Genomic DNA, 72,089 nt, shown 5'->3' on the forward strand with positions numbered 1-72,089 from the left:
ACTCACTAAAATTGCAACACGGCCAACCTGCGGAACTGTTGCATTATTTAGATAAATTATTATTGATTTATATAACATCGCATTTTTATAGTAATCATATATATTTTATAGATTTTTTCTCAAAGAGGTGCTTGTTCAAATACCGCCAAATAATAAATACGGCCAAATGACAAGATTAATCGACGGCGTATCTGCAAATTTTAATATTTTTTGCCGTCGAGAAATTCGCCGTGTGTTCAATCAACTTTCATCTAGTATCAAACGAATTTTTCAAGAACAACTTTACTATTGTACAGTTCGCCTTTTTAAGCTGTTTTCATAAACATTTTGCTATAAAAGGACATCACAGCAAACTCTGTAATCAATTTTCGTTTCGCATTTAGCGTATTTAATAAGATTGTATTAAAATTCCAGCATTAAGAAATCGACCTTTAGCAACGCAAGTATTAGCTACGTCTTTTTGGTGCATTTTAATTTCACGTCGGTTATCTTTTTGATCCTTATACTTTGTCATTTGTTTATGATTTTGCTCACTATAAATCAATGTTTATCGTAAACTGTTTTTTTGTCTAATTTATCGGTATTCTATATCTATCTATATTTATCGGTATTCGTAATGTGCGAAATATCACACGTTACGAATACCGATAAATATATGTGTAATGTTTTTTTAAAAAATAATTGTATTTTCTAAATCAGCATGGATGTTGTGGAGAAATGTTTTCATACATAACTTTTAAAATAAAATAATTCAAAAATATGTCTCCTCAAAAACGCGACATGTTTGACCTTGACAATTTTGACGTCAAGATTCGTATCAATTTTCTATCACTATTTAAACGGTGACGTATTAGGGGCGTGGCAAATGCAATGAACTGTATTCGCGGGAATTAAAAATTGTAATTAAAAAATCTTTTTATGCTACCAATAAGTACAAAAAAAATATTTTTTACTCGACAGTATTTCATAGACCCTTATTAATTTAAAAGTGTAAAAAAAGTAGTATTTCTCAATTGTCAATTATCATGAAGTCCATGCCCAAAAAATAAGCGTAAAAATATTCAGTCCACATTCTTACGTTCCCAGTTAGAGGACATTCTTTAGTGATTTCCCTGCATTAACGTACTCTCTAAATTGCTCGTTTGACAATCTTGATGAACGTATTTTGAGCATGACTTTTATCCATAAATTAGCAGCTCCGTGTCTTCATGCATAGTTGGTATTAGCCAACATCCACGCGGGAGTCCTAGTATTAACTCCCATAAACATCAAACGTTATGACCCACAATCAGACGGCTCAAATTGTTCGTTTCGTATTTTAATTTCGACTTCTCCTAACACTGTTTAATCATGCAGGTAAATGGGCATAACCGTTGCATTTTTATGTTCATATTGTGGGAAGAATATAAATATCTCTTTCTGTTGGAAACTTTCCACTCTTTGTCATCACATATCATATTGTCATTTTTTATTATGAAACGTCAGTCATGTTATTATTCGTACCCTATTCACAGTATTTATATCTGTATTGCTTCACAAATAATCATCTTTGTTGCGTTTATTATGGTTGTCTAAGATGGTGCATTTAATTGTATTCTTGCTTTCATTGTATTTTGTTGTTATTTTAATGTTTTTATTATATTATTTTTATACTCTTTTATTGTATTATATAATACGTTTAATGTGTCGACTAATTTTGTCTTTCTATCGTTTCAGAAATTTGGCAATTGGAATTGGGATTCAAAATTTCCCTGAAGGTCTGGCTGTAAGTCTTCCTCTCCAAGCGGCGGGTTTTTCTGTCTGGAGAAGTCTCTGGTAAGAATAAATTATTTTAACCGTTCCCACTTATAAACTATTGAAAAATAATTTGGTGAATCGTTTATGACAAATAAATTACCAAAATCTGTATAGAATAATGTACATATACATACATACCATATGATCAAAAATAAACGGAAATTTCCAATTTGAAATGCGCGCGCTGCACCAATTCGTATTTTTGCAGCCACGTTGACAGCACTTTTTTGACAATTTGTGAATGTTTGACGACGATCGGACGCTCAGTATTCCGTCAGCGTCTGTTTGAGTGAGTCGAAAAATTGTTGAAAAAACCTTTGAAGAATCGGTATGTCGAAAACACGGGCATACGAATGATATTTTCATAGAACAAAACAACCAATTTCCTTCGAGTACCTATTAGAAAACTCCAAAATTGATGTAGTCAAGTCCATCAGAGATTTAGGAGTTGTTTTGGACTATAAACTGACATACAACGAGCATATAGATAATACAGTAAATAAATCACTGAAATTACTTGGCTTCATTAACAGAATATCCTCTGATTTTACTAATGTCCGTACAATCAAAACTCTTTATTGCTCAACTGTTCGCCCTCTTCTTGAATATGCCTCAGTGGTCTGGTCTCCATTCTATGTCAATCGCATAAATCACATTGAATCAGTCCAACATCGCTTGCTTCGAAAAATAACGTGGATGCTTGGACTAGAGAGAGATAATTATTCTTATGCTGAAATAGAGTCAATGTTAAATATTTCTAGTCTACAAAAACGTAGAACTAATATTGACTCTATATATATGTTCGGCATACTAAATGGTATAATCGATGTTCCATCATTACTGGGACAAGTAAAATTCAATATTCCGACTCGTAGATTGAGAAACAATGAAGTACTGTTCATCGATCAGCATAGAACAAACTATGGCCAAAATCTCCAATGACCCGCCTTTGTCGTATTGTTAACTCAATACAGGATCTGGACTTTTTTGGTTTAAGTTTACAACGATTTAAACGAGCACTAAATAAATAGTCCAAATCTTGTCTCGATGTCCCTTATGTTTGTCAATGCTTCTTTCTTTTTTCTTTAAATGTTTTAAACTACTCTTTTATTGTAATATTTAAACCTTATAAATTGTATACATGGACAATGTCCGTTAATAAATAAATAAATAAATATAAGCGGTTCAATGACTTTCGTGAATGCTTAGATGATGATGAACATACTGGACGCCCAACAACGTCTGTTACCGAAGAAAATATCGAATTGGCAAAGCAAGTCGTGATGAAAAATCGATATGTACCAATCCGAGAGCTTGCTGTGCTATTAAGCATCTCATATGGATCGGCAGATCATATTTCGACCGATGTTTTGGGCACGAAACGCGTCGCTGCCGCGTTTGCGTGAAGCCATTCGTAAGAAAAGGTCCGATATGTGGAAGGACAATTCGTGGATTTTACACCACGATAATACGCCATCTCATTCAGCGTTGATTGTTTCGGAGTTTTTGGCCAAAAATTCGACTCATGTCATCAGCCAAGCACCGTATTCTTCAGACCAGGCCCCGTCTGACTTTTTTCTTTTCCCAATACTAAAATTGCCATTAAGAGGAACGCGCTTTGACACGATTGATGCCATAAAAGATAATTCTCCGCGAGAGTTAAAGGCCATATCTTTGCAGGCCTATAAAAAGTACAAGGACAATTGCATTAAGCGTTGGCATCAATTTACTCGTATCGTCGCAAATGGCGAGTATTTTGAAAGGTATAGTAAATACTTTTTTTGACAATGAAATTTGGCGTTTTTTTTGCCAAAATCCCGTTTATTTTTTATCGTAAGGTATATGCTATTTCTGAAATGCATTAAAAAAAATCCGTGTAATATTTATTAATTTAAAATACATATTACTATGTAGGTGCCCATGAGTCTTGTTTCTTATTTACTCTGGATGGAGTAGGCAAATGCATTATTTTTTGCCTCCGTTCTGCTTTACGTTGGAAATTTCTTTCATCGCTTCAAGAAACTTTTCCTTGTCTTTTAACGGACAAGAGGTGTTTGCTTATCTTGGTTCGAATCGTATGTCTTCGTTTCAAAAAAATATCCCAGTTTTTTGTAGGTAGATCTTGAATCATCATCGTTAACCGTGATACGTTTTATTACAGCTGCAGTGTTGATTTTTTACTGCGTCAAGGCGTATTGTAATTTAAAATTTGCATTTCCTACGCATATCAGTGCTAGTTGGATTTGAAGTTTTTGCCTCATACCAGCAGTCCTCGCTGTACTCGCGTGTTGTGTCTCGGCCGGCGGCCGTGCGAACTCCGCGCGGCGATCCCTCCCATGGTTCCCATAAGATGCGAACTGTTCACAATGGAATTATCCGTATAGTGCATGGGAAAGTCGATTTGCCACGATGCACGCAGACTGCTGCAGGTTCACACAGGAGATGGCTGTCAGAACAGTTATTTCCTCATACCTGTTCCACGACTATTTAGCACTTCGTTGACCCACTCCAAAATTAATCAATCGCACGCGTTCTACCGCACCAGTAAAGACTTCTGCTACTTTAGTACTACCAATGATTCTACTGATAAACTTGACCAATATACATGGCAAATTCAAACCTAATAAACAACGCCCCCTTTTTTAACTCAATTACATTTGTATTACATAGTAGGATTTGATCATCACTTATTTTTATAAAATTCCTCTACAAAAATGTTATCAATAACTTAAAGTTAAAATATTTTTAAAACGTATTAATTGGCCAACAAAGCAAGTAGAAAATAAGTTGACATTTTAATATTTAGTTGTCATTTTTATACCGGAGTACCTACCAATTTTATTTTTTGTAGATTTATTTTATGATTGATTAAATGCTTCAAATATGAAAAATCATTTCGTGGGTGACCTAAAATATAAGTATTTCGATAGTTTATACGTATTCTGTTTTAATTGTTTTCATTAATGTTTTTTTTTAGATTCAGGGCCAATAAAAAACAGACAAACGAATTGCTTAGCTTTTTTTACAAAATAAATAAAACCGTTATTTTTAAAAGCCTAACTCAAATTCAAAAGATTATTTAATTTTGAGGACTTTTAACATTGTAGAATAACGTATATCATATTTTTTGAATAACGGATCGGTTGACTTTAAACCGGATGACATCAGCAAATAATGAATTCTTGTAAACTAAATAATTAAAAAACGATTGAAAAATAAATCAATTTAAGAGTTTTCAATTTCTGAGCGGTCGATTTTGATTTCAATACATACGAAAGTTTTTAGGCGTTGCACCTATAAAATGTTTTTTTTTTGTTTCTTAAAACTACAAAAAAAAGTATTTTCTTTAATTGAATATTCTAGTTATTCAAAGTTTTTTATTATAATTACCTGCCTCACCGTGTAAGGATGTATCAAGGCATGAGTTCATTTATTGATTTTTGTATTCTTTATATCCAGGTACGGCCAGTTGAGCGGGATGGTGGAACCCGTGTTTGGGGTGCTAGGAGCGTTCGCTGTAGGGGTAGCCACCCCCGTATTGCCCTATGCACTTTCCTTCGCTGCCGGTGCCATGATTTACGTGGTTGCGGATGATATCATACCGGAAGCCAACATGGGGTAAGCTATATATGTAAAATATATATTTATTTTTTTTGCATATTTGTGAACAGATTATTAACATTTGTAAATAATAAAGAACTGTACACTGAGTATATTGAGAACTTGTCTACAAATAGAAAATATTGTGGAAAATTTAAATTAAAAAAATCAACTAATTTTTACCTAAAATTGATCAGAAGTCCTTATTAAGATAATTACTCAATTTTTTTTTTAGTTTTCTTATTAAAAAAAAAGATCTAAAATCTCTCGCACACTATATACTTTATGGATTGAAACGACAGTATGCCTGATGTCATAAAAATCCCACCCCCACAATATTTTCCGACCCTTATTTACGACACGGAATATAAACAAAGCCTTTCCGCTATTTGAGTACAGTTTTCAACCCTAAAACCTCTCGCTGCACTAACTCAAGTCGTATATGTGCGATCTTCAGAATAGTGCCATGCCAATGAATGTTTATATCCACCTAATATATATATTTGATCATAGCTCATTCACTATTCGAGCAGGCAGTTCCCAATTACTCGTTTAATGAATTCTATTACGTCACTTTCAAGATTTGCCGGATCCGTTAACCATAAAAAAACGACAAATTTGAATGCTATTCCTTTTTCGAAACCACTCACAGTCCCATCACCTAGCGCGAAGTCGGTGGTACGGGACAAGTGATGCGGATGTGCCGGCGTGGAATGCGACTACCATGGAATGTGACCCACTTTTCTCTGCTTTCTTCCCATAGCCAATAGGAATGCAGCTGAGATAGACGCGATTTTTTTTCCTTTTCTCTCGTTTCATTCTCTATTTTTTCAACACCGCGCCGCGCTGTCGGTGAATGTTCGGAAATCGGTTTCTCGGTTTGAACAGTTTATTGAGTACTTGGCGCCTTTTCCTTTGGCTTATTGGCTCCGACAGTTTTCTTTAAGAGTTTATTCAACTTCTCCTATCGGCCTTAACCCTTTGCAGCCGGAACGTAACCTTTATTTGTATTTTTGTAAATAATTAAATCTATTATTTAACAAGTATTCATCATGTTTATTTTATTTATTTGTAAGGTATCCAAAATAAAGATTCAATTGTAAGTTTATTTTTTAATATACAAGATGACGCGTATTGTCCTCTTAGCACATTTTTAAACTAACTTAAATATTTAAATAGTCATCATTTTATGCTAAAAATAATTGTTTTTTAATTCATAATGTGTTATAAATGATAAGATAATTAAAGAAGATAATGATTATTCTTGTACTTTAATAAATTAAAATTTAAAATGGATTTTTTTGCCAAAACATACCAATCAATTATCAATCACGCTGGAACCCTAAATAATATTCCGAAACAAGTAATTCTTTAAAACAAACTCAAGTGGTCTAAGAACAAAGTGTTTGATTAATTATAAAGTTATATTTGTATATAACCACTTACCGACTTTTCTATGTCTACCGGTTTCGAGACGTACCCGACTCGATATTTAAAAAATAAAAAATAAAAAACAAATGTATTAAAATAGAAGTTAGATTACAACAAGTCTTGCAGCTTCTGAGCGCATGGACGGTTGGAATTCTAGACCCCAATTACTTAATTTGGAAATTTAATAGTTGAAAAAATTTATCTATTGAAGCTAGATTACTAATCGACTTGCAACTGCAAAGTGCATAGATGAGTGATTCTAGCAACTTAAATTTGTACCAATAATTATACAACAAATTTACAAAAATAAACACTGAGCATAATAGTAAATTTGTTAAGTGTCATGCTAAAAAGTAAACAATAAAAAACTAAACAGATAAAGCACCGTTTCAACAATATGGATAATATAACAGATAAAAAATATTCGAAGGGTAGCTTTCGTAGATTTTGGGTAGTCACTAGACACTGTCGCACATGTGCAAACACATGTTGTTTGCTAAATTCCTGGAAGATAGGTGTAGTTGCCGGAGGGGTGAAAGGTGCCTATTGTTTCAACGACTTTGTATCCATTTTAGTCTGTATTATTTCGTTTTATAATGGGTATGCGAAATTTCTGATGAATTTTGTATATATTTATGTGGAAAAACATAAAATTTTTAACTCGGTAGGTGGAGCGGTAGGTATCGCCGATTATCGGAGTTGGCAGTGAACCTGTTGAGGATCTTAATTTTTTTAACTACATATTTGTTTGTTTACAAAATCAGCATTTTATCTGTATGTTTTTTTATTATTGCCAGCGTAACTAGTTCTAGTCTAATTTTCCGAATTTTCTCTCTATATGTGGTTCTTTTGTCACAATTCCAGAACCTTCTCGCGGTTCTTTTGTCACAATTCCAGAACCTTCTCGCGGGTCGGGCGTATTTAGAAAAACCTTTTTAGGTTTATTTGTTTTCTGCTTGTTTGGTTAAGTTATTCAACGTCCAGTGGGAAGAGGGGGTGGCGGGAAGGGGAGGGGGACAGAGGCACAAAGCAGAGCGCTTGCATCTAAAGCCAATCAATATTGATAGAAGGTTAGGCTGACTTTATTATTTGAGAACAGCATTCTTCTAAAGGAGTACCGGGCAGGCTCACATGTGTTTCTCCGATACTTGAATGATATAATTGTTCCGGCAATGTAAACCGTACGGCGCGGAATGCGCACAGCGCACAGAATGGAATTGGACCCTTAAAAGTTGGCAAAAATTATTTCAGTTGGCATGTTTTATCGTAACAATATAACATTTAAAGGAGAAAACAACATTTCCTTTTTATGTTTTATAAGTATTTTTTTCTTCAGTAAGATTTTTTTAAACGTTAAAAAGTATCAGTATGTTTCTTTTTGGGTGATACCGTGTGTGTTGGATTTGTTCCGACGTTTCAGCTACCATTGCGGGAGCCATCTTCAGGGTAAACTGAGTGTTTTGTAGAAAAAACTTTTTTTTTTAGTTTAGTTTGAACCCGTCGTCTTTCTTTGTGTTATTTGGGTGTCTGTGTATTTCAATTGCCTCTTTTATTATTCGTGTACTGTAATTACTGGGTTTATGTAAACTTTTAGGAATTCAATACACACGGTATCACCCAAAAAAGAAACATATTAAAACAGTTAAAAAGTATATTTTTAATACTATTCACATTATGCAATTAGTCAAAGAAACATTTATCGCATGGATTTCTTCATGTATTTTTTCTTTATCTTCGCCTTTGGTTTAAGTTTGGTTTGTCCACTTATTGCCGCTTCGAAGTTAAAAATGCAGAATTATCGCAATAAGCTATTTTATACGTGAATAAAACACCGAAGTCCACTTTGTTTTGATGCAAAAAACATCAATTGTCCCAGATACGCTATTTTAATTTGTTCCATAATTATTAAAATTATTAAAATTATTATTATTTTAGATTAAAAGGTCTTTAAACATTGAAATTATCTCATTTGGTTCAAAAGTTATGACGTGGAAATCGCGCCATCACAAAATCTTGTTTCCTTAACATTTCATTAAATGTGACATCCGTGGTTTATCCTTTAATCTATAGATATGTATTTAAGACAAAATGTTTTTTTTTTTTTTTTCAAAAACTGGTATTTTTTTTTTCCACCTAAATGTAGGTATTCATTGACAAATTAACCTAATAATATTGTTAATATTTAAAGCATTAACTTGGTCTAACATTTTACTAAATGTTTTTAAATTTTGGTATATAACCACTTACCGACTTTTCTATGTCTACCAGTTTCGAGACGTACCCGCCCCTTCGTCAAGACACCATTTTTTTATTTTTGTTTTTCACAATAAACATAAGTGATAAAACAGAGTATTAAAAAAATAAAGCATAAAATCATAGTAATGAAATACATATTAATAGTAAAAATAGTTAACAAAAAATCCCACAAAGGCATGGCCTGTTCGTGGGTATATAAGAAAATGTTCATGAATTTTTGCTTATATAATAAAATATGGACAGTTATAATATTTTTGTGTAACATAAGAAAGAAAAAATAAAATATTCTGTAAAATTAAATGGTATTTTTTTTATAGTAATTAAAAAGAAAATAAAAAATATTTAAAAAAACACAAAAATATTCCTTATTGTAGATATATACTATAGAAAAAAGAGTAAATATCTTAAGTTTGAATCCAGGATAGTGCGTGTTTTTTTAAAGAAGGAAAATTTTGAACGTTTGGGATCAATGAAATATTTTCAGTAAAAAAAGAATTAAACATTTTTGGGCCTGTAAAATATACATGTCTCTGTGCGAGCCTCGTTTTACCTTGTGGTATTTCTAACACACGATTCCTTCTTTGACTTGATCTATTTGAATTACTTTGAATAAATTTTGGGTTCTTAAATATATATTTAAACATTGAAAACAATATATTTGTCTCAGGTCTAAGAGTTTAGCTTCTTGAAATAATTGGAAAGAGAGAAAAGTGCGATTTTTGTGAAGCATTATTTTTAATAGAAATTTTTGAACAGTTTCTATTGGTTTAATATGATTGTTGTAAGTTCCCCCCAATCCAATTATTTAATAGGAAAGCAATGACTGTACAAGTGCATAATATACCATTTTAATCGTATTTAGATAACTAAACCAACATGCAAAACCCGCAATACACCTTCACTATAGTTGTTGCACAAATATATAAAATCAATACGACATGCATTTTAATAAGCACATGCACTGATTAGGACAAACATGCACTAATTAAATTTTGGAAATATTATATGTTGTTTGAGAGATAGTTGGAAAGAGCAAAGGGGATAGAGGGAGGGGGTGTTGGGTACGTCTCGAAACCGGTAAACATAGAAAAGTCGGTAAGTGGTTATATACAAATATTTAATATCATTTAGTAGCCTAATAATCGTTTGCGTTTACAACAGAGCATGAAAGTGCTTGGCAGTATAAATACTATTAAAAATGTTATGTTTCAAAAACAAAAAAAATACGCTTAGTTTACGAATGTCAATAAAATAAGACTTCTTTTATGATGTTTAATTTTATTTAACACGTAAATAAAACATGCATTAGTTTATAAGTTCCCTATAGTATATATTGTTTACGCATCTTAGTAAAAAAGCTTCATTAAACGGCCCCAGGATTTTCACGCGACAGTTGTCCAGCTCTGACTGAATTTGCTTAGAAACAAAAGAAAATAACAAGCCGGAATTGTTTTCTCGCTAAATCTAAGATATAAATAAAATATTTTTTTATAAATAATGTTTATTGCCAGCAGAGGTTCCGTATCGCTCCGTGTAGCGGTCGCGGCGGAGGTAGTACTGCGCAGTGCGCAGTGCGAGGGGCGTGCGCGGGCGCGCGCACGTGTCACGCGCGCTGCGAGCCCCGGATTCCCGCAAAGGGCGCGTTATTTTACCGCCTTCGGTTTTATTCGGTTTCAGGGTGTGAAAAATGACGCAAAAAAATAGATACCTGACTCGGATAATAGATAGCGAACACTTGACCAATTGACCATATTGTGCCTAAATTTGCACTACCATGACGAACGAGCATTCCCAAAATCTTTAATTTTCTGCCTAAATATAGCACTAGCCACACAAAAACGCTTATTCAATCAAATGGTAAAACTTTGAAATATTCACTTTTTTTAACCGTTCATATAGGCTCCAATTATGATATGAATTATAAAAAACACTAGCTTAGCTTCGCTCATGTGGTATTAAGGATACATTCTTTAGATAATTAATTAGTTGTGTCGTTTATAAATAATAGTTTTCTCGATGGGATGATATATTTATTTTGTTCATTAACGCCCAAAAGGCATTTACAAAAAATAAAAATAAAGTACACGCTAACATACTAAATAATTAACACAGAATATACAGAAAAAATATGTGAAATTAGTTAGAAAGGATATAATAAAAAGTTTTACAAAGTAACAAAAAAAAAACAATAATAACAAAGGTAGAAAAAACAGTAAGCGTATAAACAAAAAATGCAAAGCTTATGAAATATGGTCTTCTAACTATCGCTATGAAAGAAATACAATGATCCGTTAGTCTGTGGTGACGTAGCATCGTTATTCTGTTCACAAAATCAAAATACTACTTTAAAAACAATACGAAAAGCAAACCAAACTAACCACAGATAAAGCACGTCAATTATTTCAGGGTGAAAAATAAGTATCCCATTTTATTTCGCACTTCTCAATAGCACAAACAAACGTACTTTCGCATTTATAATATTAGTATTAGCATATTGCAACAGAGATGAAGAAAATTTTAGAGAAGGTAATATAAAAGTCTAGTAATATAAAAAATATTTTGCGGCTTAATTCATTAGTATGAGCTCGCCAGCATAGATGTTCATCCATTAGTACTCCTAGATTTTTTATAGATTTCCTGTATTGAATATTAGTACCATTGATATTAATAGGATTAAGAGAAGATACGTCTAACTTACTAAGTAATCTTCGACAACCCGCAAACATAATATGTGTTTTAGATGGATTTATAGGTAAACTATTCTTTTTTGTCCACGTTGACACGCGATTTAGTGTATTAGACATAGATTATATTGCTTCGTTGGTGTTTTCAGGCCTGCATCGAAAACATAGTTGTAAGTCTTTTGCATAGAGATGATATAAACAATAATGTTTATAACCTAAGATTGTGTCAAATTTGATTTATAAATGAACGCCACTTTGGTTTTCATTACTATGGGAAGTCAACAGACTTACCTTCATTTAATACTTTTACGTAACCGCAACCTTTGGAATAAGTTGGCTAGGGTTTTGTACGGCATCCATCTTTAAGCCTCTCATAATTTCACACAAATTATTGAGAATATTATTTCTTTAGCATTTTTCGAATATATGACCTTTTTTCTCTCTTTTTAAAAAATTAAATGTAAACCAAATGTTTGAGTTTCCTGTTCATCATATTGATGTGCCATATATTTGTTTTTTTTAAAATTATTACAATGTTTATGATCTTATTTAATATTTGTGGTGATACATTTATGGATGTGCCAACGAGTTAACACATTCGTAAATGTGCATAAAGGCCTCAACAAATGTGGAATAAACTGGAAGTCAAAAAATAAATAAATTTGTCCATAAATCAAAATTGATTTTCCTCTATGAAAATATGTATTTTTGTATAAAATTATATATATATATATATATTTGAAGTATCGTCATTTACTTTATTGACAATTAAAGATAACTCTGTTAACTACCCATTGTAATCAAGGCCCATGTGTCACTGAGCTGAACTAATACAACATGGAAAATAATTACATTAAATTTAAGAATGGCTCGAGAGGAAACAATATACAATATAAAAAAAGTGTTATCGTTTATTTTTTAACTGTCGTGATTTGTATTGATTTCAAAAATTCATTTTCCTGTTTATTTTTCCGATAATAATAATAATATTCTTAAACGTGTATGTATTTTTTTTCAAAAGCGTTTTTATGTATTTTAAATAATTTCAGGCCAGTTGCACCATAAAAAGTTCAGTTTAATAAAGTTTAAAATTGAATAATTGTTGCATTTACGTCAGACTTTTTTTATGCAACTGACCCCTAATGACGCAGTTTTTATATAACATAAATATAACCTGTTGACAAAATAGCTTAGAATGTTTTAACTAGACCAAATGAGGAAATTATGTGCAACGGGAAATTGGACATAAAAATCCTTCGTCGCGCGGTAAAAATTAGGGCTTTAATTGTATGGCAATATTTCTCGAAAATATATGAAAAAAATAATAAAAACGAACTGCTTTGTTTGTACAAGTTCTTATGAATCAACCAATGATAGGGTGTTGTAACATATATTTATGGTTTTCGGGAAGCCGACTTACCAATCAGCAGAACTCTTCGTCAGAACTTGTGACGTCACAGGTGGAGTAATTTTAAAATAACTGTAGTTTGAAAAATCCCACCGCTAATAATACGATACATGAAAATAAAAATATATGTTTTGGCTTAATTTGATGGTCTATTATCAAATAAAAAATATTTTAAAGAAACCCCTAACCCATTATGTGATTATGTAATAAAACAATACAAAAAAATATATACACATATATATATTTGTTGTTTAACGATAAGAACAGTAAAGTTAGAAAGTAAGGTAGGAAGTACCTATCCATTCTACTGATCATTTACCTTTTTTTAAAAAAAAATTAAGTTGCTAAGCAAATTGCCTAATGTCAGGCGCAACTCTATTTAAAAACCGTTAGGGGTCGTTTTAATTTGTCTTGTAAATTCAAATAATTTGTAAGAAAAACGTACTTAAAAGAAAACGAGGGAAAGAACAGTAGTCTCATCAAATGAAATAATTATTCATTTGATTGTTTAAAAACTCTTTTCATAAATTAAATACATAAATTACCCCAATTAAATACTAAGGTAATCGAATTCATTTATGATACTTTCGATGTCTTTAGATATGAAATAAATTGCTTATCAATAAAAAATACAACAAACAATGAACTCACTCCACTTGTTAATAAATGAAATGGTTTGAATCTAAGTAATTTTTAAATGACTTTATTTACACCTTTGAATAATTTATTTGTACCTTAGAAAACCTTTTTAATTCCTTGAAATAAGTCATGTTCTTTGTAAATAGGATAATAACTTAACTATTCTTGTAAGTATGTATAACAACATTTGTTTCAAAGAGAGAAATATTTATTTTTTTTAATGTGGATTTTTTTATTTTTATATCGTATTATATATTTTCTGCTTTACAAAACTGTTTTTTATAAATATTATTATCTCATTGATTCCACATTTCCTAATAAGCAAAATTATATCCATTTTTTTTATTATTTTATTCAATCAAATGTGTTCTACATTTATAAAATCAAATATGTAATATTTTTTACGTGATTCCCTTAGCGTTTAGAAATTTGAAGTATTTATCAGGATTTGCGATTAAAAAAGGTTAAAATTCTTTATTCCGCTTTGATTGGGGTAAAATATTCATACGGATTAGAAAAACGTGTATACATTTTAGATGTTGGTATCAGACGCCGTCATCTTTCTGTCCTATCGGCCCTTTTTCTGCCATAATTTAGGCACCCTAAATTACCTTAGAGCCCCCTTTAAGTTTGCTTCGACGAAATTCGCGCGATTGTTTGCGAAAACTAGATTTTATTTGGCAACTACAGGTAACAATAGGTGGAACAACAATTACTCGGACATCTGCTTCTCTATTGTCCTGAAACAGGATATCTTGGACAAAGGACAAAGGATATCTTCTGGGATCGAAATTTCCGTCTTGCCAGTAGCAACCAAATGTTAAAAATACATCATAATAATTACCGTTTTAAAATATTGACGATCTTTCAAAAAACCTCTATCAAGAACTCCCAATTTCCTTTTTATTCATGTTTATTATTTCAATCTAAAAAATGAAAGAAAAGCCATCTTCAGGAGGGATGTTCAAAATTGGATTTTGTCTAGGGGACGAGACGATTGCAGGAGACTGCTGCGAGACATCGCATATATATTTTTTACCTTTAATCAAAATATGGTGCATACATAGTGAGTGCTGTGTGTTGTTCAGATAGTGATATGGGATTGTTATTTATGTTATATTTTTAATATCTTTAAAAATGTTTGATTCAAATTTCCACTAAGTTGTATTTCAGCTTGACACAGAGCTTTTGGTCTCATCGAACTCGAGATATGTTAAAATCATCTTGAAATAATTGTTAATAAACTGGGATATTTAACCTATGTGTTCAAACGGTAAAATATTTACGCCCAGCTAAATACTATTAAAATGGTATATAATGAACTTGTACAGTCATCGCTTTCCTATGGTATAATTGGATGAGGGGGAGCTTATAACAACCATATTTAACCATTAGAGACTGTTCAAAAATTTATCTCAAAAATAATGCTTCACAAAAATCGCACTTTTCCCTCTTTCCAATTACTCCAAGAAACTAAACTTTTAGATATAAGACAAATATTTTGTTTTCAATGTTAAAAATATATATTTTAAAACCAAAATGTATTTACAAGTAATTTAAATAGATCAAGTCAAAGAAGGAACGTGTGTTAAAAATACCACACGAGGCTAGCACAGAGACATGCATATTTTATAGGCCCAAATTTTTTTTTGCTGATAATATTTCATTGATCCCAAACTTTCAAAATTTTCCTTCTTTTAAGAAACACGCGCTATCCTGGATTCAAACTCAAGATATCAACCCTTTTTTTCTATGATATATTTTGTTGTCCTTTAATAATAAGGAATATTTTAAAGTTTAAATGAAAAAATTTTTTTTTTAATTACTATATAATAAAAAAGTACCCTTTAATCTTTTACATAATATTTTCTTTTCTCTTTCTTATGTTACATCTTAGCAAAAATTATTATCGAAGCAAAAATTCATAAACATTTCTTGTATACCCACGAACAGGCCATGCTTTTGTGGGATTTTTTGTTTACTATTTTTACTGTTAATATGTATTTCATTGCTATGTTAAAATCCTTTATTTTTTGTATACTCTGTTTTACCTCTTATGTATATTGTAAATATATATATATATATATATATATATATATATGTACGTACTGTTGTGATGAAGTAAATAAATTATTTGACCACGATTTTTTTTAAAGAATTCTTTAAACATAAATAAAAAAATTAAGCTAAAATTCGAGAACAATTGCGAAGTGAGTGGGACAAATAAAGAATAAAATAATATTTTATTAAGGTTCACAGGCATGGGTCGGGTCATATCTGGTATAAGCTGTGTTTATTTTATTTTATTTTATTTATTTACTAACGGACATTGTCCATGTGTTAATTATATTCATTCAATATGTTATAATTAAATGAAACATAACTAAGCAAACACAGATTTAAATTATGATGCAAAAGCCAAGAAACCTAAAAATTTACCTCATTTTGTGACAGGAAGTCTCCTATCTGGTGGATAATTTCAGGATCAAGGATGAAGAGGAGTGATGATGTGTTTTATAGGGTAAGAATATTTTTTTAAGGAAGAATACATTCTATACCCGTCTCTTATTGGGCAACCAAAGAATACGTGGTATGAAGTCTCGTGGTCCAGACCACATTCACGCCATCGACTTCCCACAACATTAATTTTGCACCGGAGGCTACTTGTGCAACAGTGACCAATGCGTAACCTACTAATATTAGTGATTAATTTCTTGACAGGTTTGTTGAATGGAACCAAGGGAATTTGGAATTCTCTCTCGAATGTTTTCATAGAATACTCCCTTACATTTGGAAGTGTATTCCCACTGAGCATTCCATCGACCTTTTGCCTGAGAAATACACACACGATAGTCGAGAAGACGAGAAACATCTATCAAAGCCGCCCTTGCCAGTTCAAAATATTGTAATTTAACTTTTTTTAACACATTTTTTAATGCAATAAGCCCTTAGTGTATGTAAATGACAATTTCGGAAAAAAGAAAATAATACTCCTGTTTTGCTTGGTGATTTAAAATACATTATAATAGTAGTAACACCAGTCAATGACAGGTCATAAGCCATGTAAATAGTGTAAATGTCTTTATTTCCACATTTTACAATAATTCTTTCATCTTAATTGAGATATCCATAAAAAAGATATTTACTTCATCTCTGTTGAAATATTGGATTCTTTAGAAAAAAATCGTATTTATTGGTTGAGAAGTCAAGAAAAATCGAAAATCAAAAATAACTCAAAGCTTGTAAATGTACTCAAAGTGTAGGCAGTATTAATCCGAAAGAATGGTCGATCGCATAAATATAGAATATTGCTATAAGCAATATATATATATATATATATATATTTATAAACTTCATGAAAAAGTCAACAGATGTCGCCTGTGAGGTTACGTCACCTAATGTGATATGACGCCTGCTTTAATAAAATATACAACTTCTGAAAATTGTGTGGATGTGGAAAGCACAAATATTAGGCAGAACGGTGAATGTTACACATGTATAGTATTCACTTAACCCAGCCAATGACATATTAAAGCTCTGTAAATGCATAGACTTTCATATTTTTAACAGATTCATTTCTGTTGAAAAAATATTTAATATTTATTAAAGGTATAAAAGGAATATTTTTGATTTCCTTTTATGAAACTTTTATTATTAAATAATTTATTTCGATTGCGAGCTCCATTCTAAAATTAAATTATGTTTTAAGAATTACTTATAAAGCCTAAAACCTAACAGGATATTCATCCAAAATGAACAGATTCTTGAGCATGTCAGCAGTGAAAATATTTTTAATTAGTCATTAAATATTGTCATCTTACTAATACTATTATGAATATCTATAAAAAATAATTATAACCAACGCATGTTTTACTCCGCATCAATGAATGGCTAATTTGGATTCACCAAAAATGTCCAAATTCAATGCTTATCATTGTCACACTTAATAATCCTTGAGTTATATTTATTACACATATTTAAATGTAAAATAGTCATCACATGTGGCGATGTGGCCACAATTTTATTAGATTACAGCGTATCTCGATCATTGTTCAATGTTACATGTGGGTAAGATAATCAGTCTTACGCTTCAGGCGCTTCAGCCCAGGCCCCGATTACAATGCGAAATTAACCGTTGAAATGGAAGTTATCTTCAATTTACTATAAAGTAAATTATAATTTTCTGTACGAATATGTGTATAGGTGCGAAGGTTTTCACAAACCCTGTTATCAAAGGAACAAATCCAACACACACGGTATCACCCAAAAAATAAACATATTGATAATGTGTATATTTGTATAAAAAAATTATGTATCTTCGTCGGTAACTTGTAATTGAACGTATTGAACCTGCAATTAAATATGTGGTGTTACCAATAAGTTAGTTGAATATTGCCAAATATGTCTCCTCATCAGCCCCGAGTGGGCCTTGGCTAAATCCAGGAGTCTTCTCCACTCTTGCCGGTCTTCTGCCCTTCCTCTCCAGTTTCTCACTTCCAACATTGTCATATCTGCGCTGATGCAGTCCATCCATCGCATTTTGGACCTTCCTGGTTTGCGTCTTCCTTGTGGCACAGATAGAGTTAGGCGTTTTATGGGGTTTTCGTCGTCTATTCTAATTATATAACTAGCCCACCTCGAGTGTCCCCCCTTGATGGAGTTGATTACATCGGGCGCTCGGTAGATATCGTATAGCTCTCGTGCTATCGTAGCGACGACGCCAATGGTTGTTTTCTCTCACAGGGCCATAGATAACTCTGAGGATTCTTTTTTTCGAAAACTGCAATGGTTCCCTCAATACTCTTTGTCATAACCCAGGTTTCGGAGGCATATGTCAGGGTTGGTTTAATGTTTAATCAGAGTTTTGTATAGTATTATTTTAGTTTTTTTTTTTTTTTTTTAGTATCTTTTTAGATAAGTACAAAATTGTAAAGCTACCTTAAGGTTATTTTTCATAAAAACAGCGCTTTACAAATCAGTTGAATATCATTGACAACAGTTTTGTTAAAGAAATAATTCGGTTTTTAGAACATCCTGTGTTTTTCGTACGACAAACGACAACGAAACGTATTTGTCGCTCGCTACAAAGCCGAGAGCTCAGTTTAGCGGTTAGGATGTCGTAAAGTCACAATTCCTAGAACAGCCATGTCGGCTGTTGGACGCAAAAGACAAATAACAAATTAATAATCGCCTAGCGATTAGAACTGCATCCGAGCGTGCACCGTCTTTACTATACGGAGGCAGTTAACACTATTGCTTGGATTAGCCAGGACTTAGCGCTGATTTATCACTAACTATTAACAGAGAACGTCCAAAAGGCGAAAATATCGTTAAGTGCATTTCGTAATGCGTTAACCCTTAAAAAGAAGTACTGGCAATGTTCTTTGATGAAATTCCAGTAAGAGAGACGGGCCGTTTTTGTGAACACTCGTGTAATATACGAGTAACTTTACGGTAACATTCTAAACCTAACCATTACTACTAGATATAAATCTCTTTAAAAATTGAGGGTATGATAAACGGAAAATGTGTGTTTTGAATTGAGATCTAAATTAACTGGAGTTGTCAATGATGTGGAGTTGTCTCTGTATAAAGACAGCACAGGATGTGTTAGTGTAAATGGATCATACACATCGTCGTTTGACATTCATAAAGAAGTCGTCGAAGTTAGTTATATCGATAACTGTATGAAAGAACTGAAAGGCTTAAGAATGGAAGCAAAAATGAGTGATCTAAATGTCAATTGTCTTTTGTATGCTGATGATGCCGTGCTTCTTGCAACAACAAAGAGAAACTGCGATTTTTGGTAACAAAGGTCTACGATGTATGCAAGGGAAGCGATTTGCTGATGAATGTCGATAAATCGAATGTGATGGTTTTTGAAAGGAATGAAAGTATGATTAAATGTGAAATCACTGTGAATGGGGTTATACTAAAACAGGTAGAGGAATTTGTGTATCTGGGAAGTATGTTTACTAGGGATAGAATGACTGAGAAAGATATTGAAAGGAGGGTGAGTGCCGGGAACAGAGTGAACGGTGCACTGAAATCAACCTTGTCAAATTAATGTTTGTCGTAAGAGGCAAAATTAGAAGTTCACAATGGAGTCCTGGTCCCGACTCTGATGTATGGCAGCGAAGTATGGACTTGGAAAAACAGGGATAAAAGTAGGCTATATGCTGTCGAAATGCGATCTCTCGGGCGAATGTGTAATAAAACTATGTACGATCGATGCAATAATATAGAGATCTGTACATTATGTGAGGCTGACATAAGCCATGAGGGCTACGGCAAAAATACGATTTCCAAACCTAGCGTTTGGGCTGCGCCTTAGTTTAACAAGTTTTCCTCTTCATGAATCAAATGATGACCTAAAAGGAAATTTTTTAAATACGTATTTTCTCTAACGCCAGTTACACCTACCTTGGAATCTTCGAGAAAAATAATGTTAATAACAAATACTTTAGTATATGAAAGCAGTTAGGATTCTAAAATGTAAAGTAATTTTAGTTTAACCTTGATATTGTATTGACTTGCGTTGTTTTGAAAATGTCTAAAAAAAAAACACGTATTTTGACATTCCAAAATCCGTAGTATTTTATTTTTTTATTTCTCATAATATTATAGTTTCCAGAACTCTGATAAAATCGTGCCTATTGATGAATCAAACGCAATTCTTATGTATTGTTATCTCAAAATAATTTGCGTATTTTTTTTTTAAACGTCTAAAAGAAAAAACTCGTGTGTTGATATTCCAAAATGCGTTGTTTTATTTTTTTTTATTACTCATAATATTATAGTCTCCAGAACTCGGATTAAACCGTTCCTATTGATGAATCAAACACAATACTGTTTTTTCCCAAAATAATTTATATTAGTGTCTTTATGATTCATTTAAATAAAATTGAAGAAATAAAAGCATTCGTTCCTTACCAGGATGCAAATCTTTCTCAGAAATTTAGTAATCTGATCACAATTTCTTACATCCTTTAGATTTTAGCATACGCGTTGCATTTTTCCCAGATATCGTCATGCAATTAATGTTTCTCTATGTCACTGACGTACCTATGTTGTTTTACATAAGGTTTTTTTTATCAAGTGTTTTAAAAAAATGTTTTTTTAGGTTCTGTTTTCTGTTTCTAGTTCCCGCTGTACACATCACCGGAAATTGTGTTTTTTTATTTTATTTTCTTATTTTTTGTATTTCATCGTCAATATTTTATTGTTTGTTTCGAGATTTATCTACTCGTACGTGCAAATAAACGGCCTCTCAATTTACATTCAATTATTTTCATTTCAAGGAGGTTTTTTTCTGTTTCTTTGATACTATTCTCACGCACGTCACTTACCAAATGTGCAGCTTTATTGCATCAAACACGGTTCATAAAATATCGATCCAATAATGGAGATATAAGTATAGTCTTTTTTTTACTTAATTTACTAACTTCCATTCCATATTAATCACCAAATGTCCCGAATTTCACAGAACGTACTGTTTTTCAGCCATTTGCCGTGTGCTGAATTTTTATAAGAATGATACAAGACTTGCTTAGTATCAAAAACGTGGTGACGCGTATTTGTATTGTAAATCCTGTAATATTGGGTCATATCGGGTCGTGGTCCCGTAGCTAGCTAGTGTCGCGGACTTACGGATCAGAGGTCCAAAGTTCGAACCCCACTCTACCCTAACTCGATTCCCATTTTCTAATTGTGAGTTATTTTGCAACTCGTTATTAATGGCATTAAAATGGAAATATTTTGATAAATCATAAGAACCTAAGTATTTCTTTTAAAAAAAAATGTTTATTATGATATCTTAACACCGCAGTTGGGACTCGTGTCTTAATTAATATTAATTTTATTAGTACTGTGAACAAATAAAATATGCTATAAAATGAGCACAGAGGGCTGGGTAATCCTAATATTTTATTTTACTTCAATATATAAAACTACACACCCGAGTAAAAAAAATCATAGTCGTTAGCTTGTATTCCTAAGTTAAATAAACAGTTAATATAATATAAACATATTACAAGGAAAAAATTCAAGAAAACAAAAAAGAACAAGTTAAATAATTTTAAATATTAATATTATGTTGAATAAATCTAAATTTTCAAGATACTGCATACTATGTCTGAGTAAGATAATAGGTATGTTTAATTTCGGAAAATATTTATGATTCAACCGAAACCTTTGCCTTTCTAATAATATCGCAGATTTCTAATAAAAAACTGATTCATGTATCCAGCAAAATTAGCTTGAATATTTAACAAATGCTAATTTATCGTCTGGTTATCGAGTAGGTATTGGAAAATTCGCGGAACTTCCTAAGACAGTATTAATTTTATGAACTAGTTTCAACATAATATATGACAGGTTAGGCGTGCATACTTCAAGCTCGGAACGGAAATGTCATTATAGAATTTTAGTTACCATTAGCAAAATGTTTCTGAAGTTTGGCCGTTCGTTACCTTTTACATTCCAGGAGCGTTTGAATAGCATCGTTTTAGTTTAAACACGATGATTGAACACTCACTCTGGACCTGTATTCAACACACCATGGAACCAACTTACCTGCTAACAATATTATTTATCTGAATTCCACGCCTCCGATGGGATTAAGAGCTTTTTCGCACGTATATTTTACTATAAAATATTCATCAGATACTAAAATGTCCAAAAGGCAAAAATATTATTTTTTATAATACTTTGTATTTATTCTATGATCTCGTTGAAAATTGTGGAAATAATAAAAACCCTTGTAGATATTATAAATTAAATAGTTTTACGCATTTGATAAATTTGTTATCGAAAATGTGTTTTACATTATTTGTGAAATTTACTGTCTTAAAATGCAATTTTATTTTAAATAAACAATTCGTCTAAAAAAAACTAAGAATAAAAAGAAAAAAATTGAAAACCGCAGATATATACATATTTTCAAACAGGTAAATCAAATGCTTTTTTTCTTCTTTTTGTGCTAATTAAATGGGCATAAATTTCTCATGTGATTTTGTTGTTCAATATTCAAGTTTTTTTTTTAGTTATAAAATATATTACGTGTTTAAAGTCTAATAAATTATTTTAGGGTTGCATTTATGAAAATGTTCATACGTATTTTTTTTAATGGATTATTTACGCCCAGGGGTTGACACGTAGGTCTAACAAATATGTATCTAATAAACATCCATATCGAATTACATTCTGCTTTATAGAAATACATGAATAAAAATAAAATACTACATTAAAGCATGTAAAAAAAAAGTTTACAGTAGGTATTATTAAATACAAAAAGTCGGAAGTGATTTTTACAGCATTCGAATATTAAGTTATTTTGCTTTTATCGCCGTAAGAATGTTTAATCTATAAACTGACCATAGAAAATAAAAAATATCAAGTTCTTCATTTCCGAGTCCGTGTAGTCTGACGATTGGTGAAATAACAAAATAATTATGTCGTGTAACGTATAATTGTCTGAAATGTACCATTATCTTTATATTATTTAAATAAGTACTATATTAAAATGCTCGACCCGTAGACAAATTCATCAATTGCAATAGGCCTTTTTAAATCCACCGCTATTTTTTCGAACAACTGAATTGTCGTATCGCATAAAATGTCGCACGTGGGTGATAGATCTACAGACTTGTATTATTATAAAGGTCGCCACTAGTTTCTACGAATCGTTCGCCGAATTACTCAAATTCCAAAGCAATTACTAGTTGTTTGTGAAGTACGACCTTGTCACTTCATGCACTGTCATTCCACTCTGTCCTATCTGCCAAGTGATGACTAATTAGCAGGTAACAGTGTCAGTTGCTAAGATTTCAGTCCAGCAATGGCATAAACTCGTTTTCAGCACTCTAGTGGACAAACATTCTTAGATTAATATTCTCGGAAACTGTGATCTAAAACTACAAATATGCCCCTTCTAATCATTATTATTATCACATGGATGTTTTGCAAAAATTTTTGTTTTTTTTTAAATATTTATTAATCCATAAAAAAGTGAATATTTCAAAACGAAACCATTTTTTGGTTTTTAAAAAGTCTATTTTATTTTTCAGTCTTCAATAATTGACCATTTAAAAAAAAAACTGATTTTTGTCTACAAAGTTTTAAAAATATGCAAATATTGTATATTATGAATCGGGTTATGGTCCCGTGGCTAGTGTCTCGGACTCACGGGTCAAAGGTCCGTGGTTTGAATACCACTCTACCCCAACTTGATTCCCTTGATTCATTTTCTAATAGTGAGTTATATACAACTCGTTAAAAATGGCCCTCAAAATTAAATATTTGGGTTAATGATAAGAACGGAAATATTTATTTTTCCAATAAAAAAAAACGTATCACCCAGTTTCAGGTTAAATAAATTATTTGTGTTCTCTTACTTGTATTGAGTATAATAAATGAACACCTTTGCAGTTAATGTATTAAAAATATTAAAAAAAATATAAAAAAAACAATTAAATTAAGCATTTTAATGTACCTAATACTACACTAGCGTAAGTTATTAGTTTGTTGCACTTATGCAATATTGTATAGCTGGATTTAATGCATATAAAATTTATTGCAGTTATGTAGTATTTTGATTGCATATTAAGTGTGTTAATAACGCTATTCGGGTCAACACGGCCAAAAGGTTGCACGAAGATCACAAGCGGACATGTTAGGCGCACCTTTTATAATCATACAGGAATATAAATATTATACAATATTTAATATTATTATTAATTCAATATCTTTTTTTAAATAGTTGCAGTACGTATTTATTTCGTGTAAAATTACTTATGCGGACCGTAACACAACTAACGCCGTATTAAAGAATAAGTCGATCGAAACATTCAGTTAAGTTACTGAGTATACACAAAATAAATGCGTTTTGAGCTTATTTAGCAAGGAAATTTACAAAGTATGTGGAATATTTTAGTACTTTTTTCTAAGTACTCGTATTAAAAAACAGGTAACATATTGAGCTTTTATACCCGTATGCAGAGACAAAACTTAAGGTGAGGAAAGAACATTCTATTGTCTCCACCTTCGGGTTATTCTCCGCATTTGAGATTAGAAAGTACTTTCCTCACCTTAAGTTTTGTCTCTGCATACGGGTATTAGTCTCATGGAGTTTGGGATTAGATGTGGTAAAAAGAAATTGAACAGTTATTTTAAAGCGGTTATTATTTAAAACATATAAGTTTTTAAGTGAAAATTGTTAATGGAAGTTCATTGTTATTTATTATATAAATAAAATAATTATTATTTAGAAACTGCTCAAACAGTTTCACAAAAATACTGTTCTTTGGAAATGGCTAAAAAGCTGTTTTTAAACTGTTACTGACGATAATAAAAATAATTGGCGGATTTATATAGCGCCATTTTTGTGAAAAATCATTTAAAGGGCGCTTTACAATTACAAAAAATATTTTGTATGTAAACACGCGAGATAAAAGCTTTTTCCTACGGCCGCGAGAGTGTTTGGAATAGCAGCCCAGGGCCCCGATTTGTGTAAAATATGGATATTTGTGTAAAATTTTATCGTTACTTCGTTGGTGACTTGTAATTAAACATATTTCCAAAAAAAAAAACTTAAAAGTACACTCGTTTTTGTTCAGAAAACTTATTTTACTTTATGGACAATTGAAGATAACTCTTTTATTTTCGCATTGTAATCGGTGCCCAATTGGGGTACCCATGTAGTGCCCCGTGTATCATGCGGATAGGCTTGATGATGATGTAAAGATTCTGGTTATCCATTCATATCGCACGCCTAGTACGAGTACCTACTCGGTACCTTCGTATTTAAATAGCTAGTGTCATAGCGTTCATGTCAGGAATTTGCTGGTATCCTGTGCGCATTAGATTAACCACTCCGCTGTTGCACTATTGCATAGCATTGCAACACGTCCGACCGCAATAGGAGACTATGTATAGTGCTTAATCTGCCACAAAATCGCATTGCCTCATGAAAACAGCGTAGATCGTTACAGAGAGAGGTATTTGACCGTTGATCACACTTCAAAGGCGTTCTACACATCCAAGTATAATGAGACTGTCTTTGAATAATAATGATGTAATTTTTATTTTATTTTATTATTTATTTATTTTTTATTTCAGTAAAATGGCTACATAGTGCAGAGCCAATTCTACCATATAAACATAAACATAAATATAAACATAAAACAAAATTTTATCAAAATAAACATAAACATAAAAATGATACGCACGGTTGTGGTCCCGTGGTTGTGTCGATGGCTCATGAATCATAGTTCCTTGGTTTAAACCCTGCTATACTACAATTATCCATTTTCTAATAGTAAATTTACATTGAAAATTGCCACAGAAAAAAATACTAAGTATACCTAACTTTTATTTTACTTCAATAAATAATTAAACTGATTTTAAACATGCACACCTTATAACTTAATTTTGATGTGAAGTCATGGCAAACAAACTGATTGAATTCGTGAGATCTTATAGGAATAATGTATTCATATTTTTAATGTCATTTTCAATCATGGAATGAACTTATTCAAGTTAAATTATACTCATTCTAAAATACTTATCAAATCTTAAATTGTTTGTAAATAAAATACATTTTTGAAATGTGTTTCCTTTTACAGCAACTGATAATAAATAAGATGATATTATATAAGTTCAATAGACCACAAAAATGCAAAAGTTTTCCGTAGGTATGATAAAGTGAGCACCCTCTGTATTTTGTCACTTCACACATAGCAAAATAAATGTAAAAATACGATTCGGTTATTCTACATTATAAATTTTAAAACCGCACTAACTTACATATTTCAATTTCGATTCCAATATTTTTTATTTATTTAAACACTTAGTTTAATGTACAATTTTTATGCATAAAAGGGCAGGTTTATTTCCTAAAGGAAATTCATCTTTCAAAAAAGCTCAACAAAATAATATATTATATCAATCAAAAAAGTAAAATAAAATTTCCGTAGTAGGTAAAATCTACTTTATGAGAAGAGTGAGGGGGTATATGTGGGAAAGAAAGCAAAAATTAAATATTAATTTTAATCGCTACTCAAATGTCAACACCGAAGGGGCGTCTCAAACATTAGTAGGCTATTTCACAATCGAGTAGCTTTGTGCAAGACGACCCCTTTTTAGCCTGATATAGTCTGTAGCTAACATATAAGTACAATAATCTATTTTTGACATAGAGGAGGATAATGATACAGGAAAGTCGTCTTCAAAATTTCTTCTTTTAAATTCAGGATATATCCGAGATAATATGTGCTGTGTTCCTCGATCTGGCTAAGGCTTTTGACACTGTGTCCCACTCGATACTGTGTAGAAGACTTAAAAATAAAGGTCAAGGGATCTGCATTAAAATGGTTTGAAATCTGGCAGGGAGAACACAAACTACAAAAATAATGGATGATACAGGAAAACAAACTAGAAGCAAAAGTCAGCCAGTTGTATACGGTGTACTGCAAGGTAGCATACTGGGTCCAATACTATTTCTTGTATACATTAATAATCTTTATAACATGGGACCCGGCAAAGCGATTATTTCTTTTGCATATGATACCGTAATTGTTTTCGATGGATGCTCGTGGAATTATGTTTTTTGTCAGGCCACAGCATGAATAAAAATTGTGAGAAAGTGGTTAGACGTAAAATTGCTTTCCCTCAATGTTGAGAAAACAAACTACATAACATTTAGCCTCAGTGGAGCTACCCAACTAGTTACATCTCTCAATGTTATGCTTCAAACATGTGGTAAAAACCAAATTACCTGTGTACCTGCTCTCCCTTAAAAAGATTACATGAAATAAAATATTTGAGAATTGTGATTGATAGACATCTTAGATAGGAATTACACATTTCTATTACCACCAAAAAACTCCGAAAACGGATTTATTCTTTATCCACTTGCTCACCATTTTCTTATAAATATTGTAACTGACAGACGCCTTTATGTCAGGGTCCAACATGTTAAAACCCCACGGGCCCAATACTGTAAAACGCCTCTGAAAAGAGGCGGTTCTACTTTGAGGTACCTTAAAGTTTATGCTCATTGCATATCTTGTTTTAATATTTTGTTGTGTTCTATTTTTACTGAAGACCAGAAATTTGTTAGAACCTCCTTAACATAAAGTTGTCCGGCATACCGTAAATTTGTTCTTTCAAATTAAGTATGAAAGGGGTAGGTGGGTGTCAGTTTTAGCATTATTTTCAATATTGTTTTTTTGGAGAATGGCCAATGGCTTTAAAATTGCCTCAAAACAACCATCCCATCCAATGATTCCATATAACGCAACTGATTGGAACAGTGCAATATATACTGATTTAATCGCTCTGTGATCCAAAACACCTCTCATTGTAATGGTCACCATATACCTATTAAACTCACGCCCCCACTTCATACCCTCCCTCTTTTTTCAACTATTTCTCCTACAACATAAAATATTTTCATAACCTAATCAGTGCATGCAAGGGCTTTTTAAAAGCCATGTCGTGGTGGTTTTATATTTTTGTGCAACAACTATGGTGAAGGGGTTGCATGTTGGTTTAATTGGTGTCTTGGCGAAGAGACGGGTACGTCTCGAAACCGGTAGACATAGGAAAGTCGGTAAGTGGTTATATATAAATATGAGATAACATTTGGTAAAATGTTTTCCCACAAAGTTCATTATTAAAATATTAATGTAAGTCAAATTAAATTGTCAATAAATAAATAAATGTGTCTTACTAGAATACTCCATACAAACACATACGTATTTGAATTTAAGCAAGTATTGAGTTAGTATGTAGGTATTAAATTTATTTCCGTGATGCATCACTCATCTGAGATATAAATTGAGTGTATATGTCTCAACAAGACTATGTCTGTCAACTTAACACTTGTAGGGGATTACATAGATATTTATGTCTGCGAAATGTATTTAGAAGCTTCGAGAAATGAGCGACTTCGTGCACTTTGGCTACGACAATTATTTTCGCTTTACGCATTATAATCACATTATTTGGTGATATAAAACATTTGAGAATGTTGTTTTAAAGGGAACTAGCGGACCCGACAGACGTTATCCTGCCCGAACGTTGGCTTGCCGGCTATTAGCTGGTTCAGCAAACGTTTTTTCTGTAATCAAATTTTCGATATACTTAGAGACATTTGACTTTGATTCTGACATTTCAATATTTTTGTTTCGTCATTGTGTGATGTGCTGTTGCCCAAAGATACAAATTGCAGTGCCACCTACCGAGTCCAATTGTGCACCTAAACCATCCAGGGACGCACTCAAACACGCACAATTTTTTTAATCAAAATCGGTTCAGCAGTTTAAGAGGAGTTCAGTGATGTCACTGAACTGTATGTACACACAAACAGACGAAATGTATATATATATATATAAATAACCCGCTGAATCTTTATTTTAGAGACTTGTCAACAGGTGGAAAAGAGAGATTATGGAAGGAAGTCATAAAAAATACACCACCAATTGAGAAAAAAATCTTACATGAAATAAGTCACGTTAGAGTCATATTGTAGTCAAAAAAATTTATATTCAAAACGGCTTGATAGTGAAAATTCTCGCTGGAAGTTCATTTTAATTTATTACGGAAATAAAAGAGAAGTTTCGCTCAAATCCACAAATTTGGAATAACTAATGACCGGTTTCATTGCTTTCGCGACTTTTCTTGAATATATTCACTGAAGAAAATGTTGCACACTTGAGCGAAATTACAATAATTTCCTTTTAACCCCTTTTAACCCCTCCTTTACTGTGCCTAACACACCCGCGCGTTACGGCGCTGTGTAGTCTTTACACATGCGAAAAATGAGAGATTTAAATCGAAAAAATAAAATATTCATAGAAAATTGCCTCAATTATTTAAAGTTGAAGTCAAAAGTGATAATATTTTTAATCTAATTACTAAAAACATGAAAAAATCATTAGATTATGCTCGCAGGCGAAAGAAAGACGAAAGCCGGAGAGCTACTAACTGGCGCCTGAAAGAAGAATAGTAGTAAAAAAATGCTGTTCGCGCGTGTAACGCGTGAAATTGTCTCTCTCGCTCCCGAATATACCTGTATTATCGAGAGTGAAACGTAAAGAGTGTGTGAGATAATTATACATATATTAGGTTACTCTTGCTGCATAGAGCAGGAATCTGTCAACCAAATGCAGTGTAGTTTGATCTGTTACATGCAGGTAAGGTGATCAGTCTTACGTTTCAGGTGCTGGTCCGAGAACAATGAAATATTGTAGTTTAAACTACCTTTAAAATCAATATTTCACATGAGCCATTCCAGAAATCCAACACAGGACCTCAAGAACGCCGCTTTTCAACAAGACAGACTTATCTCCATTCGATTTCCTTATTCAGGACTTTTACCTAAGAGCAGCCACCGAGTTAAAAAGTTCTCCTCCGGTGATCAGGTTCTATTTCACGAACAGAACGGTATTATTTATCCACCTGGACATGGATATAATAGGGAAATATCACCTTTTTTATACATTTTAAAATTATTAAGGGTCTATGAAATACTGCCGAGTAACAAAATAATTTTTTTACTACTTATTGCATAAAAAATTTGCAATTTTGGAATCCCGCAAAAACGGTCATTGCATTGGCCACGCCCCTAATACGCCACGATTCGTGATAATTATCACCTTTGTTCCTAACCGTTTAAATTTTTATAAAACATTGTCACGAATCTCAACGTCACAATTATCAATGCCAAACATGTCGCGTTTTTTTTGTAACATATTTTTTTATAATTTCTTTTTTAAAATTATATATGAAAACATTTCTCCACAATATCCATATTGATTTTGAAAATACAATTAATTATTCTAAATCCATTTCATATATTTTTATCGGTATTCGTAGTGTGTGATATTTGATATTTCCCTATTATGTAAATCATGATTATTAAATGATAAATGATAAAATAAAGATGATTTGGCGACACGATTTTGCACGTGCTGAGGGTCCAGTAATGTGTGTATGTAGTGAGCACTATGCACACGCACATTTTCGTGCGGCTAAACACAGACGTCCACTATTATAGAACATTGGGTCTAGATGTATGTAGATGCTGGACAGTATGAAAATAGAAAGACCAAATAATATTGTCTGGGAATCTCTGGCCGCGGGCCGCACTCGGGTGGGTGGCAACATTTTGGCCAATTTATCTTGCTTTTATTCACGACACTCAATGAACATTTTCGTGTGTAATCATCACTTCGATTTCACCTTTGTGAAATTACAAAATACACACATTGGACCTAAAATGGTATTTTTCCTACTGCCTGTAAATTATTTTTATTATCTTAGTTTTGATTTATATTTGTCATATTTATTATTTATAATCGTCGATTGTGAGTTTCTGTATTGTGAAATTGAACCAGAATCCTCGACAAGTGTTTTCGACTCGATGGCTACACTCAGGTAAAAATCCTGAAAAGGATGTAGTGGTCAGCGTACAATGCTCGAGGTCCCGGTTTCGATTCCTGGGAAGGTCGACATTAAAAGTATTGCTTAAAAGGGTGCTTCTACACTGCATCGCCAAGCACTTTGTACAGAAGTTTTAAATAAACAATAAACAGAAGAAAGTTGCGTGTTTTTTAGTTCTGATTATCAGAAGTATATTTTGATGTTCAATTTACCACGTAGAGGTTGACAAATAACATTTTTTATCAATACGAAATTACTATCAAACTTTTGGTGTTTGATATTACGTAACATTCCCACAGGTGTATTAAGGAGGGGTCGATATTAAGAATAAATAAAGGTGTGTTTATCCTTTCTTATCGAAACCTATATTTTTATCCATTTTCGATCCCACTGATAATATCGTAATCAATACCGAATTTTAAATTTTAACGTGGCGCGTGGTCTAATTTTTTGGAATCAATTATTTTCTCCTGTGACAGTTAAATAAACAATTTATATTTGATGTTCGCAATAACGATCGCATGTACTCGTATATAAAAATGGTATTTTGTAAACAAAGCCTTGACTTACATTTATTTGTTTATACATTTCGGTACTGAGTGGCAAATGGTTATATAATAGATGCTGTTTTTGCCATTTTTTAAGATTGTGCCAGAAAATTTCCCAAATAGTATATTCTTTTATGTGGAAAAAGGATTAAGCTATAATAATATGAGCAAAAAATATATAATATACATGGAATTATCTTTTATAATACCCTGCCCAAGCGATTTTGAAACTTTATTTTTGCTCTCCTGTAAAATAGTGTCTGTGACATATATACATTTTGCCATCACAGTATCGATTTGTATACATAAACTACTTTTATTACTCTCTCAATCTTTCTAAGTCAAAATAATTATAATGCGTAAATCGAAAATCTCATCTTCAGAACTTATACTATTTAGCTATCAGGGCTTCGATTACAATAGCAAGTTAACAGGGTTATCTTCAATGAGGAACTCAGCCCTACTGGAAATTGGATACAAAATAGGTTTTCTTGCGCGCGGTAAAATTAGAGCATTATCTTTTACTGCAAAGATTCTTGAAAATGTACGAAAAATAAATAAATTATATTTTTTTAAAACGCACTACTTTGAACGACGTCACTGGTTCATTTGAACCAACCAATGATATGAGAGCTGTGAAGGATATCCGGTTTGCTTACTGTAAACGAACCAATCGGGAGAACTGTCATAGAAGAACCTCTGTTAATCTAAATCTCTAAATATATTTTTTATGAATTTATAACGAAAATGTGAATATTTTTTGTATACAAATTCTAAGTATCTTTGTCGATAACATGAAATTAAACATGCCATCATACCTTATAGTCAGCGCGTGGTGTAATAGTCAGCGCGTTTGTCTACCATGAAAGAGGTCTTGGGTTCAATTCCCGACATGGTTGACATGATATATTTATTTCAAAAGGTGTTTTTACACCAGAATATTTCATATTCCCTGGACTAGCACCTGTAGCGTTAGACTGATCATCTTACCTTCACGTACCACACACGATTAATATACGCTGGAAAGGGAATGACGATTATGAATCATTTTTAAATTTTTTTTGAAAACACAACAAGCCTCTTTTGGATTTCAACTTACAGATAAAAAGTTTATGGGCGTAAAAAAATATATATTTGTTCGTAGACTATTAAATCAAACAAAAAAAAGATTTTTATGTACCGTTTTATTATCTTTGAGTTTTGTAATTTTGAAATTACTCCGCCCGTGACATCACTAGTTGCATTCGGTGAGTACTTTGTCCTGACTGATGGGTTGGCTTCCCGGAAACCGGAAATCTATCCAACGTTGTAGTTGATCGGTTGATTTGCAAGAACTTGTGATGTATTTCAAAGTAGTTCATTTTTATTATTTTTTTCATCGATTTTCGAAAAACTTCGCCATAAAATTAAACGCTCTAATTTTTACCGCGTGTGATTAAACATTTCTATATCCATCTTCCCGTTGCATTGAACTTCCTAATTGAACATAACTTCCTTTGCGATTACAAACGCTTTCTTCATCGGAACATATCGAGACGGTATAAAGTAAAATCGATATTTATGTTTTTTTTTTTGCCTATTTTTATATGAAAATTAAAAGAATTTTTATCTGTAACCTGTAATTGAACGTGTTTAGAAAAAAAATGCATACATATTCTATTTTTCGTTCCGAGAACTCAATTTTACTTTGTAGATAAAATTAAAGGTAATCGATTACTTTCCGTTATAATACGGCGCTAGGACTTAAATTTACTAGTTACTTACTAGTTCTACGTTTTTGTAGACTAGAAATATTTAACATTGACTCTATATCAGCATAAGAATAATTATCTCTCTCCAAGCATCCATTCTCGCTACTTTTCGAAGCAAGCGATGTTGGACTGATTCAATGTGATTTATACGATTGACATAGAATGGAGACCAGACCGAAGAGGGCGAACAGTTGAGCAATAAAGACTTTTGATTGTGCGGACATTAGTAAAATCAGAGGATATTCTGTTAATGAAGCCAAGTAATTTATTTACTGTATTATCTATAGGCTCGTTGTATGTCAGTTTATAGTGCAAAACAACTCCTTAATCTCTGATGGACTTAACTACATCAATTTTGGAGTTTTCTATTAGGTACTCGAAGGAAATCGGTTGCTTTGTTCTATGAAATTACATTTTTTTGCATTTTTTAATATTTAGTTTTAATTGATTGACTTTGCACCATTGGTTAAAAGAGTTAATGTCTGATTGAAGAAGAAAACAGTCTTGTAAAGTTTGAATTATTTTGAGAATTCTGTTGTCGTCCGCGAAGAGCCAAAAGCGAGAGTTTCGTACATATACGAGTATATTTATAAACAAGTAAATGTAAAATGTCTACAAAGTAAAAAAACAGTTTTGACACGTATTTTTAGATAAAATCTTCACGTCCTTATTTATATATGTAGGTAATTGAAGTTTGTTTTTTTGTTTATTTTTATTTTTTTATAAAACATACTATAAATAAATAAAATATAATTCTCCCAGGAGTTGTAAAAAAACTAATTTGGGAGGGTACATAAAAAATAAAAATTGTGACCATACATAATATTGCCACACTTTTAGATTTACTATTTGACTTTTCGTGTTTTAGTTCAACGGGCAGTACATTAAATTGGGAATGGCCAATATTTTCCACAGTTTTTCCTCTGAACTTAGTTGAGCGATATTTAGATTCATGAAGATTTTTTGTGTCTCGTGTATTATGGTTGTGAATATTATAATAAAAGCGTCATTAAATTTGTGTGAGTTTTGTTTGAATATAATGTTTTTCCGTGTAAGGGGCTGGTTGAAATGCAGAATATAATTCCTTGTGTGAAACAGAATTATAATCCTAGACCAGTGTTTCCGTCTCGATGGGCAACTCTCAGGGTCTCAGGTGTATATCCTGAAAACGGAAATCGAGTGTAAATAATTTCGTCTTGTAGTGTAGTGCTTGGAGTATTATCCTTTTTTTAACGTCCTGGACTCGATTCCTGGAAAGTTGGACATAATATATTATTTGGCCCTGTTGCATTGAATTTAGATCTAAATAACTTCCTAGGAAGCAAAATCCAGCCTGTCTACAAACATTTGAACGTAAATAGTTTATTTAACATTATACATACTCTTAATTTAAACAACGTGGAAAATATTTATATTTTACATGTACACTTGTATTTAAAATTATCAGTGATCAGTTGATATCACGTGTTGCGTAAGATTTATGTCCTTAAAAAGATATGTTGTGGGTATTCTGCGAAAAAGCATTAAGTCAAAATAACTTGTTTAGATATATTGGAGTTATGTTTAGTAAAATTTTGTTAGAAATTAACAAATAATTTTATAATATATTGAGTTTTTCTACTGACATTTCTTGGTGGAATTGCATTTTAATTATAATAATAAAAATACGTGTATAGTTTTATTCCACTTTTATTTATATATATATATATATTTTAATTTTTACCAGTGACCGGGTTTCGTCGTGACCGACATTGTCAGACTGGTGGGAGACTAAACAAATTTCCATGTTTTTATTATTATAAATAATTATATAACTAAACGTTATAAATCCAATTATAATAAATGCTACATTGATCCATCAACTATTTCTAAAAAAAATGTTTTCACGTAGTAAAAAAATAACGTTTCTTTTCCGGACCCACTGTGAAACTGGCGTCGCGGATTCTATTCCCGCCAGTTGCGAGAAAAGAATCCAAGAAAGATTTTTTTCTCAATTGGTCTGGGTGTTTTTTTCATTACCTCCTTCCATATCCCCTCTATCCCACAACTGTTACTGTTGATTTGTCTTAAAAGCTATCTTTTGCTTATATGTTATAACATTACTCTACTAACACATACTTATGTATAGTATTGTGTTTGCAACTAATATGTAAAAAGAACTATGACATAACATAAAATTAAAATTATAACATAGTAAGGTACGCATTTTACATGTCAGTCACATAATAAAATCTCTGAGTGAAATGTATATTATTTTTTCATATTAAAATATTTTGCTTCATTTAGTATTTTTAATGTTGGTTTAGTCAAAAACTATAAAAAATAAATTATGTTTTTTTTTTGTATCTTTCAGGAATATCAGTATCCTTGATATAAAGTAGGCTTGCATACCAACTTTGAAATTCATTTGAAATATTTTATTCTTATTCCCCGACCGGATTTATACTCAATGACTTACCACGGAAAATAATTTAGTCTGTAGTATAGATTGGACTTTGTGTATTTTTGTAGATTGTACGGCATTTGATGGACAATATTACCTCATCGCTAAGTCAAAACAGCTTAATTTTGACTCAATGCTTTTTCGCAGAATGCCCACGATATGTACAGTGTCATAATTCTCTTATCAATACTTTGTTATTTCGATAAACAGTTGCCAATCATGATAAGGAATACATGTATTGAAAGATTGATCGGGTCATTGGAGCATGCAGCCTAGTAAACTTTAGGGTCATGTAAGCAGATATTGTGACCCTTCCAAATAATATATTTACCAACAATGTTCTGCCAATCAGACTATAGGGTCAAGTAAAAATTATCGATGTGTTTTGATGAATGAAATATTTCTTAAACAAGATAAATGTATTCTAAAAACATACATTATCTACTCAGACATAACATGTTACACTTCGTGCCTTGGTGCCCGTAATGCCCTGACTCTGCGAACCAAGTCGTCGATAGGGTCGAGAGTTTCTAATACCAGTGCCTCGATTATGAACGCTATTTTCATCTGTATATATCGAGACGGTATACTTAACTTCTGTACTATCTGTATCTTACCTCGGTATGTTCTGTTTAGTTGTCATATCGACATCATATGATCGAAACAAGCCGATGGAATGACCGCAAACAATTAGTCCGCGTTCCTTACGTCATTAACATTTTAAATTAATGTGTAATGTATATATCATTTTGAATTTATTTCCATACCTTGTATTATGATTATTTTATAATTTTTAAAACTTTTTCTTACCCCTTTGTAGTGTATCATAATTTTTATTCCGCTTTTGTAAATAATGTTAAAGTTCAAAATATAAAAACGTCTGTAAGTAAATATTGTTATCTGCATATCCCTAAATGAGTTTTTTACAAAAACTCCTTAGGAATATTATATAAAATTAAATATAATATGTTTTCAATTTAATAAAAAAAAATAGTTCTCATTTATAGTTTAAATAGGCTTCTGTAATAAAAAGCGATTATAAACTACATAAATCCCAATTCAAGCAAAAAATGCTCGCTTGAACTCGAATTTTGTATGACTTTTGGAAATCACTAAGACGGTACGCTTAACGATCGTCTGTATCTATCTACCGATCGACTACAAAGCCGGCTCCTTTAACGTCTCGATACATACACTCGGAAAGATAGTAAAACAGATGGAAAAAATATAATAACTAAATTATTTTGTTAGAGTGGTAATTTTCTAACGCCTGGATACTATTATTTGTTGATAGGAGAGAATCTAGCGACATTATTTCACATCTAGGCGTTCGTTTTATCAAAGTGACAGTTATGTCGGAATTTAATTCGACTTCAAAATTTACTTATTTCTCTCTCATATTTTTGATAGCCTTTTGAGAAAAAAAAGTGCCAACCTCAAAACGATTAAAATTTTTAATAAATCATAATTAAAGAAAAAATTGCTCGGTGGAACAAAATTTTTGACACTTTTAATGCGTAAATGTGTATCGTGGGGTTCTAGACCCGTCGGTATGAACCGATGTTATTACATCAAAACTTGATGTCATTTTACATTTTACTGAAGCTATGTCATTTTAGAGCGTAGATATGTGTACCGTGACGTACGCTTCCCCTTGTTTCATATCGATGTACCTACCCAAAACTTGAAGGTGGGGGGTCGGTAGTGTACCTTTACAATTGCTAGAGGGAATGAATCTTCAACTAAACCGTCGAGGTGAAGGTATGACGTCTTTATCTTCCCATCATAATCGAGGCCCTGGGGTGGTATTCTTAAGGTAAAAGCGCGCGTAGAAACCGCATTTTTAACGCGTATTTACGTACTAAATACACGCTAACGGAGAGATCTCTTCTCGCGCAATTCCGTTCAGAATACCAGCCCTGGGAGTATATGTTACGGAAAATGGCACCTTTCAAAAAGAACTGGTAGTGCGGCTAGGAAAACCTTATTTATTTATAATCGAACCACGTATAAAATGTCACTTCCTGAATATTTTAGTTTTACCTTTCTCCTCCCTCTTTCCTTCCCTCTTTACCGCCTGCTCTATTCATCGAAGAGTGTGGATATTTAGTCAACTTTTATTTCTTTAAAAAATGTAGATATAAATCAATGTTTTGTTTTATAGTGAAAATATTGTAATATACCTACAAAATGTTCATATACCACTGATTTCCTCAAATCAAACGGTTAGGGTCCGGTAGGAAGAAAATGCGTCAGCCCTTATGCATATGAATGTAAACTGTATAAAAATTGTTTAAATAAATCAATAATATTTTATCTAGCTTAAAATTGGCGATAAGTGACATTGTTTTCACCGTTAAATAAACCAAAAAAGGTATTTGGGTTCCTGTTAAAAAATTGTGTTTTATTCGAAGTTTTTTCATTTTTAAACTGCCCAAAGGGATATAAATTTGGATTCTACATTCTTGTTTTTTTTTAAAGTCCACTCCATTTATTTTTGTTTATCCGTGCTTCGATTTCATTCAAGAAGGCGATTATATCTATATGTTTGCCTTGCTGGCGATATGTTCATATGTATGTTAACCGCAGATATTGTAAATACCAAAAAATACATTTATAATGAATGAATTTTGTGTGCGCAATTTTCTACACGTGGTCGTTACTTCCGTAGAATAATATTATGTAGGGGAACCTGTCGGTATATTGACATTAAATTTCCAATTGATTTATCATTAATTATACATTCTTGGTATTAATTTTTTTTTTTACTTGTGCTATCAAAATTAATTACTAAATTAAATCATAAAATAATTAAGGATTCAAATTGAAATTTTAGAAATACATCTCAACTACTCAATGTATAATTAAATAACTTATGTGTATTGTATTTTTCGACATGTATAATTTTTTACTGTAAATTTTATTTTTAATAATAATTATTATATCTTTAAAAAAAAAATTGCACCACTACAAGCCAGTTGGCCCTATTACAGTGGTGAATTACACCACAGAACACCCAGGCTTGAGAAAAATCACATTAAATTTTTGCGTTCTAACCGGGAATCGAATCCAGAACTTTTCGTGCGTGAGTCAAGCGTATTCACTGCTACACTACAGAAGCCGCCTACCTAAGACAGCGTCAGTATAGATTGTTTCATATTCCGATATACAGGACCAACCTGCCGATTTTTATGCCTGTTAGAAGGGCTACCGCTGTGCTGAACAACATCTCTGAGTGTTGATCTGTTGCACATATCCGAAGGGGTTTCCGGAGCAGGATTCTCCTACTATTTTGACAAAAGTCTCTTTCTGTATTTTTATAATATGTCCGTCTTGAATTTTAGTTTTTACTGTATGTATTATTTTAAATAAATAAATTGAATTATTATGGCACAATAGTATCGTAATCGATAGATCAGTCTTTCACTCGGCTTTTTAAAATGCAATAGGTTTATTATCTTAAAAATAACATATTTGATAAGATTTATAAGATGTAAATTAACGCAAAATATGTACATATACATGCTAGCAAAATATGTTACTTTTTGTACTAAAATATTTATATTGTGTATTTTTTATATATGTGTATGTATGCAAGTATGTGTGTATATACACATCTATGTTATGTATGGATAAGTGTGTGTGCATGTATGTATCATTATGTATTTGTATTTTTGTTCATGAACTCAAACTGTCCCGTTAAACTGATTAAACTAGAATACCCCCACGCACAGGCTATGCATATGTGGGATTTTTGTTATATTATTATTCACATGTAGGTACTGTAAACATATGTAATTATAACATTAAAAAATTCAATAAATATAAAAAATAATTTATATAATTTTTTTTTTAATGTATTATGCATAATGCAACTAGAAACTTTATATGTAATGTACACCAGGTTCCCCTATCTATAATTTTTTTGATAACTGATAATATTTCAATGTTACACACTGCGCGGATAAGATAATGTTTGCATGTATTTAGCAAAGTGCGTAGTGCGGTTGGCCACAACTTCCCCATTTACTGATAAGCAAACACAGCAGGGTGGAGTGGTCATGGATGTTTTTTTAAAAACAAAGTAATACATTATAATTGTAACATTACTTTTGTATATTTTTTTTATTTATTCACGGAGAGATTATAATTATTAACAAACTGTTTTTATTTTATTATAATTTAATTTACCAACCTGCTTATTTTTTTATGCTGTATCTATACGTTGCATCTTTATAGTTGAATTTTTTTGGCCTTCTAGTTTTTTATGTGTTTAAAAAAAACCTTATTTATTTACCATATATATATATATACAACCTAAGCCAATTAACAGTTATTTACATATTTACTAGAAACTGAACAAAACTAACATAAAACTATGTGGCAAAGGCAAAAAGAGGCAACAAAATAGTGGTATACAATATATTCATAAACACGATAAACATATAAGACCTCGAGCTAAACCATGCCAATTCATCTTCATTCCACGATGTTTTAGTGGCGAAGAGATCTATGAAAAGCCGGAAGATCCATCCCAAAGAATTCCAAGTTGTGTGATGAATTAACTAATCTACACATTCTGGACATTGGGGCATAAAAACAAAAGTTTCTCTTAGAAGATTTGATAAATGGCAGATTTTGACTTCTGGTGACATGGTTAGGAACATGAAAAGAAATTGATTGCAACAGAGACTAGAAATCTCTTATAGCATTAAGTATTTTGAAAATGCATGTGAGGTCCATCTCAGTTCTTATACAGTATTTTCTCTCTTAAACAGCGTAACTACTCTATTTCTTTATATTTTTCTAAATCTACCGTATTTCTTAAATTGCATGTTGTTTATAAGGTTGTGTTTTATAAAATTAATAAGTGTGCAAAAGCCTTATGGGCGTAAAATTTATCAAAAATAAATCAGAATTAATTTAAAAAAAAAATCAAAATGATGTTAGAAAAATAATCGTTGGTTTTAAACTGATAGTTAACAAAATTTTCGGTGTTAAAATAAGTTTTGTCCATTTTTTTTTAATTTAAAAATGAGCACCAAAAGTAAAAGAAAATGGTAAAGGTTATACGTCACTCGAAAGAACATTTTTGCTTTGACGTTACATTATTATTTTTAACCGATGACGGAAAATTAGATAAATTAGAAGTACTTCAAAATGGAGAAAAGTGCTAAAGAAAAGTAGGTATAATAAAATAGAAAATATGCGAGAAGAACTTAATTGGATAGCAATAAAAAAGAAACTGTTATAAATATAATATGCTTGTTTTTTTATTTAAATTTTTGAACAATTGAATGCCCGAATACTTCATTCATTAGATAGTATTAAATCAACAAATTATGAGTGTATTACTAGAAATATTTATTAAAAAAAGGCATTAAAAAAAACAATCCCAAAATTGTATTATGTATAAAGGTTTGAAAGTGTATGAAGCGATGCCTGAAAGTATGAAGAGTGAAAAGAGTTTGAATGAATTTAAAAATAAATGTTTTGTTTACTGTAAAATTATGTAAATAAATATTCAAGTAAGTGTAAATATAAGTTTATGTACTATGTAATATAAACTAACTAAAGAAATAAATAAAATATAAATATACATATATTTTTTTATTCTATTTACAAGCTTTGAAAATGGAATGTCAACTAGACGAAATTGAGCATTAACGACTCCTCCTTCTGTTTGCGTTCAGAATTTCTGTTCACGTTCAGAGTTCATTCACAGAAACAGAGAATTTCGTGTTTTTTTATTACTTAAAAAAATGTTTTTTTTTAGTTTTAAGTCTATACATCGGAACTGTTGAAGATAAAATAAATTACAAAAAAAATGGCGCAAGGAACTAACCTCGTTGAACTCCAGTGGTTGCCTTAAATCAGTCACCAGTCAAGCAATTCTAATTTGGCATTTGCTATTCATGTAAAGGGCTTTGATATTAGAGCGAGGAATAATTTATCTCCCCCAAAAGCTCTGCTACCTTAAGTATGCCGATGACGGGTAATTATTGACGACGCCATCAGGAGTTTTTAAATCATTGTTGGCAGAATGAAGTGGTAATGCGCATTCATGGGTATTAATTTCAGCATTTTGATAACACATGTACTGTGTGAAATGTAATGCCTGGATGCCCAAAGTGTCCTGACTATCAAACAAAGTCGTCGAATACTGCTTTTTGACATCCACTTTTCTTCTAACATACATTTTCTACTTCTCGATTTTTTTATAAAGTAGATAATATAATTGCTACTCTAAGTATTGATGTAGAAAATCCTTTTAGCATGATTCTCTGGTAAGGACTATTAAATTAATTTTGAAAACAAATTATTTCATGTAGTGAATAAATAATTAAAAATATGCTTTTTGCGAATTTTTTTGACTACTAAAAAACGCTTACAAATACAATTTGGCAGTATTTGTTAAGGAATGCTAAATATTGCTCATACGTTAATTACTTACACGTAAATTAGACTTATCTAAGAGTTGAAGATGTAGTGGTGAGAGCATTTCACTTTATTAGTTTTATTTAGGAACAATGACAGACAACTAGACGATAACTACAAGATATGTAATGTTACTAGACCCATCATCATGTATTCATTCATGGTTCACACCATGCAATGTTCAATTAAATAATTAAATTAAAAGACGAATTAAGTGTAAAAGCCAACAAATCTAGTTTGAAAATAATAATAAAGGAAAGTTTCGTCTGCCTACCACCCTTCAGGTCCTGGGTTTGATTCCGAAATTTGCAATGGGAAACGATTGATGAATTTATTTCTCTACATTAGTTCAGTCTCCTTAGACTGGTATAGAAACGACTGCAAAAAATTTCAATACCTAAGTATTTTTTTCATGATGTTGTTGATTGTACGTATTTTAAATTGTTTTATTTATATTCTTCTGCCTTATTCTCTCCACTGCTGGATAAAGGCCTCTTCCGAACGTCTCCATTCCTTCCTATTACCCGCTTTTATCATCCGTTTTACCGGCTATCGAGGCAATGTTATCGACCCATCTTTTCTGTGCCCTTCCAACACTTTTTTGTTTGCCCATGGTCTCCACTTTATTATTCTGGGTGTCCACCAGCCATCATTTTGCCTCACTGAGTGTCCTGCCCGCTGCCATTTTAATTTTGCTGGACGATCCATAATGTCCATGACTCCGGTTCGGCGTCTTTTTTCTTCATTTCTTGTGCTGTCTCGTAGACATATACCGAGCATCTCTTTCTACGGATCGTTGCGTGCATTTAAATTTTTGGCAACTTTTCTGTGTTACAGACATGGTTTCTAGTCCGTATGTCGCACCGGCAATACACACGATCCTTAGACTTGTCTTTTTAAGCATACGGGGACTGGTTTATTTTCAAAAACATATTTTACTTTGCCGAAAGCATTTATATTGGAGCATGAATATTCGCTATCCAGCAATGAAACAAAGTCCGTTATCAGGGCCGCATTACTGGTTGGATCTGGTACTACACTACAGTCATATCTCCACTTAGGATTTCTCCGTATAATGTGTTGTGTGTTGTATCCATTCACGAGACGGAGTGTATCAATGTCAATGTGTCACAGGAAACATAGCCCCTCGTGCTCGCCTCGCGCTATACTAGTCGCTGGTCGCTGGTAGCGACTAGTGATGGGAATTTTATATTTATTTCATTAGCATGCTAGCATAATAGCATAGCATATATAACGGTATTGTTAAATGCTCAGAGTAACAATGCGTAACCTAGAGAGAAGCCCTATCACTATGTTTCATAGAATGCAAGCGATTTTGGTTTGTTGGCTAGCAACCAATTGGTGTCCATTTTGTTTTATTTGACAACATAAACATAACGGTTTGATCGGATGCTTTTGTAGCTGTGCTTATCTTTGTTTGTAAATAACTTGGATATTTACGTTATAATAAATGAAAATCGGCCATGGTGAATTGCAGTATCTTTGATTGCAGCAATAGGGGCGTCAAAGGTGTTAAATGAGTAAGTTTTCACAGGTAATTTGTTCCGAATATTTTACCATGATTTACATTGATATTTGGAATCTATTGTCCCGACACGTGTATTATGTTGCTTAAAAACTTTCCTTATACCAACACATTTACCTCAGATACTATTTTTTCTCAATTTACGGGATAAAGTTGTGAATTAAAGTATGTTTACTGTTGATAATGACAGTTGATTATGGGCAATATGTCAGAGCCGCACTAGGCATCCATACAAAGTTTGAGTTTTCATCGAGTAGAGGTCGATGAAAATTTTACTCGAAAATAGCATCGTTAACTTTGAAATCGCATCTAAAATGACGTGTCCAAATTTCAGGCCGCTACAACTCGCCATTTCGGAGATGTGACGGACAAACAAACAAATTCAACACAGGACTTCGGATCAATGGAGTTGGGATTTATGTCTCAATAAATATAAAGTATATTGTGAATAAAATGAATAAATAAATAAAAAAATAAATACAAACATGTATTTTCAGTTTTATAAAATAAATATAGGCGAAATAAAGAAAAATAGATTGGAATAACCCTGCAATGATAAATACACAGATACATATTTAAAAGTAATGACAATTAAAATTAATATCCATTTGGCAATTCTCGACTTGAGTACGGCTTATTATTTTGCTGCGAACTGTAGCTAACTTAATACCCAATAGTCATAGAATGGTTTTCCTACGTCTGGGCTTCTCTCTAGGTTACGCATTATTACTCTGAGGTTAAATGGCAAATCGTATTCCAGAATTCGAATTAGAAAGTTTACTGAATATTTGAAAATTTACCCTCTCATTCTTGTTGAGCTTTTTCTAGCCGGATACGTTGTTGAGCTTTTTATAAGATATGTTTTTTTTCAATAACCTATAATAACATTTATTCCCATTTTGCTCCTAAAAAACCGCCTCTGCTGTTTTAACCAATGCTACTACTTTAATGCTGCTAAATCCTATTGATGCTAAATAAACTTATTTCATACTTTCTTATTCTAATAACTGCTATTGCTATTTGAGGTACTTTCTAATTGTTGGTATTTATATTTCTACAAGTTTTCGTACAATAATTGTATTATTTTAGATAGCTATACGTGTTAACAATAAGTATTTGACTTCAACAGATACTAATCCAACGAATATATAGAAACTCTTCAGAATAATTATAATAGTCCAAACATTTACAGGGTTTCTGTCATTGGTTTGTTTGATTATCACGTCATATGTGAGTTTTAACATTTTTATTTTGCCTGTTCGATAGTTAATATTTCATATATGCTTTAATGTTTGTTACCTTTGTCAATAGGGGTTTTATTCTTACTGTTAGGGGTCAGTGCTATGCATGCTCCTGACGCCACTGCGACCTTTGAATATCTATTGTTACAGGTCCTCGTTAATAGTTCTCACCCTCCAAGCCCAGGTCTATAAAGAGCCTGGCTATTGTGTAGAAGGCGAGAGTTTACATTTTGCTAAATCTCTCCCTCCATGCCCAGATTCGCAAAGTATCGGGCTATTAGGTAGGGGGTGAGCTCTTTAATATCCTCAGGTTTAACCAGTGGTCTCCCGAGGATGAGCTCCTTTTATGATGTAAAACATCACATATAATGTTCCTCATCTGCACTGCAGAACCTACATCTAGAAGTTTCGGAAAGGTTCATTCTAGCAAGGTGTTTGTTTAATCTGCAGTGCCCCGGGCGGGCTCTAGTGATAACCCTCACTTGATTTCGGCTGAGCTTTATTAGGTGAAAAGCAAAACTTTAAGAGTACCCTTTTTGTCAGTTCCTTAGCATGGTGCTGACCAGGTACTTTTTACCAGATCATTACACTCTGCTTCCTGGCCCATGACCTAAGTTCATTACGAGGAGCACATTTAGGCAACCCACAGTAGGGTTCATCGCCTATTGGGGCTGTCTCAGCTCCCAGCATTGCCAGTTCATCAGCTGCCTCGTTACCGTCGATGTTTAAATGTCCAGGTACCCAAATTATTGTCACACTATTACACTCACCGACACAATTAAGCGACCGTAGGCACTCTCAGGTTGATTTAGAATTGATCTTGACAGAGTTCAGATCTTTTAGAGCAGCCTTATTGCCTGAGAGAATATAAATTCTTTTGTTTCTATATTGTCTGCGCAAATTTTCATGTGCGCAGTCATAGACGGCATGGAGTTCCGTTTGGAAGACAGTGGGATAGAGTCTAAGGGAGAATAAGGGTCTATATCTTCTTTTAAATATCTGTTAATCAAACTTTAATAAAATCACTTGAAGGTTAAATCCAGAGCCGTAGTACAAAAATTTGGAAGTACCAAAATTTAGAATTATTAAACAAATTAAATTTAGCAATGCTATTATTTATTTATTTTGATTTCACTGTGCTAATGCTTATAATTCCATTATTGTTCGTCAAACAGTGTTGCAGAAATTTAAGTGCTAGTGTGTAGTATGTCTGTTTTGTAGGTACTGGTAACGAGTAGCGAGGATCAGCTCACGATCTAGTTGCGGTCGGAAATTTTCAGTTTATCTAACGGAAGTTAAAATTCCATTGATAAATAAAATTACAATTATTTCTTATTGCATCATATTATGTTATTCAATACATAAATTGAAAATGTATATCGGACTCATATTGAAATTGTGTCGTAAGAAACAAGATCGTTGAAAAAGTTTGGCCGTTTCCAGTTTATTTATTCATTTGGATTTATTGTTAACAATTTTCACGCCCTTGTAAATTATATAAAACGTGAGTACGTCGGATGTAAATAAATTCAAGAAACAAAATAATTGACACTATTCACAAAGTATCGTCATTCTCTTTTCGCAACGAATGGTGCATAGGGCACTGTATTGGTATACAAATCGCATCGTATCCTGATCATTTTTGTTACTTGAAGGTAAAATGATCAGTCTTACGTTTCAGGTGCTAGTCCAGGGACTATAAAATATTATAGTGTTAGAACGGCGGCCTCCGTGGTGTAGTGGTCAAGACGCTTGACTCACGCACGGAAGGTTCCGGGTTCGATTCCCGGTGAGAACACAAAAATTAAAAATGTGATTTTTCTCAAGCCTGGTTGTTCTGTAATGTAATTCACCACTGTGATTGGGCCTCCTGGCCTGTTGTGGTGCAAAAAAAATGAAATGAAATGAAACACTTTTTGAGTAAATATTTCATGTGAACCATGTCGGGAATCGAACCCGAGACCTCTTGCATGGTAACCAAATGCGCTGACCACTACGCCACTAGGCCGGCATCTAGAAATGCATATACAATAGGAATATAAATATAAATTTAGTACTCTGTATAAGAGAGAAAATTATGTTGAGATATAAAAAAACTAGATAAACAAATAATGTTTTAAGATATAAAACTTACAGAAATACGGTATAAAAATTTCACATGAAACATAAAATAATACATTATAAACAGTTTGTTTATGAATCTAATCGCTTTATGAATTAACAAAAAAGTGTCTTTTACCCGTATGCAGAGACAAAAGGTGAGGAAAGTACATTCTAATTTCAAATGCAGAGAATAACCCGAAGGTGAAGACAATAGAATGTACTCTCCTCACCTTAAGGTTTGTCTCTGCATACGGGTATTAATGTTAATTTCCGTTATTTAAAAAAAAATCTTTATTAAAATAAGTAAATCTTTGGTTATTTTATGTATGTCTACTCGTATAATGGATTTATGACTTAACCGGCCTTACTTATACACCTTTTAGTATATAAGTAAGTTACGCCTAGCCATCGAGGTAAAATATGGATTGGAATTCATCCTTATTCTACCACTGTAATAAGGATGGTATTCCCATCCTTATTCTACCACTATACCTTGGCGTAACTTTGTGAGTAAGGTCCAAACATTTTTAGTGTGAAAGTATAACTGACTCAAATCAAAATATTATTACGAACAATGTCACAATTATAATATACGAGATGAACCCGGTAATGCTTTACTATGGCTAGATTTGAGTACAACCTCGTATGTATTAAATAAACACAATCGAAAGTTTAATATCAATTATTGTATTTAGCGTACTTTTTGTCCCTATGTACTTGTTTATGATTGAATTCCAGAACTTAAAATAATTCATTTTCAAATATTGAATTTCAGTAGGTAAGGTACCTAGGTACTTTTTTATGTTTGAATTCCAAAACATAAAACAATGAATTTTCAAATATAGAATTCTTTTAGCAAACGTCAAACTCAGATCGTTTAACCAACAGGGGTGCACTGTATGTAAGAATGCGATTTTCATAAATGTATCAAATGTCAGTTTATGTTATTTTATCGTCACTGAAAATACAGTAAAAAGAAATAAATGGATAGAAGTTATCAGGAATTTTAGTAAAGAATATGATTGGGATCCATATACAACGAATGTTGTTTGTAAACATTCAAATACAAACTTTTTTATACACTAAAAAATACCATCTTCCCAATTTTTTAGTATGTGCATTCTCGTCTAATGCAACCCTGGTGATGGATGAAAAAAACATTTACACTCCTTACTTTTTTTCTACTTAATAAATTGAAGATTTTAATGGCAATGATCTACATTTCGCTGAAAACCGCCCGTAAATCGGTCCAGTATTTATTCAGTCCATTGAGGAAACTCATACGAACATTGTCTTATATATATATATATAGATACACGGCTTTTTAAGGGCATACCGCGAAACTTCTGAGAATCTTTTTTTTACGACGCAGTAAAAATAAAGTCGTCTGTCTATTTTCGAGTTTTATCAACTGATGAAATCATCTAAATCCTCTGAGGTTTAGTTTGAAAGTTAGCATGTAAACAAATTCAAAAATGTGTTTTAGTGAAAACCGTTAAATCCATTTACCAGATAGATATTTTTTAAATATCGTCTATTAAAACAATTCAAAGAAACTAAGATGGTTTCATGCGTATGTATCATGTCTAAAATATGAATAAGGAATACCGGAAAAGATTTTTGTTGAGTCAAACGTAAAAATACATTTCTCGGAATAGGCAATTATCCATTTAGGGGTTTCTATTATCAACAAATATATTTGTATGCATGAAACAAATTTGTCATTTTTTTTTTTATAAAACCCGATTTAACGAGACTGATAAGTTTGAAAGTTCCAAATAGATGTACGAAATTGCGGTCTACCATTGTTGTGGCGTCTGGTAGACATAATTGTTTTTTTAATACTCCAATCGTTAGACTACACCGGCTTGGAAAAGAGTGTTGAGAAATTGTTATGTTTTGTTTTCCATTGTCAGTTTTTAGAGTAAAAATTCTTACGACTTTTTCTATTTTGCTTATTTATTTATTTTATTAACGGACATTGTCCATTTATACAGTTCATAGGGATAAATATTACAATATAAGAAGGGTACAAAACAGCTTACCTACACTTATATAATGCCTAATTAACACTTTCAAACGTATTTAATTATGTACCTACCCAATTTTATATAATATTTTCTTATAATGCATTATGTCATTCGATACTTTTTAAAAAAATATTTGTTTATTAGATAAGTACCTTCCCGTATATTAACTTCTAATTTTAATTTTATACTTGTTACGTGAAAGCTCTCTGGGCGTATATGGATAAAAAATAAATCAATAAAATGGAATGTGAGGGTGTGTATACATATATGGGTATAAATAGTATATATGTGTATGTATGTTTATATGTGTGCACACGTGTATATGTATGTTTATAGAGATATATTAATAAACACACTCGTATATGTTAGTCTGCCTTGGCACGGGTCTTCTACTACTATTACATTTGAATATATTTTTATTTTAATAAAAATAAAATATCTAAGATATATATGATCGGTGAAATAGTCACGTGCATTTATAATACCAATAATAATTGATTTCATAATAACTTCTTTATGTATTATCTAAGTCTAGTCTATGTAGAATATTGTAGAACCATACATAAACATCGTGTTTTGGTCTTATTATTGGTTGGTTACACTCGGGTCGCTGCAGATTATTTTATCTCAAATTTATATATATATATAATGATTTTTGTCGCCATTAAATAATCAGGGTTGAGAGAAGCCTAATGAAATTTTCATAATTTTTAAACGCTTTGTTTCAAGTTTATTGGCGTGATGTCTCGATTTTCCATACCTATGGACATTTAAATTTTTGACATGATTATCACTAGCATTAATTTATTATTTCTGACGGTTCCATGGAGTTTCATTATTATTATAACTATTAATTTTATTATTTTAGTCATAGTTTCATATGTATGTATTTATTTATTCAGAAAACTGAAGATTTATAAACAATTTACATAATAATAGTAATGTATGTCTAATTAAAGTTTTTCACAACTATAGTTGTAAACAACACTTCTTGTATACATACAAATGAAAGAAAAAAAATGAACGAATTATTAAATAATAATTAAGTTCCCAAGGTGCTAGGGGGGATGTAAAGGATAAGGATAGATAGGGATTAAAATAAGATAGGTAAAAGGGATTCTGTTGATGAATTTACCCATAAAAATGCCTTTAGAGAAGAAGACAAGAGAATAACTATGTGTTGTGAATGTGCAAAAAAAGAATAAACAATTTTCTTTATTTTTTCATACATTTCCATACAGAATTTTAAATACAAAAAATACGCTTTAAAAAAACACATCTTAAAATTAGGCAATAACGTAAATTGAAAAAAATGCCCACAAAGACTTCAGCGTCTGAGCGTGGGCCATTCCTTTTTTTTAATTATTAATACGTTTATAGCATAAAACTATGGTATGACATGACCATGGAAAGAAAAGAAAAACAAAATTGACATTTGCTGATATTATGAAAACAGAATTTATTTGCAGTATGCATTTTATTTTTAAATAACAGTTATCGTAAATTTATAATCATATTTTTTTTCGACCAGCTGTGCTATTTTGAACCGCGAGAGCGGCTGTAGAAAACAATTTACATACAAATACGCGAAATAAAATCTTTCCTACGGCCGCGTGAGCGTTTGGAATATCACCCCAGAACGAGTTGTGGTTCCAAGGTTAGTGTTGCGGACTCACGGTTCAGAGGTCCCGGGTCCCAATCATGGATTGTCAATTTCTTTTATTTACAATTCGTTGAAAACTACTCCGAAATTGAAATATTTGGGTTAATATTTATTTTTAAATGTGTAAATTGATAATCATAATAACCGCTATAATATTTTTTTATAATTATATAATTTATTATCATAAAATCAGTCACCTTTTCCATTAAAAATAAGCAAATTTATTAACCCATTTGTTATTGAAACCCTAATATACGAGTATGCATACGTAAAGCATACTCAAAAGTATTTAAATTTAAATTTTGCTATTCGAATTACGTCTATTAAAATATATTCTAGGAATATTGATAAAAATTCCATTTTCATTCATGTTTTATTTTCTCGGAATTGTACCCGTCATACTGATAACGCTTTTTCAAACATTATGATGAAATCAAAATCCTTGAACGAACGATATGAATGAGCTGAGCTGTAACTTTTAATTCATTCTCCCATTTCATTGAGATATTGTGACTACATAATATTATACAAACATACATACGAGTACATATGTAGTTGCCTACTCATACATTTTCATTATATTTTACCACGGGTCAAACTTAGTACCGAACCTTTATCAAAATGTTCCAATAATAATTGGACGGTGTTATGCAGAAGTCATCTAATCCACAATTTGACGAAAGTTAAATTAGATATTAAAATTATCGCTTTGTTTTTATCAAGCGGGAATTAAAAAAAATATGCGTAATCTACGTTCTTATGATTCACCCAAATATTTAAATTTCGGAGCCATCTTCTGTTATTCGTAAATAACCGTGTTATATGGATAATATTATCTGAAATTAACCCAAGCCACAATTTTTATACATTCAAAATACCTACATTTTTTAAACGTGGAAAATAGAGGAGGTAAATAGTTTTTAACGATTTTATTTCATTTGAAATTATTCTCGAATAATGGAAGCTCGGTGACGTCATGCATATGACGTAACCTTTTTAGCAAAAATGGAATTTTCAAAATGATTTTTTTCGCTTACTTTATGACCTAGTAAATGCCTATACTTACATTTTTCTTTCTTTTGCGATTGATTTCAATCCTGATATTGTCCCTTCATTTTTGTTCATCATTGTTTGTTTATAAGGAACACGTAAATTCCCGCAATGTCCCGGATACACAATGGCCCATTTCAGACGCGTCGTACAAATCCCCGTGGCGTGGTAAAATTACATAAGGTGGATCGATTTTTATTTTTTTTATTTTTTATATTTAAAGGCAGCCCAACGCACTAATTTTTACACCATGTTGCCGACTAATCTCCACTCGATTCCTTTTGGCTGAAATTTTACCCAATAATAGCCATTAAATAAATAAAAAGAATAAAATAAGAATCAGTTTATTTATTTATCGAGTACTAGCTTTTACCCGTGGCTTCGCTTGATTGGTATAAGGAAGAAATGAGTTAATTTATTCGTTTTGGCGTTTAGCAATAAGAATTTTCCCAATGGAACGATATGTTTTTTCTGGATAAAAAGTAGCCTGTATCGATTTCCAATCCTTCAATTATAGCTTTGCCAAAAAATCTCTGTTATTCGATCTATTATTCTATGGCGACGTAGCCTCGTTATTTTATCAATTATCTATTTTATCAATATCAATTAATTTTTCCATCAAGAATTTTTACGATTTAGTGCGATGTTTTTTTGGGATAAAAAGCAGCTAATGACACCTGTCAGCTCTTCAGCTATCCTTTTGCATAAAATCATGTTAATCGGTCGCTCCGTTGCGACGTGAAAGAAACACAGATAAACATGCAAAAAAACTTTCGCATTTTTGAATTTTATTTGTTATATCAAATATTTTATATACAATTGCATTTTATAATATGAGTATGGATTTTATGGTTATAAAAATATATTTAGTTATAATGTATAGATTTTTCATTTGGAATTCCCGTTCCAAGGAAAACATTACACGATAATTTTTTTTCTACTTGTTAGTATCTTAAAAAAAATATTTTTATTTATAATTTTAAATTCCCCCGAACCAAGCCACGCCCCTTATACGTCACGATTCAGTTAAATGTTTGGACATTTATTTGTACAACGTCGTCACGAATCTTGAAATCACAACTTTTAAGGACAAACATGTCGCGTTTTTGTTGAGACATGTTTTTTAACAACTGTATTTTAGAAATTATGAATAAAAAAAAATTTTCACAATATTCACATAGATTTGGAAAATACAATAAATTTTTCCAAATCCATTTCACATGTTTTTATCTGTATCATAGTATGTGATATTTCCCTTTTATAGTGACTACAATTACTTGCATTTTTTTAATAAGCTTTTATTAACATTAAAACACACATAAAAAAATAAAATAAAAACAATTTTGGTTGAACTTGCCAAAAAAGAGTCAGGCTGTTGTGTTTGGCAAGTGTATATTAAAAGTCTTTTTATTTCCCGCTTATAATAAGAATATTTCATACTTTTTGAAAGAATATAAAAAAAATTATGGCCGAGGATATTCGCATCCTCGGGAAGAAAGCATTGGTTAAACCTATGAGACTACTCGCCCCCTAGCTAATAAATAGCCCGTACTTTTTGAGCGTAGCGGAAAGGAATTTGGCCATAGATATGAATTCACTCGCTCTCCAATCAGTAGCCTGGCTCTTTAAAGCCCTAAGCTCAAGCATAGGTTAAACTTACGAGACTACTCGCCCCCTAGCTAATAAACAGGTCGATACTTTTTGAGCTTAGCGTAGGAAATTTAGCCTTGGATATGAAGGCACTCACTCTTCACTCAGTAGCCTGGCTCTTTAAAGTCCTAGGCTCGGAGGGCGAGAATTAATTTACGGGGACCATTCGCAGTGACGTTAGGAGCTTATTTAGTACTGACCGCTATCTACAAGAATATGAATAAGAATAGGGCCAAAGATACGCTCTTTGGCCATAAAGTCATTTTTAGTACCGATTGTAACTTGTCGTCCGAGTGAACTCTTTAAGGCCTAAATCAATTTCTGTGGATAAGTATAAAAGAAAATAATAATATGTGTGAACGAAAGGAATTATTTGATATTTTTTGGTATTTTAAATGTTTTTTTTATCTTTAATATTTTAGAAATTATTTAACTTTATTTTTTATAAACAATTGGTCTCAAACTATTGATCAACCTACAAAGTTCATTTAAAATGTGTTATCTTCCAATATATGTTTATTCAATAAAATAATTTTATTTTTTATTATTATTTATTTTATTTAGTTCTATGGTTAACATAGTCTAATATATATTTACAACACAATATTTTCATCTATACTTATTCTAACATTATTTATCACTATTATACACTTAATATCCTAATTTATAATATTCACTGTTTCATATGTACATTTTCATTAATTATATTCACTATTTACACTATATATTACCTAATATTTTTCACATATATACTTTTTATATTTAATTTTAAATATGTTTAACATATTCAATAAAATATGTTTTAAACTTGGCATACATATAATTTTATAAGGACGACTGGAACTCGATCCAAAACAAACAAACCAGCCAGAAGCCAGCAGTCAAAATTAAAAAGTAACTTTCCTATGTAATGCTGATTACCGACGTATACAAAAAAATAGGGACGTACTTAGAGGATCCAGTAATAAAAAAATTAACTCATCGCTTTTGAATTTCAGAAGGTACGAGAGTAAAAAAATCTTTAAATTCTTGTGTATTCGAATGAACGGACTAAGATGTTTTATCTCCATCCCAATTTTATCGTGTCGCTCAGATTTGTACGACTGGTGTGAAGTCGGCCTTTGGCAACAAAGTTTAAAGTGTCCGGGGTTATCTTAGGGGTTACTGTATCAATAAGTCTCACCAGATTTCTGAATGGTTCGAAAGAAACTGAAGATAAACAATTTGATATATTTATTTTATTCTACATGACTTCATTCATGAACTTTGAGAGAGTGAACAACGCGTCGTAATTGAAATAATTTTTGAGATTACGATAAATTATTGGGGGGCCCCGCAACAAACATTATGCGATATGTAATTGGTTTACAAAAAAGGTTTTTGTTTATTCTTAAAATAGTATTTGTTTCATTTCAACGTTAACGGCCTAAGGCAATTATTGCAACAGTTACATGAAAAAAATTAACACAAATTAAAACTTCACAAACAGAAAAAAAACATTTAGCAAACAACGACCGTAAAATAAACGTAGTTATGCAAAAAGGAGTCAGTCCACAATTTTGATAAAATGAGATTTTGATGTTATCGGGTGCAGTAAGGTCAATTCTATGTTCTGCTAAAAACAGCCACAGCGCTTTCATACTAAAAACTGTATTAATAACCTTCTGAAAATGATGTCAATCACAAAAATGGCATTTCTCAATTTGCAGGAAACACCTACAGCACGAAAAAAATATTACGGTTAATTAGAAATCATTAAAACTGGTCAAATACGTAATTAAATTATACTTTGTAATATAATGTATTCATTGTTTATCATTTGTTGAAGTCAAAAGCATGCCAACATTTGTGAAGATTTGATCATTCACTCTTCTCAAAAAGTGCTATTATCTCAGATTCACTTTTCTATGGCTGGCTGCTTTCTACATAACTACGTTTAAATAAGAGCACACATTCTTCATGTGGGGCATTCTATGTAAAGTGGGAAAATGACATTAATTTGAATTTCCTTTTAGCGCCTCCATAAAATAATATCGACTAAGCCAATTCGCACAATTTACGTACATATTATTTCAATTAAAAATAATTTATAAATGTAGAAAATAATACTTAAGCTAAAGGCAGATTGTAGGACAGTAAATTAGAACAAAGGTGTAGGGAATAAGTCTTACAGTAGCTCAGTTTAGCCATGGCACCCCCCCCGCACTCTTCCTGACATCAACAAGAGGTCTGCGAAACGCAGCAAGGTCCAGCCCAAGAAACTCCAAGTCACTGGAAGAGTTGACTAGTCTACACATTCTTGACATTGGGGAATTAAAGCCATAGTTAGATTTGACATGCAAAATGTAATTGTTGCTAGTGTCACAACATGGAAGGATATTTTTTTTTTTTTTTAATTTTTTTTTTTAATTATAAACAATTTTTTTAATTCCCGCCAAACTGCAAAAGCAGTTTTTTTGCAGGGATTTCTCTCTTTAAACATTTTTGTAACACAATATAATAATGTTTACATAAAATATTTTTTTATAAATCTTAAATTAATTACTTTTATTTTATTGATATTTCAATAAAATAAAAGTTTAAAAAAATTAAATACAAGTAAATCAAGTCTTTTTGATAACGAAATATATAAAGAATAATAAACAAACAGTGTTTTTGACACTGTTTTAAAATTGTTTGGTTTCCCCATTTTTTATATATATTTTTTTTTTACACACTAAACTTAGAATTTAAGAAAAAGATTTTTAAAACCAATTTTACTTTGTTTTTATTCATATCACTATTCTTTATTTCGTCCGTGAGTCTCTTTACTATGCGAGGGAGTATATATTGTTTGTGACAGAGAAAGGACATCACTTATTGAGTTCGGTATTTTAAAATACTTATAAGGTCCAACTCTGTTCTACGGTTCTCCAATGAATACTTTGTAATTTAATAAAATTCATTTTGTAAATCTTTGTACATCTTTTTGAAACAATAAATAATGAACAATATTTTGAGTTTGTCCAAATTGTTGTAGACAAGGACTGGATTCGACTCCTTAGGGATCTGTTAACATTAACATATTACAACAGAGATGAAAAACATTTTAGCGAAGGTAATATAGAAGTCTAGGCATCTTCAGGGCTTATGACCTGCATTGGCTGGTTTAAGTGGCCACTTTACACACCTTCTATATTACCTTCACTCAGATGCCTAGACTTCTAAATTACCTTCTCTAAAACGATCTTCATCTCTGTTGTAATATGCTAATGTTAACAGCTCCCCGGGGAGTTAAATCCAGTCCTTGTCAACAAAAATTTGGACAAACTCAAAATATTGTTGACAAATCCCCCCGGTCCATGAAGAAGTATAGAAATGGAAAAAAAAATTCAGGTGTTGCCTAGTATGAAGTTGAAATAATTCAATTAGAAGAATATCACCCGCATAAATAAAGGTTTCAGCTGTTTAACTTCACAAACATCAACAGATGAAAGAGTTGAAGGAATATAGGTGTTCAAATATCGGCAGAATGGTTAATGTTACACAGTGAGTAAAGTGGCCACTTTAACCAGCCAATGACAGGTCATAAGCCCTGTAGATGCCTAGACTTTTATATTACCTTCTCTTAAATCTTCTTCATCTCTGTTGTAATATGTGGATAAATGATGACTTTTTTGTCTATGGAAACTATTATTACTTCACACGGAGTTACTATTTAGTAAATATTTTTATTAGAAGCCCTGCCCCACCAGTCGCTATTTGTTTTTCTTTCTGCAACTGTTTTTAGACTCCTATTTTATTAATACTTAAGTGTTCAATATTACATGCTTTACGACACAAAAAAACTCTCAATAATATTGAGTTGTTTGGCTTAAATTTGTCAAATGCACAAAGATAGAGGGGATTTTCCAGTGTACCACCGGTCACATTCATTCAAATAATAATTCCATAGAACATATGGACCGTTTGTCTTTTTCTTGAAAGCAGTAAAGTAAAATGGTTCTTTTGTTTTTAAAAACAGATTACTATTGCACGAATTTTGATGACATAGTTACAACTCAAAGTTGATCAAATTCTGGGATCAAATGTCCCACCAGTCACAATGGAATTCCCTATATATGTGACCAAACGGGTAAAGAATGCAGTTCTGCGTGTGAAATACATAGAACCATTATCCTGACCGTGTTTACGACTCGATTGCTACTTTCGGACAAAAATCTTTAAAAAGTCAAACGAGTAGGGAAGTCTGCCTCGTAGTTGTGGACGCGTTCGCCTACCGTGCTTCCTATCTAGGGCCTATTCTATTCCTAGCAGGATGTGCGTGAAAACTTGGTTTTAAATGTGGTTTTCGCTGCAATATTTCATTGTTCCTGCTGTTTGTTACCTTCCATGTAACAAAAAAATATTTTGATGTATAATAAAATCTGTTTTGATGTTCAATTAAAACATTAAACCGGCTTTCTACCCAACTAATAATATAGGAACATTGTTAAAAAATCACAAAGACAAAGTCCATAAATATAATAAATCTGGAATATACCAATTAAATTGTAATGATAATATAGGAACATTGTTAAAAAATCACAAAGACAAAGTCCATAAATATAATAAATCTGGAATATACCAATTAGATTGTAATGATTGCGATTCAATCTATATTGGAAAAACTAAAATGTCGGGTTGTGGTCCCGTGGCTAGCGTTGCGGACTCACGGATCAGAGGTCCGAGGTTCGAGCCCCACTCTACCCCAACTTGATTTTCATTTTTCTAATAGTGTGTTATTTACAACTCGTTGAAAATGGCCACTGAAATTGAAATATTTGGGCAAATTATAAGAGCGCTAATATTTCTTTTTCTGTTTTTTGTTTTTTTTTTATTTATTGGAGATAAAGGATATGAAGTATATCTAAATATGAAGCAATCTATGCCGACGCTGTATTATGTAATTATATATAGATATATGGAACATACAAGCTAATGCTCATCATAATCTCAGAATTATCACAACTAGAATAGAATATTAACTTCAATATAGACACTGGATTAAAAGTACTTCATGTTGAAAATAAAATATTAAAATTAGACAACTTAGAAATCATAGAAATTCGAAAAGCGATTCATAATAAGAAAACAATAATTAATAACCAAATAAACAATATTTCTTTTAGTCCTCTCCTGTCTAGCTTCGAAAATATTGATATCAAATTACCACCCTTGTAAGGAAAACAGACTTGATTTATTGGGTCCACGTGTAGTATTTAGTGAACATGATAAAAATAAAATAGGAATCAATTCATTAGTTCCGTAAACCTTGACGAAGAAGATTGTTTCCTTTGAAACTGGTCAGTAGAAAAAAAAAAGTGGATAAAAACAAAGTTGTTTTATTTATTTTATTATAATGAATAACCAGAAAGTTTGTGCTTCAAATATAAACTTTATAAAAACGGTTTTATTTACTAATAATGTATGTTTGTTTCAGGGGAAACTCGAAGCTCGCGACCTGGGGATGTATCATCGGATTCGTCGTTATGATGTGTCTTGACGTTGGACTAGGAGGATAATCCACTACTGACCAACTCCGCAATAAGCCGTTTTTATAATCGATTGTATATCTGATGAGTTTGTCCCTTGTACCTGTTTAGACCAATCCCAAATTCCAAATATCTGCCATAAGACATAAATAACGTAAGGTAATATAAGACCCCTATAAAGTCATCGCTACGAAGGTTCCGATAAAGGAATGTATGTGTATTTCTGGCAAATTTTTACTAATATAAGGCATAAAAAATAGTATTTTTCAATAGAGAAAATATGAATTATTTAAATACTATTTAAGTGTTATATTCCATATTCGTCATGTTAATTATGAATGTTATGAGGTTAAAATTCATTTTACAATACCTTTGTTATGTGATTACTAAGCACAGACAATATAAAATTTAAAATCGTGTAATTGTTATTTTTAATTTTAAAAATATTATCTACGTATTATATACAATAATTATTCAAAACATATCTTCACTCTTCGAGCGTGTGATTTTGTTGATTTATTGACATTATTATTTCTAAAATAAACATTTAAAATGTGAGTTTGTTATAAAATAAAGGATGCCACTCCGTTTGAATTTATGTAGCATATAAAGATGCATTGAAATGAAATCATATTTGAAAATCACTTAGCCAATGCCCTATACATTTTTAGGTGTTATCGTACTATTTTTTTATTACACGTAGCTATATTGGTTATCTTAATTGATACACTACAATTAACTCTTATAATCCTGCCAACACGATGCCACAAAAAATGTATCTTATAATATTCCTTGTAAATTAAAATAAAATAAAATACATGTGTATTTTAATACAAAATACTGCGTCATAATGTTATTTAACATTCCATAATATTTATCATGTGCTAAACCCTTAAATTTGTATTACATTTGTTATCGATGTACTTTTAGGTGCATTTTTTTAATGTTTGTATGATAGGACTAAAACTTTTAGATGTACGTATGTAGGTTCTGCAGTGCGGATGAGGAAAAATCTATACACATTTTACAAATGTCGCTAGCCCAAAGCAACAGTAAAATCTCTCTGAAGAACATATTCTGAAATAATCGGACTTTGAGATATGCAAAGGGTCTGAATGAATTGAATTATTTAATGTACATTATGAATACTAACTATCTAACTTCAATATTTTATAATTTGAAAATATGCGTTTATTTAATTTATTAACATATCTGCGTGTGTATCACAAAATCGGAATTTTCGGGTTTATCCCACTATTGCTTTGGGCTAGCGATGTGAATGTGATGCTTTACATCATAGAAGGAGTCTCATCCTCGGGGGTCACTGGTTAAACCTGAGGATGTTAAAGAGCTCGCCCCCTTCCTTATGCTGATGCTTTACGGATCAGGGCTCGGAGGGAGAGATTCAGCGAAATGTGAACCCTCGCCTTCCACGCAGTAGCTAAGCTCTTTATAGACATGGGCTTGGAGGGCGAGAACTATTCACGGGGACCCGTCACAATAGATCTTCACAGGTCGCAGTGACGTCGGTAGCTTGAATAGCACTGTCCCCCACCTCTATGAATAAGAAAAAGATAGGACTGATTCCAATGTATGCCCAAATTTATGTACCTATATATGATGTTGTTTTTATTTGTTTTTCGTATATCTATAAAGAATGATTATAAAAATTATTGGTTATATATGCGAAAGCTTCAATATTATTCCCTTCACATAACAGTAAGCTTAAGGCTTTACTTACATTTATTTTTCGTTTCTGATACCATTTTATTGTATAATGTTGCTTGGCTTTTTCGTTTCCTAGAAAGTTCCTGATAAAAAATAAATTGTCTAAGTATCTAAAAATAATCGAGTAGAACATTTATTTTTTAATGCAGTGTTTTAATTATAAACGTCCATTAAACTTAAAACAAATTACGCATTTCCGTTTGAAACTTTATTTAATTTTGTTTCTTGATAAAATGGGTATTTAGATATTAGAAGTACAAGCACAAATAACTATGAATATGCCTAGTGTATTGAATTAAATTCAATTGCCAATTGTTAATTGACTTGTGGATGGGCAATAATGAATCCTTTTTAGTTAGGTACATTAGGAGTAGAAGTTCTAAAGGAGATTTCGCGTGATAGTAGTGTTGTATTATTCAAAATTTATTAGACATAAGTATTCTCAGGTTAATTAATAAACAGGTATTGGAATGGCTGCGATAGCATTAAATATAATAAATTAAATAAATATTTAAACCGCATTTAAGGAATGGGTAAATTTAAGGCATTCGATTTAGCGATAAGTTTTACTTTTCATTGCATTTACCTGTATATAATGGTTATTTTATTACTTAAGGTATTGTTTTCTTTATCATTTTTTACCTGTCACAAGAAAATTGCGCGTGTATTCAAAAAGTTTAAAACAAATTTGTGATATTTACTGAATCGAGAATTTATCTTTTTTTTTGTCACAAACTTGTAAGTTTTTATACCTGAAATGAATGTTTATTTTGATCAATTAAAAAGGACACACTAATGTTGTCATTTTTGTGACATTTGATTGTTTCATCCTTATATTGTTCTGTTTTTTAATCGAAATTGCTGTGAAGTAAATCAGTGCGTACAAACCTGAAATTTTGCCTATTATAATTTTCCGAACATTTTAATGTGTATCAAATTCTATGCAGTCAAATTTTCACGTGTTTTGGAAAAATGTTTTGAATTAAGAGTTTGCATATCATTAACCTTATTTAATTATACATTAAGATTTAAATTTAAAAAATTAAAATAGATGCTTTTTTGAATATTAAAATATTTTTATAATACTGCGGTTTGTATTTGTACAAACCAATTATTAGGTAGGTATAGTACCTATACCACATAACTTTGCACCCATGCTCTAGGGTAAAAATGATGTTAGATATTATGCTAAAAATATATTTATTTATTAATACATAATATATTCTGACACTCATACACACCAAATGACGGGAAGGTACTGCATTTGATTGTTTTATGTTCGTATTATATCCAAAACTTTTTAATGTATACGAAAAGTTATAAGACACGTAGATACTATACTTTATTAGCTTTAAGTTCAAAGGTTTATCGTATAATTTATAAATTAACTTCACTGTAAATTGATTTTCACTAATACCTTGCCGTAGAAAAATACCTTCTTGTAATGAAAATTTATTAAAATACTCGTGTGTATGTTTAATATTAATAAAAACAATATTACCACACATTTATATGTAAAGGTAAAAAGGAGCTCTCTTTATTTATTATTTTTAAATATGCAGGGTAGTTACTTTTACAATACGTTTTTTTCAAATAAAAGACGCATATTAAAGTGATGAAATCCCTTTAAATTATTCCTTTATTCACATTCCTTTAATGTTTACGCTCAAATTAGGTAAAATAAACAGCGTACATACATTTTTTCACTATTTTTTCTAGTTTTCAAATAGTAAACGATACATAATTAAAGCAGAAAAGCAAAATTATACAGCAGCTCAAATTAAGTTAAATGGCAGTTATTTGTAAATACTCCCACGTTATTGGTTTGCAATTTTATAAATACTTTTATCATTTATAATTATTTCATTTAAATTATTTATTGACAATTCTTGATGGAATTCCATTGTAATGATGTAATAACTTATATTTACATATAAGTTATTAATTTAAAAAATACTTGGTACACTTCCACTTATTTATTTTGACCAATTAGCGCTTTCACCCTCTAATGGGCATCTTCAGACTGGTGAATATCATACAGTGTAAGGGTAATTTATATAAAACTAAATATTATCTTAAGTGTAGGTACATTTAAAAATTAGTTGAAAAAGATACAGCACGCAATATTGCAATGGAACAGAGTGAGACAAATTATTGAAACATGTGTTGGCGGTGTACGTTAAGAGAATATTCTATTATATGAAAAATATTTATTGTTTTATTACAATGTACAGGGTCTAACTAAGGGGGCTAATAAGGGTGAGTTTTTAAATTCTATCTGCTGATTTATTAAAATTCTATCGCTAATTTTTTTTTATCCTATTTATTTCTAAAATTTCCAACGTTAGATAGATTGGAAATCTTTTTCAACTTATTTCTAAATGTACCTACACTTAAGATAATATTTAGTTTTATATAAATTATCCTTTTACTGTATAATATTCACCAGTCTGAAAATTCCCATTAAAGGGTGAAAGCGCTAATTGGTTAAAATAAATCAGTGGAAGTGTACCAAGTATTTTTTAAATTAATAACTTAAATATAAATATAAGTTATTACATCATCATTTATAATTATTTAGAAAAACTCCTTGGGAATATTGTATATAATTATGTATAATATGTTTTCAATTTAATAAAAAAAAAATTTTTTCAAAGTATCATTGATTGTGTGACTTCAAATACCGCACCACTCATTTGAAGACTTAAGCTAGGGTTTCCTAGGACAGCGGTGCCCGTATCTTAACGGCCGTAGTGAACGGTGATGCGGTGGACAGCCGTCGTAGTGGTGACTAGAGAGTGGTTTTAGTTTTTAACGGTGTTATCAACACCATTTTTATAGGAAACCACTCTCTAGTCACCGTTACGACGGCTGTCAACCGCATTAATGTTCACTACGGCCGTTAAAATACGGGCACCGCTGTCCTAGGAAACCCGAGCTTTAGTTTACTTGGCAATTTCTACATATATATTGTACAAAGAGTTGTATGCCTGAAGTGCTTGCACTTCAAAGCATTGAAATAAAGGAACAAGTAACTAAGAACGAATTGATTAGACGTCACCGCACCAAAAACGTCCTAAAAATCCTCGTAATTTTTTCGATTTCCCTGTTTTATTTCATACCCCCCCTTTAAAGTCGCAGATTTGAATCACCGCATGTGAAGCAGATCTGCAGTAAAAAAAGCTTCGCCTGTATTCTCTAAGAGACACGGAAAAGGTCAAAACCACAATTTGTGTTCAAAAATTGATCAGAATATCCGAAGCAGGACGACGAGGAATCAACAATATTAAAATGTGAAAAAAAAAAAACAATGTTATTTTATATATTTAATTTACCGTGACTTAAAAGTAGTTGAGTCGTGTAAAGAATGCGCATTTGACTTACATTACATTTAGAAAATGCGTGTGTGTAAAAAATACGCATGTATTTTTTACATGCATTAAGTTGTCCCCCAATTTCGACATTTTTAACTTTAAAACTTTACGAATGTGTTGTCTTTTTTTTGTAAATACAGAATATTTTATTTATTTATTCATATAAATATACACATTACAAAAAAAATGTATCCCTAATTCTATGAGGTCAAGAGCCCTGTGTTAAGTATGGATACAACATTATGGAAAGTGGAAACATAATATTATTAAGAAAAACTAAAAATAAAAATTGTTACATAAACATAAATTTTAATTAACATCTAGACAACACGCTTAATAGTTTATAAATCCATGTAATGTATCCCAGCAGTATCCTGCAATGGTCTGTTCCTTGTACACATTGCCTGAAAGTGGCTTTCGTTTTGAAGAACTTAATATGTTCATCCAGGGCATTGAACACTCTTGGAGCCACAAAAGAGAAATTTCTCTGAGCGAAAGTCGTACGTGTTTTTGGTACTAAATAATTCAAACCACAGGAAAACTTCGTACGAGCATTCTGCTGGGATCTTCTCTTGTAACTGCGCGACCAGAAATGTGTCGATGACTCTTTTTAAAAAATTGTCTAATGTTCAGTACCTTCATAGATTGAAACAATGTCCCAGGTGGGAGGAGGACAGCGAAGCATCACTCGAAGTATTATTAAATTCGGTTGACTTTTTGGCTCCTTTACTATCAATGTATGATTGATATTTTATCAATATAGATAATGAATTATATGCATTGTGGTTTATTTTTACATAAAATAATAGTCAATCAAATAAATTGTTCATAAGAGTATTCTGTTTGTTTTTAAAAAAACTATTTGATATAATGTTTCACTACTAATTTAATTGCTTTTTTGTTCTTATTATTTTTCATTATATAAAACTAATCGTTGTTTTTGTATATATTTTAGCTCTTTCTCAAACTAATAATAAACTTACATTGTAAGAAAGACAGAATAAAATGTAAGTTGTGTAAAATATAAATATATATAATTTAATCTAGTCTTAAGTAGGCACCTACCAATAATATCAGATTCAATTATTGTATAAGGAATATTACAAATAAGTCGTTGGTTTGATATTGTATAAATATGTATTTGTGATGAAATGTTCAAATCATTTCAATAAAAATACTTACTGACATGTATTTTCTTAGTATATATTTTTTCACAATTTTACAACAGCTCAGTGTAGTGTTTTTGACTTAACAAATAAATTTAATAATAAACCCGTATTTTTTTACGATTTCCGAGAAAAATACTAATGCCTGTAATTAAAATAAATATTTTTGTCCTGATTGTCATCTATGAACTGGTATATTTTAGTGTAGGTATTATTATGATATAATATGTATCTAAAGGGCCACAGATGTGTACATATATTATGTGAGATAGTGTCCGTACTCGAAAGTTATTATCCTGTTGATTGAATAAAATACAACATGCCTAAATAAAATTTATTAAGAAAATGTCTGTGTTTTATTTCTAGCACTTTTATTTCATCCTTTAAGCCAATAATAACCCAAATTTTTTAAGAAAAAAAAATCGTGCAGAGCTCATTTGCTTGTCATAAAAAAAACCAACATTTACATTTGCCTACCATGTTAGAGGTCCCGAGTTGGATTCCGGCAGGCTTGACGTAATATGTTTGTTTTTAAAGCTGTTTTTTTTTTGTATAGACTCATTTAAGTGTTCCGCCCCGCGGAAATCAAAAGTAAAAGGCGAAAGATTTATTATTATTGAAGGGGAACCAGGGCCCGTGTTACAATGGGAAGTTAACATTTATCTTCTATTTTATTTACAGAGTAAAGTATATATATAGTTCTTAGAATAAAATGACGCTAATATCACGGAACTATGGACTATATATATATCCTAGTTTCGAGACTATTCGATACTAACGACAATTCGTATGAAAAAATGTGCATGTAGTAAATAAATCACATCACAGCATACTTTCGATGAAACTTTTTACTGAAATAAATACAAAACATACTAGCTCCAGACAGAGCTAAGAGAAAATATGTACAGCTTTAACATACACCGAGTAGTACCGCGCTGATCCATCCTCAGTCTCATTAAACGAGGCAGTTTTGACCTGGCGAGTGTGTTTTTTGCTCGGGTCCTTGGTTCTGCCTACGTTAGCACGAATATTGTAAAATTCTACCTTAATTTTTATCATTATATCTTATACGATATTGTCTCCGATATATTTTTTTATTACTATGTAAATTATTCATTTACTTAAAACTTCAAGTACAAAGAATGAGTACTTTGGCGGACTTATTGCTTAAGCCAACCAAAAAAATGACTGGTCAAAAGAAGAAATTGTTCAACAATTTTGTACTAAAAAACCATAAATATATATTAAAACATACATATGTTGAAATAAAAAAACCCAATTAATTAAAAAAACATCTGTTTTTTAATTGGGAGATAAGGCTTGCACATATTTTATTTATTTACACTTTATATACATATAAGGGCGGGCATATTGCCTTAGGGCAATTTCTTTCTACCTACCCAAACCGTTTAGTTTGAGATAATTACAAGTACATGGATATATTTTAACAGAATCTTATAATTTTATTCAACAATTTAAAACAAAAATTAACAAAAAAATTACATTATGTCATACATATTAAATGATGAGGAATATGGGGGTCTGATAATGAGTTTGAATGGAGAGAGAAAGAGGAACCAAGGAAAGAAAAGGGGATAAAAATATGCACTTAAGAAAAAAATGCAGTAAAAACTTAGGGAGTTCAGGATTCTGGGGATATATAATAATGTTTTAGGCGTTTTTTGAAGGTGGCTAGAGAAGGTGCATTTTTTGTATGAAGAAGTAGCTCATTCCAAGGTCTAGCAGCTTGGACGGAAAAGCAATAGCTGAAAAATTATGTGCTATGTCGAGGAATGGAAAGTGTTCTCTCCTGAGAAGAGCGAAGCAAAAGACCATGATCAGAAAGGTAAATGAAATTCTCAGCAAGATATTTTGGAGCGCAAGGGTTGTGAAGAATATTATAAATAATTACGTGCTAGCAACGTGTTATCTACCTCCTAGAGAGCGTTTCGCAACTTCGATACTAGCGTCTCGAGATTATCTGTATTGAAAATGTCTCGAGACTAGAAATTTCGACTCCTAGTCTCAAATAAAAGCCCTACGTGGGACTCGTACGTCGTATTTCGTGTAAACAATGTAATAATTAGCCAAAATCAACGACTGGTGCGCTGAAGACATTTCAATGAATCGTTTTTAAACGCGTGCGAATTGAATAGTAAAAACACAAACGACGACGTACCGTTAGTCATAAAAAATCTTCCGAGAAATATGACGCCAAGCCGGAATACATTACTAATTTCTCAACTGACTGTGTTTTATGATACCCGTCAGCAGTACCTGTATATTTGTATTCAATCCAAAAATATCTAAATTATGACGAGAGCCGCTTCTGAATTTTGATCACCGTTCATTAACGATTTGTACATTATGCCCGCGTGTCCCGTCAATGGAATAACTATGTGTTACACCAGTTGAGTCCGCATTGTTAAAAGGTTGCACGCTTCTCTGCTTCTTCACAACTAAAGCTGGTATTAGATGGTGCAATAAATTATACCATTTCTTTCAATTCTAAATCGTTCGTAGGCATGCGCAGTTCGTCGTTATTTTCAGCGCCAGTTGCCGGGAAAATTTTATTGTAAAATTAGTATAGTAGAACTCCAATTATCTGAACTCCGACTATCCGAATCGAATTCTCGAGGGTGACCGCATGCAACTTCTCACTGTCAAGCGGATGCGCGACTTGGCTGCCCGAAAAAGGATGATGACAGTCAAACAGCTTACTTTGACCGCGATGTTCAGAAAGCAATGACTTTCATTTACAGCACCATCCGTACATACTGTACTCATGTACAGCACTTGTAACTACGCTACTACTGCTACCACTATCATCACGCCATTTCCCCGTAAGGGTAGGCAGAGAGAACGGACTGCCACACACTTCTATCCTGGCATAAATACTTAGCTTCTTTCATATCCATACATGCTCTTCAGTTCTGTCTGCTTTTGACATGACCAGACTTAAGATTTTGGCTTATCTGATCATGTCACGTCTTTCTTGGTCATGCTCGTCTCACGATACCGTTAATTTTTGCCATTTATACTTGTTTTACCATTCTTTCGTCGTCCATTCGTTCTACATGACCAAACCATCTCAGAGACCTTTTCTTAATCTTATCAATTATACTTGGCTCTGATTTACACTCTCGCCTGATTTCATAATTTGTAACACTGTCATACATTGATTTCCCACATATCTGTCGAAGAGATCGCATTTCAACCGCGTTCATTCGACTTTCATCCTTCCTCTGCCAGTTCCATGTTTCACTTCCATACATAAGTGTTGGGACTAAAACTCCGTTGTCCACTGCCAGTTTAGCGTCGAATGCAATTACTATTCTATTAGCAATTACTGCGCTTAGTGCGCCGTTCAGTTTGCTGCCCGCATTTACTCTCCTTTCAACATCTTTTTCTACTTTTCCATCTCTTGAAAACACGCTTCCCTTACACACGGTAACTACGCTAAACATGTAAAAGTGTTGCCATTTCATTTCACTTTTCACAGTTTTGAGTACGTCGAAATGTTTGTAGATAGGCTGGATTTTTTCCCTAGGAAGTTATTTAGATCAGAATTTGTTGCAACAGAGAGTAAAAACATGTTTAAGAAGGGAATATGGAAGTGTGTTAAGTGGCCACTTAAACCAGCCAATGACAGGTCATAATTACACTGGCTACGTTTTCCACAGAGGGTGGAATACAAACTCTGTTGGCTTATGTATAAATCACTGCACAACTCTGCTCCCAAATGCCAGAGGGAACTATGCATTCCAGATAAACTAGCTGATAGGCGTCCGACGCTTAGATCAGTTACGTCTACGGCGAGAAAAATAGTATTATATATCTGCGCAAACAGCGCACTAAATTCAGTGAACGCGCATTTGCGGTCGCAGGATCTATGGCATGGAATGCTCTCCCAGCAGAGGTGCGAGGCTGTGAGAGTGAAGTTATATTTAGGAAAAAACTTAAAACCCAATCATTTGAATAAATCTGTAGCATATCACAATAAAATAAATTGTTTTAATTCAATTACAAATTTAAAAGCTCCAATTAAATTTATTTATCCGTAGAATCACTTTGTTAAGCGCGCTTGAGGTATAATACTACGATATTTGTATATATGTATGTAAAACATGTTAAAGCCTACAAGGGGTTTCAATAAATATAAGTTATACATAATAATTCATTAATACACCCTGTAAATGCCTGGACTTTAATATTCCTTTCTCAAAAATGTTTTCCCTCTCTGTTGCAACAAATTTAGATCTAACATTAGTGTTTGTATTTTTGTTCAACGTTGAATCAACGTACGTACTTACGAAAAAGCTATTTCATTAAGCACACCACTATTTTCTGTAAAAAACATGATTCCTCTTTCACAAATATTATCTTCTTCTTCCGGTGCTTTGTCCGCCCCCCGTCATAGGCGATCACTGCAGCGAAATCATTTCTATTCCGCAGCAAGGACGACTGCTTGTTTGTGAAATCGCTGTACTGGTTCCTGGGAAAATATGACTAAAGTAGTTTCTCATTGCCTCCTCTGGTGTATTTATTTTGTCGGGGTTACCTTCCCTTAGCTGGTTGGTTCTGGTTCTGGCTCGGAGGCGCCAGACTCCCTTTCATCCTCTCGTTATCTGCTGTGATTACGCCGTTATGAGTGTGATCCCATTGCCCGGGGTTCGCGACGTAGACAGACGTCAGTAGTATTGCCGGTGGAATGCAACTGGGCGTTTGCAGCTTTTTCTAGAATCACACCCTCCAGCAAGATGTGACTCACTATTATAGTATTAAGTGTTTCCTTATTTGATTGAAATAGATAGATATAATATTTCCGTGTTCGAATGTCGTGCAACTTAATTGTACCATATAATACCAGCGTAACGATGAAATTTATTTATGTACGTTAAGCTATTTTAATTGAAATAAATAATTGAAGTTATTTATGTATAATAGTTCCAAACATATTACAGTTTCGTCTCCTCGTGGAAGTTATGCCATTGTCACTTCTTTTATGTAGTGGTTAGTACATGTGGCTACCATGCATGGGATAACTCGTTTGATTCCCAAAAGGGTCGGCGTAAATATTGATGCAGTATAATTTATTTTTATTGTTTTACCTATTTATCGACCAACGAGCGCTTTCGCCTGAGTAGGCATCTTCGAGACTGGTCACCAGTAAACCAAGAAGGTGATTAATAAATAATTTATACTTAATAAATTCTCGTGTCCGAAATGTGTGAAATAGAATCTAAACCCTCGACGAGCGGTTTTGAATCGATGGCTACTCTCAGGTAGTGTCATGAACTCATGAATCAGAAGATCCTAGGTTCGAATTACGCTTTACACTATTCAGATTCCCATTTTCAATTCTAACTTCTTAAATGCAAATGGCCTTAAAACCAAAAAATAAGCAAATAAAAAGAAAGCGTAATATATTGATTTTTAAATGAGCGCTATTTTAGCCATCTAAATTTATTTAAGAATGTTTGTATAAAAAGTTACATGAAATGGTTTATATTTTTAGTCTCCATAGGTACTTAAATAAAAATGATGTACATATTAAATGTGCATTAAATATATAGGTAGGTTAACAATTTATTTTCTCAAAATTACTAACATTTAAAAAATAACCACAATGATTTTTATACCCACAAGATTTAATCGATTTGATTCGATTACAGAAGCTACAAAAAAAGAAAGAGATTTCCTTTAATTCTCTTTAGTTACCTTGAACCTGTCTTTATCGTAATAATTTTCCTTATTTATTTATAGTCTCACATTCCTTCGGCAGCTTCTTTGAAAGAGGCGGTGGGCAAAGCTCATAAGGGGTGTAAAAAATAAAAGGTTCAAAAGCTTTTGTATTCTAAAAATATTCAACTATTTTTTTATTATACTTTTTTAATGTAAGAAGTTTATCGTTTGTTACCTTCATATTTCATACATGGTTATTATGTACTCACATGGCTAAAGGTTTTCTAGAGGTAAACCAAAAGTTTATTGAAATGAATGGAAAAGGAGCACGGCCCCGATAACAACAAATAGTTATCACAGTTACTTCAGTTAGGTTTCTTTGTATAAATTTAAATTGAATATTCTGGATTTTGAATTGTTTATAATAAAAAAATCGATTTTGCTTTATATAATTGAAGACAACTCTATTGACTTCCCATTGAGAATTGTGATACGCTTCTACAAGTCATAGATTCGCGTCAATAATAATTCTGCTTTTTTCTTCTAGCGATTTCTACTTATTCAAGTTAATCACAGTTTAATTCAACTTTGTAATAACATTGTACCTACTGAATTTAAAACCCAATATTCTAAATGGTAATACAAATACTGAATGAATAATTGAAAATGGCTACCAAAATTGAAATACTTGGGTAAATTATCGTTTCATGGAAGTTTCTCACGCGAATAAATTGTCATGTAAAAAAACTGGAAAATTCACAATACTTTGGTGTCTGAATTGTGTTTATAAAATATTACAAAGATAAAAAACAAGTGATTGGTGTTAAAGGAATTTTATTGGGATTAATAGGCGGCCCGTGGTGTAATGACTGCTTGCTTCAGAAAAGAAAAAAAATAAAT

The 72,089-nt window shown here is 31.8% G+C and overlaps 1 protein-coding gene across 1 annotated transcript; it reads left to right on the forward strand.

Moving 5' to 3' along the window:
- Positions 1-1,708: 1,708 nt before the first annotated feature.
- Positions 1,709-60,051, forward strand: LOC148279525 (zinc transporter ZIP11-like). Its single transcript, XM_088229780.1, has 3 exons — positions 1,709-1,815; positions 5,257-5,415; positions 59,185-60,051. The coding sequence occupies exons 2-3, from the start codon at positions 5,276-5,278 to the stop codon at positions 59,264-59,266; spliced, it is 222 nt and encodes a 73-aa protein (XP_088085906.1). The 5' UTR covers positions 1,709-1,815; positions 5,257-5,275; the 3' UTR covers positions 59,267-60,051.
- Positions 60,052-72,089: the final 12,038 nt, after the last annotated feature.

The sequence above is a fragment of the Micrasema longulum genome, unplaced genomic scaffold (genome assembly GCF_059751315.1).
Source record: "Micrasema longulum isolate JH-2025_06_02 unplaced genomic scaffold, ASM5975131v1 h1tg000708l, whole genome shotgun sequence".
Classification (NCBI taxonomy): Eukaryota; Metazoa; Arthropoda; class Insecta; order Trichoptera; family Brachycentridae; genus Micrasema; species Micrasema longulum.

Bases quoted from the DNA above. Each gene is read 5' to 3' on its own strand.
- LOC148279525 (XM_088229780.1), top strand. From the start codon at position 5,276: ATGGTGGAACCCGTGTTTGGGGTGCTAGGAGCGTTCGCTGTAGGGGTA. The intron at 5,416-59,184 runs GTAAGCTATATA...TGTTTGTTTCAG, and splicing joins ATACCGGAAGCCAACATGGG to GGGAAACTCGAAGCTCGCGA.